Source organism: Eretmochelys imbricata, chromosome 15 (genome assembly GCF_965152235.1).
Source record: "Eretmochelys imbricata isolate rEreImb1 chromosome 15, rEreImb1.hap1, whole genome shotgun sequence".
NCBI lineage: Eukaryota > Metazoa > Chordata > Testudines > Cheloniidae > Eretmochelys > Eretmochelys imbricata.
Window position 1 is genome coordinate 6,219,260 of NC_135586.1, and position 70,911 is coordinate 6,290,170.

Genomic DNA, 70,911 nt, shown 5'->3' on the forward strand with positions numbered 1-70,911 from the left:
CACTTGAGTGCAGGGCAATCCCCAAGCTGAGTCTTCCCACACAGAGCTGATTGCAGACTCTGTGTGATTCTACAGCTGGGTGTGTCCCTACCAGTGTGTGTGTAGGCAGCAGGACAGGGTGAGGGAACCCGGGCTGGCGGAACAGGCGGGCTCAGTGGAACCCCAGTACATCAGGTGGCAAAGACCCATTGAGAGAAGGCAAGGGATGTAGGGACATGCCTACGGACACAACTCTAAGGCTTTTCCATGCCATGTGCTGTGAAGCTTGTGTTTGGGAGGACAAGGGAAGTACAAGCCACATTGGCAAAGGATATAAAAAGGCAGCTGCATCATCTCCATTTTGTCTTCACTCCTGCTTCTTACCTCTGGAGGAACTTTTCTACAAACTGAAGCTCTAAACAAAGGAATGAATGACCCATCCCAGCTGTTGATGTGTTCCAGAGAGACTTTCAAGCCAGCAAACTCAACAATACTGCTAAGAACCTGATCTATGGTCTTTGTAGTCTCTGTATGTATCTAAGTGCTTTATCATTTACCAGCTGTTTTCTTGTTCTTTCTTTTTTAGACACAAAAAGATTGGCTGGCAGTGTGGTATTTTGGGTACGAGCCAACCTAATATTGACAGCCTTTTGGGGTTCAGAAGAATACTTTGTATTCAAATAACTTCTCACTGTACTGGACCTAGGTGCTGATTGGGAACCAGAGAACTGGAATGCAATAAAGGGGGCTTTGTGATTTACATAAGAACCTAAGAAGGGCCCTAGTGGGTCAGATCAAAGGTCCATCAAGCTCAGTATCCTGTCCTCTGACAGTGGCCAATGGCAGGTGCCTCAAAGGGAATGAACAGAACACGTTATCATCAAGTGATCCATGCCCTGTCACCCAATCCCAGCTTCTGGCAAACAGAGGCTATGGACACCATTCCTGCCCATCCTGGCTAATAGCCATTGATGGACCTATCTTCCATGAATCTATCTAGCTCCCTTTTGAACCCCATTATAGTATTGGCCTTCACAACACCCTCTGGCAAGGAGTTCCAGATGTTGACAGTGTGTTGAATGAAAAAATACTTTCTTGTGTTGGTTTTAAACTTGCTACCTCTTAATTTCATTTGGTGGCCCCTTGTTCTTGTATTATAGAATCATAGAATCATAGAATATCAGGGTTGGAAGGGACCCCAGAAGGTCATCTAATCCAACCCCCTGCTCGAAGCAGGACCAATTCCCAGTTAAATCATCCCAGCCAGGGCTTTGTCAAGCCTGACCTTAAAAACCTCTAAGGAAGGAGATTCTACCACCTCCCTAGGTAACGCATTCCAGTGTTTTATGAGAAGGAGTAAATAACACTTCCTAATTTACTTTCTCTATACCACTCATTTCTATACCTCTATCATATCCCCCCTTAGTCGCCTCTTTTCCAAGCTGAAAAGTCCCAGTCTTGTTAATCTCTCCTCATATGGAAGCCGTTCTATACCCCTAATCATTTTTTGTTTTGCCCTTTTCTGAACCTTTTCCAATTCCAATATATCTTTTCAGAGATGGGGAGACCACATCTGCACACGCTATTCAAGGTGTGGGCGTACCATGGATTTATGTAGAGGCAATATGATATTTTCTGTCTTATTCACTATCCCTTTCTTGATGATTCCCAACATTCTGTTCACTTTTTTGACTGCCGCTGCACATTGAGTGCGTGTTTTCAGAGAACTATCCACAATGACTCCAAGAGCTCTTTCTTGTGTGGTAACAGCTAATTTAGACCCCATCATTGTATATGTATAGTTGGGATTATGTTTTCCAATGTGCATTACTTTGCATTTATCAACATTAAATTTTATCTGCTATTTTGTTGCCCAGTCTCCCAGTTTTGTGAGATCCTTTTGTAGCTCTTGGCAGTCTGGCTGGGACTTAACTAACTTTCTTTTTCTTTTCTTCTTTTCTTTTTTTTTTTTTTTGCTTCTTGATAACCAGTGTGGGGGGGATCAGAAACACAATTTGTGACATGTTGGTGAGTTTAACTTCAGTGTTAACCACCAGTTTTGGGAGAATCTGCTCTCCTTTTTTGCAGCCTGCCTTGACCTTGGCATTTTCAGTGACGGCTGCCCCAGAGTTACACACCTAATAATTAGAAAAATGTGGCCCCAAATCACTTGTGGAAATGGGGCTTTGGCAGCTTAAATCACTCTGGTGCTTTTGAAAATGTTACCCTGACTAAACAGTGAAACTGACAGCATGCAAAACGCCAAGTAAATAGACTGGCGAATAGAGTGTAATCTGTTGTTCTTTCTAATCTCGTCCAGTTCTGTTTTATTCGGCGATGTTTGCAACAAGAGCCAGTGAAACATTTTCTGGGCGGAAGTGGGCTCGTCAAGATGACGCCTCATTAACTCCCTTTCCCCGCCTCCATTTCTTAAACTTTGCTCTGCTGTTTGCAGTTTGGAATCACCGGCTCCTCCCCATCTGTATGTGTGGGGAAGGGCATCGCCTTTCGGGCCTGGGGCAAGGAGGCAAGAGATCCCAGCCAGAAACAAGGTAAATATTCCAAATATGAAGCAGATGGCAGGCCTGTCACTATGCAACCCAACTGACAGGCAAAGCTGCTAAGGACATTGCTAAGAGGGCTGGGGAGAGGTGAGGTCAGGGAGCCAGTCCTGTCCTTGCATGCAGGGGGTGTGTCTGACTTTAAAGGGATTTGCTAAGGACACAGCCTTGTTCTTTTAGGGAGATAATATTTTCAGTTTAGGCTGAGATTATCTGTTTATACCTGTTAACCCTTGAATGAGTCTGATGCACTTCCCTAAGTGCATGTAGGTCGTGCATATGTGCCAGGATCACACTCCATGTCAGTAAATAATAAATGAGCGAGTGAACTCTGTTCTCTTTCTTCAGCCCTCGGGCTAGTCAAGCCTTTGACAACTGGTCAAAGGTTCTGATCTCAAGAATTCCCCATTTCTGAAGGCCACGCTGACCGCAGCCTCCCTCGATCGCTGGGTGGCGTTGGTTGAACCTGTGCGGCTAGCAATGGCCATTTTTTAGCTTTCCCACGCGTGTGCTCTCTGAAGCAAACTGCCCGGGGACTATGAAGAGCAGCTCCTGAATGGATCAGGAGAAAGGATCCAACTTGGATTCAGACAGGCCCAGATCCTCACAGGTATTTAGGCATTTACCTACCTTTGAGGATTAGGGCCCAAGAATCTTCCGAAGGAAAGGGCAGGGCAGACGGGTGGGGAGCTGGTGCCCTGTTCTGCAGCAGTGCTGTCACCCTCAGTAATGTGTTTGATAACTCTGGTGATGGGCTAGATAGACAGACAGATTTCTGATTCTCAAGGTGCATCAAAGGGGCTTGCTTGGGGTCCGACTCTCAGTTATAATAATGCCCCCGGTGCCCTCTTGGCAGCATAAAGGGGCAAGGAATGAAACACCCCCTTGTGCAGAGGTTCTCCTTCGTTGATGTGGAACTAGCATGAGAGCTCTGCAATGACCCTACTTCCAGCTCCTGCCATAGAGGGCACGTTAGGGACAGAAAGGGAGCATGGCTGATGTGCACTGTACTACTCTCTGCTTCCATAGGAGGCAAATCCTAAATCAGAGCAACTCTGAGGCTGCTCTAACTTACACCAGGGACTGGAAAGTGTCCTGCGGAGCCCCCCAAAATATGTATGGTTAAAGGAACCACAAAGATGGTTACAATCTCTTTTGCCCCCCTCATTCCTGCCCCCAGAGTAGGCACGGACAAACTGAGCCTCAGGTCCCCAGCGTCTAACAGAGAGGCAGCTGGCTAGCTATGAACCGGATAAAAGTGAGGTGATAGGGAAAGTGCCAGGAGAAATTGCAGAGATTGTAGCAGTGCCCATGGTTGACAGGGTGCATCTATTGCTTGTCTCCGAGGTTTGGCACTTTGTTCCATCCCCGGCTGCTGCTGGATTCCCAGCTTGTGGCTGCTATATATGTTTCCTATTATCTGCACTTAGCACAGAGGTTGAGTCCTTTCCTTTGGTAGTGGGAGCTTGCCACACTTAGTCTTCCCTAGGTTTTGTTCCTTCCTGTCTCCATCATTGCCAGGGGTTCTTTGTGAGGCTGCACATCTGAGCCACTTGGAAATTGCTGTTAGCACAGAACACAGTAGCTGTGGTTAGCAGGGCCTGGTGGAGGGAGCCCATGACACCCACCCTCTAAGATCTGCTGGGTGATTTCTGGGGCAAGCCTAAAGTGCCGGGTCTGATCCTTAAGGCCCTAAATGTCCCAGCTGTTGGAGAGATCTCCCTGGCCGGTAGTGAGGCAGTTAGTATCAGTGGAAGTAGAACTGGCACCCGGGCACGCTCTGTGCAGGATGCACGGATCTGGAATTCACTTCCTTCCTGCATTTGCTAAGCCTGATGCTGAGGATGCTCAGAAGGCACCTGATTGTCCCCCAGCAGGGAAAGGCAAATCACTGGGATGGGTGGGCTGATGAGGAGACAGAGGCAGGAAGTGCTGTCTGTCTGTCATAGAAGATTAGGGTTAGAAGAGACCTCAGGAGGTCATCTAGTCCAATCCTGGGCTGAAAGCAGGGCCAACCCCAACTAAATCATCCCAGCCAGGGCTTTGTCAAGCCTGACCTTAAAAACCTCTAAGGAAGGAGATTCCACCACCTCCCTAGGTAACGCATTCCAGTGTTTTACCACCCTCCTCGTGAAATAGTGTTTCCTAATATCTAACCCAGACCTCCCCCACTGCAACTTGAGACCATTGCTCCTTGTTTTGTCATCTGCCACCACCGAGAATAGCCAAGCTCCATCTTCTTTGGAACCCCCCTTCGGGTAGTTGAAGGCTGCTATCAAATCCCCCCTCACTCTTCTCTTCTGTAGACTAAATAATTCCAGTTCCCTCAGCCCCTCCTTGTAAATCATGTGCCCCATTTCCCTAATCATTTTTGTTGCCCTCCGCTGGACTCTCTCCAATTTGTTCACATCCTTTCTGTCGTGGGGGGCCCAAAACTGGACACAGTACTACAGATGAGGCCTCACCAGTGCCGAATAGAGGGGAACGATCACGTCCCTCGATCTGCTGGTAATGCTCCTACTAATGCAGCCCAATATGCTGTTAGCCTTCTTGGCAACAAGGGCACACTGCTGACATATCCAGCTTCTCATCCACTGTAATCCCCAAGTCCTTTTCCGCAGAACTGCTGCTTAGCCAGTCGGTCCCCAGCCTGTAGCGGCGCATGGGATTCTTCTGTCCTAAATGCAGGATCCTGCATTTGTCCTTGTTGAACCTCATCAGATTTCTTTTGGCCCAATCCTCTAATTTGTCTAGGTCCCTCTGTATCCTATCCCTGCCCTCCAGCGTATCTACCACTCCTCCCAGTTTAGTGTCATCCGCGAACTTGCTGAGGGTGCAGTCCACACCATCCTTCAGATCATTAATGAAGATATTGAACAAAACCGACCCCTGGGGCACTTGTCTTGATACCAGCTGCTATGCTGGGAAAGTAGCTGGAGAGTCTCTTTTTTGTTTGTGAGATACCCAGAGTTTAAACTGGCGTGGCTGATACATTGATATTGATTTGGAAGTCTCCATTTCTTGTTTTTTTAACTTTCGGTCCCATTTCTTGTTCATGTGCTAGACAGAGCTTTTGATCTCTGGTTAAAGGGTTCAGAGCCACATTCCAGCCACCAGTCACATGAGTTGGCTGGGTCTCTGAGCAGCATAGGAATCCCGCTCCTGAAGGTCTACAAAACAAGCAGTGGTGTTTTTCTACCTCCCACCAAACCCACAGCCATGGATGAGCCCCTCCCTGCTGGAAATTAGGGGATGGGTCATCATCTATGGGAAGAACTTGCTTTAGGATGTGGTGGATTCTTTGAGCCTTGAAACCTTTAAATCAGACTGGATATCGTTCTGAGAGAGATGCTGTAACTCATACAGAAGTTATGGGCTTGATGCAAAAATTACTGCATGAGGTTCTCTGGCCTGTGCTGTGCATTAATAAATATGAATTTATTAATCTGAGATTTTTCTTTTTGTTGAAAACTGAATTTGTTGAAAACCAGTTTGAAGGGAAATTTTTCAGCCAGCACTTCTCATAAATGCAACCACTGTTTCGTTTATAATTAGTATAATTTTCCCCCAGTAACTCCGAAAAGTACATAGCATGGCCAGTTTGAACAGGGAAAGGTAATATCACAGTACAGACCCATTGGTCATCTGGGCATATAACAACATTAAATAAAAAGGAAAATTTAAGAAAAATACAAGGAAAGAACACAGGCCTGATCCTCTGCTGGTGTAAATCAGCGTAGTACAATGGAAGTCAATGGATCTCTCCTGATTTATATTAGCCAAATGTCTGGTCCCATATGAGTAAAGAAAGCCAAGAAATAACGTATTGACTATTGATGTCAGCACAGTTATCCAGAGTAACTGCAATAAATAATTATTAAATGTTCTTTCCCCCCCCAAAATAGAAGAATTTTATTTTACATTTTACATTGTAATAAGCAGACTAGTGTCCAGGTGTCACCACTGTCTTCTACTGCATGATATCAAAATTGCTAACGGTGTGTCATATGTCCGATACTGCATTTGCTAAAGGAGAGTCTCCTTGAATTTTAGCTCAAGTGGGAGGAGGTTCTGGTTCTGGAGCAAGAATACCTGGGTTCTGTTAATTACTAGGCAAATGGCAGAGCATTTCTCAAGCAGTTTGTTCGTGACAGTTTCCACAATGTATTGATTTCATCCGGTTTTGTGGCGCTGTCATTTTTTTTTTTTTTTTAAACAAGAATTTAGCTGCAAAAGCCAGGCAAATCACTGAAGGCCATGCTGTTACAAAGATAGCAATTTGACTCAAATACAGAGGCCCTTTTTCACTCAAAATAGCTCACTCTTGGCATTTTTGCACAAAAAATAGGGGGGGAGGGTTTCAATTTGGCGATGAACTGCACAAATGTTCCAATTTCAAGGCATTCAGACGTCCTTGAAAATAGCTTGCAAGGCATATCCTTCCCTTGGAGCCAGATCCTGCAACTTTAATCCATGCAAAGAGACCCTCTCCTAGGTCTTGACTTTTATTTTTCCCCGGGGGTGCTCCACCCCAACTCCACCCCGAGATCCTTCCCCCACAGCACCGCTTCCTCCAAGGCCCTGCCCTTGCTCCACCTCTTCCCACCCCCACTCTGCCCCCACCCCTCAGTCCCCTGCCCACTGCCTCCACCCTCCTGCAAGCACCTCCTGCCAGCTGCCGCAGAGCTGATTGGTGGCCCTGCCGAACAGATGGGGCTGGTGGGTGCTGAGCACACACTATTTTTTTTTCCATGGGTGCTTGTGCCCCGGAGCCCCCACAGAGTCAGCGCCTATGGACACTCTGAAGAATGGAACAACACCTCTGTGCAAGGACAAAGCCCTTGTTTTGTGGTACTAGTCATTTTGCACCTACCTCCTTGGTTCCCTGGGCAGAGAGAGCAGATTTTGGCCTCTTAGATTTTCCCTGCACCCTTATCCATGTGTGGCATGAAAGGCTGGATTCCTTCACTTACTCCAGTGCAAATCCAGGTTCGTTCCAATAACTGCCAATCAGTGGAAATGCTCCAGGTTTAACTGAGAGTAGGATTTGGCCTCTGGTATCTTTTGCCTTATCTCATTGCCTTGGGACGTGCCTTGTCTGTACTTTAGGTGTTTCCTTTGACACCAATGGCAGCCCAGTTGGACAGAGATGGGAGAGGGTTCCACATCCTCACTCCTGTGCTGGAAAGCACGGCCCTGTCAAAGGCTGCAGGCACTAGGGTCTACATGAAGCTGGAGAATGTCCAACCTACCGGCTCATTCAAGATTCGGGGGATTAGCTACTTCTGTCAGGAGGTGAGCCCAGCATTGGGACGTTAGCCCTTGCTCTTCTGATGTTTTGAGGCACCTGGTGACTGACACAGTGTGCCATGAGTATGCCCAGAAGAAGGATGTGTGCATTTTTGTGTGTGGGTAGGGTGGTGCAAAATGCATTGGTGTGGGCGTAGTGGTGCAGAATGCATTGGTGTGGGTATGTGTTGCAAAACGCACTTGTATGTGCTTGCAAAATGGTGTGGAAACATTAGTGTATATGTGTGTGCAGTATGGGTGCAATATACATTGGTGTGTGTACATGGTGGTGCAAATAACGTGTGCATATGGCACAGAATGCATTCGAGTGTGGGTGTCGTCCAAATTGTACAACTGCCGTTGCAGTATTATAGCTGTAATTTTATCGCTAATTTTACCTCCAAATGGTCTTGGCTGATGTACAGGACCAGCCCTGAGAAGTGAGTTAAGTGAATTCCAAGCTCTACTTTCTCTTTGGTTTCAGGCTGCCAAGAAGGGCTGCAAACATTTTGTTTGTTCAACAGGTAAATTTACTTCAAACTATTCTTCTCCCTTGGGCTACTTAGCAAGAAAGGGCCATTCTGCTCCATCACCTGATCCTTGGAAAGGTGACCCAGGCGTTCCCTGGGATGCCGATGCAGATGTCTTTAAAGCATAGGGGAAGTGGGACATCAGCTCTCGCCCTGCCAAGGCCCAGGTGAGGGCATCTGGCCTTTCAAATCCAGGCCAGAGAAGACACATTTGGGACTCAGCCAGGAACCCAAGGAGAGGGAAGCGGTATGAAATGATGCAGTGGATCATTTCTGGGCATAATGTTTGTGTCTTGAGGCAGTCTCATGACTCAGTGTTTCTAGCCTCAGCAGTAAACAGAGAGCAGCAGGTCTGGAGGTACAGAGGGAAGGAGAAACGGCTAGTCATCTGAAGGGTGGAAAGCCAGACATTCACCCTCTCAGCTGCACTAGCCACCACGCTCCCTGCACTCGAGTTCAGTCTGACTGCAGGATATATTGGGGGTGCATGGGGGCTTGGCCTGTATCAGTGAGTCCATATTACACTGCACCTGGCATGATCTTGCTCATTCCAAAGTCCAGTGAATAGGGAGTCTGTAAATCCAAGTGTGGAAATAGCCCCAAAGAGGCTGCGGGTTATTCTATGCTGTGTGTTGGCGAACAGGTCTTACAATCCTACTCTCCCTTTGACTTCCGGCCTGGTCTCTGCCAGGGAGAGCAGTAACCTGCTACTGAAGGGGGCTGGGGCTTAGAGCCCACTCCAGGTTGACACATCAAGGCTCTTTTATCTGAATTGCTTGGTCCAGATTCTGTCGCAGGTTGGAGCCATTGAGGCTGGTGCCACTCACTGCACATTTCTGTATCTGCCTGGGTGCCTGTCTCCACACGCCCGCTTCCAGCTCTGCCCCGGAAGCCAGTAGGGGCAGTGGTTGATGCTGTGATCTTTGTGACAAGGGAGCAGTGTGGGCTAGCATGCTGTGATTTAGGGTCCCCTCCATGGTCGGGGGGCTTCACCCAAGCCCCAGATCCAAATAGCCCTCATCTGCAGTGTGTTCCGAATCCATGCGAGGACCCAGATGTGGAGACCTGGGTCTGTTTCTGATTCATTGGGTGGGGCCCGAATCCAGAGCCTGCTGGATCATTGTTCCATTGCCACGCTGGGGAGTCCCCAAGCCCCCACTGTTGTTCACCGATTCCTGTCTCCTTGTCCCTACAGGGGGGAATGCTGGCTTCGCCACGGCCTATGCTGCCAAGAAGCTGGGGATCCCTGCTACCATCATAGTGCCAACGAACACCCCTCAGGCCACAGTGCAGAAGTTGGAAGAGCAGGGGACGGAGGTGGAGGTCTTTGGGAAGGTACCCGTTGTCACGGATCCACAGGGTCTGTTCTGTGCCCCAGCCTGTAACCAGTCCCATGGGAGTGACCCCTTTAGCAGGCCAGACCCCAAGGACCTCAGGGCAGGTCCATGGAGTCCATGACACCGAAACTGGGCCTTCGGGCACCAGCAATCTCTGTCTCTCTCCGTGGCTCCCTGCAGCTGAGCCAGACTCTGGCTGGAGGCTTGTATCGGGCCCCTTTGGGGCGCCATGCTCCCAGGGAGTATTTCCAGCAACAGCAGGCAGCCTTTCCCAGACACGGAAACAATTTCTTAGTCACCTGGCCTCCAGAATCCGAAAGTCCTTCGGTTAGCATGGAGAGGCAAAGCTTCAGGAACCATCTTGGCTCTCTCTGTCCCTTTGTCTGTCAGTGCCAGGTGAGAACTCCTGCGTGTCTGTGGGCTCAACTCTTACCCCAGACACCTTTCAGTCCATTGTCCTCAGCCTGCAGGTCCAGGCTGAGTTCCTATGTTCTGCCTGCTGGACCTTGCCGTCGCTACCTGGCAGTGGTTCAGACATTGGGGTTCCCGTTGGCTTCCCAGATCCTCCATTGGTTTGCGTTGATTCTAGCTAGTTCTCAGCGACCAGGTCGCATCACCCCAGAGAGCCGCGTGACGCTAACCCCTTGTGTCTCCCGGTCTGCCCACCAGCAGCGTTTGAACCCCTCTGCGCTCACTGGCTCGCAATCCCAAAGTGACAGGGAGAGTCATATGGATACGTAGCGGGGCGCTCACCCGCTTCTGCCCTGAAGCCCTGGGAGAGGGCTGAGGCTGCGAGAGGGCTGCTGCTAGGGAAAGCAACCAGCCTCGGCTGATTGGGGAAACAGCCACAGCTGCAGCCATACCCTAATCAGGGCCCAGCTGGCCTTTATAAGACCGTAGCGGGCCAGGAGGATACAGTCTCTCTCTAGATGTTGAGAGGGAGGGGCCTGACTGCTGGGAGCTGAGCAGGATACCTAAAGTGGAGCAGGGCTGGGGAAAGGCCAGAGGAGCTGGGGAGCTCTGGCCTGAGAAACCTCCAGGCTGCAGGCCTTGATGAAGCCCTAGGAAAAGAGTATTGGGGTTGCAGAGGGCAGCTCAAGGGTAGGCAGAAGAAGCAGGTCCAGACCCTCCTTGCTGATGATGAGTGGCAATTATACTGCAGTCCACTGCAGGGAGCGGAGGCTAGATGGTGACTGGCAGTAGCCAAAGACTGAGGTGAGGTGGGGATAGAGGGTGTGGGTTCCCTGGGGGGAGACCCAGATCTCTGGGGGTACTGCCAGGGGGCAGCACCCTGGTGTGAAAGGGGCACTGGGGCCTGGGAGGGACTTGGGGGGGCCCAGCAGCAAGTGGGACACTGGCCTGCAGAGGGTGCTCTGGAGACTGGAAACACTAATTACCTGGATGACCAGCAGGAGGTGCTGCAGGGGTGAGTCCTGCCCCACTACAGGATAGTTCATAAAAACAGTACAGAAAATTCCCACATTGATCACTTCTGTGCCCTGGGAATGGGGGAAAACAGCACCTGGCAAACCCCTGCAGAATGGCAGTGGGTAGTAAAACTGCTAGAGGCCAGCAATGTGCACCAGTGGCGTTCTGGGATAGCTCCGTCTGGATCAGAACCTCCCCAAGGGTTCATCTCCAGCTCCTTGTTTTTACTCTGCCTGGTGTTTCACTTGCCGTACATTACCAATGGGTGGCTAGTAAAAATGTGTATCCTGGTGAATTCCACTGATCTGAATGGCCTGGGGGAGATCTGGCACCCTTGGATAACAGGGGACGTTCGGACCAACAGAAGTGCATGCCTGGCAACTCTCTCCTGCGGTTGCTTCCCCTCTCCCAGCTTCCCCTTCCGACCTGCAGCTCTGCTGCCTTAATGCTCATTACTCACCAGGGCTGGGTTGTGGTGAGGACACAGGCTGTTAGAAGAATTGAAATTCAGATAAACAGACGTTACCTGTGTACTGAGGTGACAAAAGGAGCTGAATTCCAGCCTCATTCACCCTCTGGCACACAACCCAGTGCAGGTCATTGGGGAACAGGGCTGAATGCAAGATTTGGCCGGGTGTGTCATTTCTTGTCCCTGCAAGGTCCAATGCACACAAACATGCTCACAGAGCTGGAGGCCTCATTCTCCTCGCACACACAGACACAAACATACAGATGCACACACTAAAAATCACTGGGCCTGATTCTCTTCTTCCCCCAGTTTTCCATCAGTGTAACTCCATTGCACTGGATGGGCTCCTGTCTCACCCTGACAGGAGAGGGTAACCAGGACCTGGTGCGTAGCCTCCCCTGACCAGCCAGGCCCCATTGGGCTTGGCACTGCACATACATATAAAGGCAAGACGGTCTGTCCCACAGAGCATGCAGTCTAAGTGGTGGGCAGCCCATTCCTAGCCAGCCAGGGTAGCGAGGGCTGGCTGAAGCTGGCAGTGGCAGGCAGGTCACGTATCCTTCCCTGCATCATTTTGTCGGTAGGTCTGGGATGATGCCTACGTAAAAGCCCTGGCGTTAGCGGAGACTGAAGGCTGGGTCAATGTCCATCCCTTCGACCATCCTTTGATCTGGTGAGAGATTGGAGCTTTGGCCCTTATACCGTTTTGTCTCTTCAGGCCTGGGGCCTCACCACACCTGCCCCTGCTCCCTGAGGCCCATGCCTGGGGCCTTGCCGGGATCCCCGCACCTGGCGCCTTGCCACCCCTCCACCCCCAATTTCTGTGTCTCCCTCTTTCTTCCTTTTACAAAGCCAATGCCCTGCTCATAGCTGGGGCTGCTGTTTGTGTAATCAGGCTGCAGAGGGTTTGCCCTGTGCTGCTTTGGGGGATGTGTGTCTCCCCCTCCCACTGCACGGTTTCTCCGTCAGCTTCCAGGGGGTTATTGCCGATCGGCCCCCGTTTGACTGATCTCAGGCTCCGGCAGGATCCATGTGGTGAGATGAGCAAGGAGCCAGGCAGGGTGCAGAAGAGATGGCACTGGGGGGAGAGAACTGCACAAGGTTGCTGAGTTCTCCAGGTTCCAGCTGCTCCCGGTGGACTCTGTGCAGTGGGAGTGTGGGTGGGTCAAGCTCTTTTGTCCTCCCTTTGGACTGAGCTGGCAAGCGTATGGTTGCAGCCCAGCTCCAGAGCACGGAGCTGCTCATCAGACCAGATCTCTGCTCTCTGGGGCCGCTGTCGGGCCAGGCAGGGCTGGATTAACCTTTTATGGGCCCAATGCCCAAGATATTTGTGTGCCCCTATAGAGGCAATGGAGCCTGGCGTCGGGGGGTTGATCCCTGGAGCGAGGGGCTGGCCAGGGGCAACGGCATAGCACGGGTGGCCCCTCTCTGCCCAGCCCAGTGCGAGGGCACTATTTACAAACCAGCAGTTGCCAGACACACAACGGTCCGCCCGGCCCTGTGCTGTCAGCATGCCCCATGCCATGCCACACATCCCCCAACACCAGAACCCCCCACCCTGTTGCCCTGTGGCCAGAGCTCCCCGGACCTGGTGTGCCCAGCACCCCCACCAGATCCTGCCACAAATGCACAGTGCCCTGCACAACACCACCCCTGCCCGCAGCCCCCACAGAACCCTCACTCCCTAGTGCCCCAACACACACAGATCTTCTCCAGCCCCTCACAGCCCAGCACCCCTCTCCCCAGGCCCTCCAGAGACCCACTCCCCCAAGGTCTGCTGCCCGGTTACACTCTGGGTGGCAACTGTATCGGCTGAGCTGGCGGCTGAGCTGGTTCCAGGGTGGGGAATCGCCCCAGCCCCTCGGGAGTGATGCGATCAGCCAGGCCAGCGCCTGCCCCGGCCGGGCTCCGTCAGGACCCACTTGCCTTAAGGGGCCCAGGCAACCCCCCCACCCCACCCCACTGTTCCCCTCCCCAAACTGACCGTGGCTGGCCAGGCTTCTGCACCAGTCCCAGGTGGCTCAGCTCTGGGGAGACAGGTGGGGCCCCACAGGTGGTGGGAAGCAGAGACTGCCCGGAGCCGGAGGTGCCCTGGGGTCCAGTCAGGGGGCAGAGAGAAGCCGGAGGGGAGGCCAGGAGATGGAGAGGAGCCCTCGGCCGACTGGCAGGCAGACAGAGAGGAGCAAGTGGTGGGTGGTGGGGGGAGCCAGCGGGCAGGTGGGGTCTCAGAGGACAGTGCAAGCAGAGCAGGACAAGGCCCCTTCTGAGCATGGGCCCGGTTCCATAGTGCCACTTGTGCCATTGTAAACCTGGCACTGGGGCCAGGAGGCTAGTCTTTGAATGCCACCATCTGGGGGTTTCCATGGGGAATTTGCTGGGCCTGGCCTGCCTGCCCGGTGTCCAGCTGCTGGTGCCGGTCGTTCCAGTGTCTCTCTGCGCCTGAGCAGTGGGAGAACGTGACCTGGCCGTCTGTGCAGAGGGTGTTCCACGCATGGCTGGCATGGCAGAGCGGAGGCGGGCAGCGCTGTAGTGATGTCAGACTTGATAGGCAGGGTGTGGCTAAGCCCGGAAATCCTGCAACTGCTCTGATGGGGAGCCTCAGGAGAAGAGACATTTGGGGAGCCCCTCATCCCCTCCACCCCCAGGTTGTGCCTGTGCATCTATCCATCCCTCCTCTCATGGTCCCAAGCCGCCTCCTCACTTCTCTGCTACCTCCAAGATTCTTGCCACCGCATGGCCCACCTGGCAGCCTGTGTCCTGACCAGCCTCCCCCTGGAACTGCAGCTAGGTCTGCCTGGGACTAGAGGGCTGGGACTAAAGCTGCCCAGCCATGTGCCCATTGTCAGACCCTGGCACGGCAGGGATGCGTCATACTGAAGTGCCCGTTGATTAGTTTCTCACAGCCGGTTTGCTGTCCCCACCCCCACTCCCATTCCCATAGGCAAGGCCATGCCAGCATGGTTAGGGAGCTGAAGGATTTGCTCGGCCACAAGCCAGGAGCCATCGTCCTGGCGGTGGGCGGTGGAGGGCTGCTGGCTGGAGTGGTGGCCGGCCTGCAGGACGTGGGCTGGCAGGATGTACCCATCATTGCTGTGGAAACCAAAGGAGCTGATAGCTTCAATGCAGCGCTCAGGGCTGGGAGATTGGTCACCCTGCCGGAGATAACCAGGTGAGGGTGAGTGTGGCAGAGACATGGGGGAATTGATTGCAAAGGGGGCTCTGCAGGGGGTGGCGGCAGGGGAGGGGCTCAGGGGGTGTGTGGGCGGGGGGGATCTGTAAGGTGTGTGGGCGGGGGGGATCTGTAAGGAGTGTGGGTAGGGGAGGGGCTCAGAGGGGGTGCGGGCAGGGGAGTGGGGATCTGAGGATATTATTATTATTATTTAATTGCCTTGCAACGGCACGTCGAGGCCTTGGCCAGGTGGAGCCCTGTTGCGCTAGGTGCTGTACAAACTCATTACAATGACAGGGAAGGGAAATGGCAGGCGCATGCGACGTACAAGTGGGTGGGTGGGGAAGGGAGGAAGTGGGACCAATAATAGTCGAGCTAGTGCTTTAGAAGAGGCGCGGCCCTAACCCAGTGTGGTGGAGGAGGGGCTGTCACCCCGTTCCGCCCCTCCCCACCCACACCTCTTGGCCTATGCCCCTCACTCACTCTCCTGTGGGGAGTTTCCAGCTGGTATCAGCTGCTGGACTGACCACTCTGGAGGCTGGAATCCTCTGCTTGGCTTTCAAATAGGAAATTCAAGGCCAGGCTTCCCTTCCCCACCTCCGACTGATGCAGCACACCCTTGCTTTGGAGGAACCCGCTCTAGGGGTGCGAACTTTTGCTGAATCACAGGCCTGGTTTTGTTGGGAACCTGCCTGGTTCCCTGCCAGCTTGCCTGGCTGGGTGCTGCGGTGCCCTGCCACGCAGGCTGCCCTGGGGCTGGAGAGACCCTGGGATTCCAGGATCTGCAACTCTGGGGCAGCCCTGCCATGCTAGGCTACCCTAGTCCCACCCTCCCTCTGTGAATGATCTTCCCACCCTGAACTCCCTTGATTTATGAATGCCAGCAGCCAGCCAGGGACCTGTGCCCCCTGTCTGGCAGTTCAAGCTGGAAAAAGCTAGAAATCAGGACGGATCCTATCTCTGTCCAGGGCCCAACTTAAGAAGTGAGGGCGGTCCTGCTTTCAGACAGCAGTGACCTCCTCATTCTCTGGTCCTGGCGTGGTCTCTCAGGTACTGAGCTGGCCAGAAACCCGCTAAGATGATTTGGAAGCAGAGTGTTTTCCCAGGGATCTGGGGAGCTAATACCGTGTCCTCAGCAGAAATGAGCAAAGGAGATACCGAAACACAAGAACCCTCCGTAGCTTCGCTGGAGGCTGTTTCCTGAACTCCTGTAGGACTTTCTCTGCCATGAATTTTGTCCATGAGGATCTGATCGAGCTGACTAGTCAGACAGTCTTCCCTCTTAGGGCTGGGGTTTCCAGAGCAGGGTAAGCCTGTTAGGAGAGGAAGGATGGGCCAGTGGTTTGGGTGTAGCCTCAGGCTGGGGAGACAGAGGGTCTGTTCCCTCCTTTGCTGCAGACTTTGTGTGACCACGAGCAAGTCTCTTATCCTCTGTGTGCCTCAGTTCCCCACCTGGACAATGGGGAGAAGTTTCAGAGTAACAGCCGTGTTAGTCTGTATTCGCAAAAAGAAAAAGAGTACTTGTGGCACCTTAGAGACTAACCAATTTATTTGAGTATAAGCTTTCATGAGCTACAGCTCACTTCATCGGATGCATACTGTGGAAAGTACAGAAGATCTTTTTATACACACAAACCATGAAAAAAGTGTTTACCACTACAAAAGGTTTTCTCTCCCCCCCCACAAACCCGCTCTCCTGTTGGTAATAGCTTATCTAAAGTGATCACTCTCCTTACAATGTGTATGATAATCAAGGTGGGACATTTCCAGCACAAATCCAGGGTTTAACAAGAACATCTGGGGGGAGGAAAAAACAAGGGGAAATAGGTTACCTTGCATAATGACTTAGCCACTCCCAGTTTCTATTCAAGCCTAAGTTAATTGTACCCAATTGGCAAATGAATTCCAATTCAACAGTCTGGAGTCTGGTTTTGAAGTTTTTCTGTTGTAATATCGCAACTTTCATGTCTGTAATCGCGTGGCCAGAGAGATTGAAGTGTTCTCCGTCTGGTTGATGAATGTTATAATTCTTGACATCTGATTTGTGTCCATTTATTCTTTTACGTAGAGACTGTCCAGTTTGACCAATGTACATGGCAGAGGGGCATTGCTGGCACATGATGGCATATATCACATTGGTGGATGTGCAGGTGAACAAGCCTCTGATAGTGTGGCTGATGTGATTAGGCCCTGTGATGGTGTCCCCTGAATAGATATGTGGGCACAGTTGGCAACGGGCTTTGTTGCAAGGATAGGTTCCTGGGTTAGTGGTTCTGTTTTGTGGTATGTGGTTGCTGGTGAGTATTTGCTGCAGGTTGGAGGGCTGTCTGCAGGTTGGGGGGCTGTCTGTAGGCAAGGACTGGCCTGTCTCCCTAGATTTGTGAGAGTATTGGGTCATCCTTCAGGATAGGTTGTAGATCCTTAATAATGCGTTGGAGAGGTTTTAGTGGGGGGCTGAAGGTGACAGCTAGTGGCGTTCTGTTATTTTCTTTGTTGGGCATGTCCTGTAGTAGGTGACTTCTGGGAACTCTTCTGGCTCTATCAATCTGTTTCTTCACTTCCGCAGGTGGGTAATGTAGTTGTAAGAATGCTTGATAGAGATCTTGTAGGTGTCTGTCTCTGTCTGAGGGGTTGGAGCAAATGCGGTTGTATCGCAGAGCTTGGCTGTAGACAATGGATCGTGTGGTGTGGTCAGGGTGAAAGCTGGAGGCATGTAGGTAGGAATAGCGGTCGGTAGGTTTCCGGTATAGGGTGGTGGTTATGTGACCATCGTTTATTAGCACTGTAGTGTCCAGGAAGTGGATCTCTTGTGTGGACTGGACCAGGCTGAGGTTGATGGTGGGATGGAAATTGTTGAAATCATGGTGGAATTCCTCAAGGGCTTCTTTTCCATGGGTCCAGATGATGACTATGTCATGAATATAGCGCAAGTAGAGTAGGGGCGTTAGGGGACGAGAGCTGAGGAAGCGTTGTTCTAAGTCAGCCATAAAAATGTTGGCATACTGTGGGGCCATGCGGGTACCCATAGCAGTGCCGCTGATTTGAAGGTATACATTGTCCCCAAATGTAAAATAGTTATGGGTAAGGACAAAGTCACAAAGTTCAGCCACCAGGTTAGCCGTGACTTTATCGGGGATAGTGTTCTTGACGGCTTGTAGTCCATCTTTGTGTGGAATGTTGGTGTAGAGGGCTTCTACATCCATAGTGGTTAGGATGGTGTTTTCAGGAAGATCACCGTTGGATTGTAGTTTCCTCAGGAAGTCAGTGGTGTCTCAAAGGTAGCTGGGAGTGCTGGTAGTGTAGGGCCTGAGGAGGGAGTCTACATAGCCAGACAATCCTCCTGTCAGGGTGCCAATGTCTGAGATGATGGGGCGTGCAGGATTTCCAGGTTTATGGATCTTGGGTAGCAGATAGAATATCCCTGCTCGGGGTTCTAGTGGTGTGTCTGTGCAGATTTGATCTTGTGCTTTTTCAGGGAGTTTCTTGAGCAAATGCTGTAGTTTCTTTTGGTAACTCTCAGTGGGATCAGAGGGTAATGGCTTGTAGAAAGTGGTGTTGGAGAGCTGCCGAGCAGCCTCTTGTTCATATTCCGACCTATTCATGATGACAACAGCACCTCCTTTGTCACCCTTTTTGATTATGATGTCAGAGTTGTTTCTGAGGCTCTGGATGGCATTGTGTTCTGCACGGCTGAGGTTGTGGGGCAAGTGATGCTGCTTTTCCACAATTTCAGCCCGTGCACGTCGGCGGAAGCACTCTATGTAGAAGTCCAGTCTGCTGTTTCGACCTTCAGGAGGAGTCCACCTAGAATCCTTCTTTTTGTAGTGTTGGTAGGGAGGTGTCCGTGGATTAGTATGTTGTTCAGAGGTGGGGAGAAGAGTATTGCCCACGGCTGGTGTAAAGACGGATCCATTGAAGCTCATGAGGTGCTCGGACACTACAGTAGAGGGACTGTGGAAATATCTTTGAAAGCTAGGAGCCCAACTCTGTAGGCTCCTTTGGGAATCCCAGCCTTGGACTTCAAAGGCCACCTGTGACCATCCCTTTGCTCTGGATGAAATGATCGGACAATGCTCTAGTTTGCTGCAGTCAGGGCGATGCAATCAGGTCCTGTCTAGGGTGCAAGCTCTGCAAGCTCTTTCAACACGCGCTGGAGGACTCCATATTGAAAGGCTTTTATAGGTGGGACATAGATTGGGCTGCTGCTCATGCTCTGGGTCTGCAGCAGTGTAGCAATCATTGCAGAGTTCCAGCACCTTCCACCTCTAGGGGCACTGGGGTTGGACCCAGCCTGAGTCACTGATGACTGCAAATTCTTACTGTATCTGTTGACCCTTTGGTGGCTCTTGTGTGCAATGAGTTGGCAGGCCTCAGTCCAGGGCTCCACATCACCAAAACCCAGCAACACTGTTGGCCACCTTGGGGGCAATCCCAGCAGAGAGGCAAAAGACTGGATGGGCCGTGGAGACCAAACTCCCACCTTGTAACCTTGTGATGGTTTCCTCCTACTCAAGGCTGAGGCTCATTGGTGGGGCTCACAGCTGTCCCTCAACGGCTGCCAGCCTAGAACCCTGCACCACCACAGAGATCAAGGGGTGAATTTCTCCCCACCCTCTGGCCTGGGGTGGATTTCCCAGCTCAGAGTGCTAATGGGGGCTCTCTCTCTTTTGCTCTCCATTTCCCAGCGTGGCCAAATGTTTAGGAGCCAAGACGGTGTCTGCCCGGGCACTGGAATGTGCCAGCGAATGCCAGGTCATCTCACAGCTGGTGGAGGATGTGGAAGCAGTCCAAGCTGTGGAGCTGTTCCTGGGTAAGTCCTGCAGACGCTGGGTGCTGATGCTGCTCTGAGGCTGACTACAGTGAGCCAACAGCACCACCCAACGCCTATCAGAGGTGCTTCATGCTCCAACTTCTCTCTTTTTGATAAGGAAATTGTTGACCCTTGATTTCTACCAGTTCTCTGCGAAATAGGAACTAAGGTTTAGTTAGCATTTTTCTGTCAAACAGGGACTGGGGAAATCAGCTCTAGGGATCAGAGGTACTGACAGACCCATCTGTGTTACAGTTATAGCCGTGCCATGCAATTACAGCCCCGCTGTATTCCAAATGTATCCTAATAATGTATATTTGGTTTCACCCGAGAAGAGGGGTCCAAACTACAGCCAATAAAGGACTTGTGCCATAGGCCTGAAGAAATTAGGTGTAGAGATGGGCTTCCTCAACTGGCTTGGAGCACAATTTAATGGGAGGGAATCTGAACATTAGTGGACAGGTCAAGCGGGTCACGTATGCAGTATACCAGCTTAGGCTGAAAGCACAAGGGCTAGTCTCCAATTAGTGCCTAAAGTCATTCCTCCCTCTAGTGGCTTCCCCCTGTGAGGATAACAGCCTACTGCCAGTGCATAGCGGAGTTCCTCCTTTAGCTCATGTGATGGAAGTTTCTGCTTTTGAGCATGAAGGATCTTTCTTTCTTTCTCCTTCGTGACGGCATTGCCCAGATGATGAGCGGCTGCTGGTCCAGCCCGCCTGCGGAGCCCCTCTGGCCTTACTCTACACGGGTCGGGTTCAACAGCTGCAGCGGGAAGGGCTCTTGAGCCCGGACCTGGACTCCATTGTCGTCATCGTGTGCGGAGGAAGCAGCATCCAAATGGCTGGGCTCCAGGCCCTGAAAACCCAGCTGGGCATGAAATGACTGCAGATGCCAACCCCAAGATGGCGTATGGGGCAGGGGTGCATGGGATCCTATGGAGACACTAATAATTCATATCACTGGGTTTTTGTTAGTGGCATCTAATGGAATTCAAACCAGTTTATAGAATAAATATCAAGCTACTCTTATGGCTTGGATCCTGCGCTTACCACTGACTGCGTTAATGCTGCTGGGCATGGCTGCCGTGTCCTGGGTAAGAATGAAGGAAGAGTCAGCTGAACAATGTTGGTTCTCTCAGCTGTGGTAGTCAGTCTGTGCCATTTGGGAAGGTACTTTAGGACATTCATTGGAGCTAGGCAAGTTAGGGATTGTGACTATCCATCACTGTGGTTTTAACCCATCTTTCTCAGTGTGAATCGTTCACAACTGACCCTGATTTCTGTTATTCACAGCGGTTTATTTGCTGAATAATTCTCAGACAATGGGGCAAAATGTTCATGTCAGCTCTTTGTTATTTGCGGTTGGTCACCAGTCATAATAGAGTTGTTTCTGCTTCCTGATTGGATGACTGAAACTTGTTTAGCTAGCAAATAAAGGAAAGTGAGTGACGGATTCTGCATAGTGCTCTTCACAGGCCAAATGCTCAGATGAATAAATATTTGTGCTAAAAATCTGTGAAACCCTTCTGGCTTCATGATCATTTTCATGAATACTCAACAGCACACTTGGGAGAAAGGAAGTCTTTGTTAAAGCTCTAACATCCCTTCCTGCTCAACTAAGGTGTCAGATCTGACAATACCCATCTCTGAGACCATCCAAGGAGTTCTCCAGCAAAACAGGCCTAACTATTCCAGGTACTGTGTTGCCCATTCTGATGATTTTATTGTAAGTCTCATGATATTTGGTGCTTTTCTTTAGAGCTGTCAATTAATCACAGTTAACTCACACGATTAACTCAAAGTTAATCGTGATTAAAAAAATTAATCATACTGTTAAACAATAGAATAACAATTGAAATTTATTAAATATTTTGGACGCTTTTCTACATTTTCAAATATAGTGGTTTCAGTTACAACACAGAATACAAAGTGTACCGTGCTCACTTTATATTATTATTTTTATTACAAATATTTGCACTGTAAAAATGATAAAGAAATAGTGTTTTTCAATTCACCTTATACACGTACTATAATGCAATATCTTTATCATGAAATGCAACTTACAAATTTTGGAGTTTGCAACACTGCTTATATTTCTAAGCTAGAAAAAAATCCTTTAAAAACAAAAGCCTTTCAGGGCTGAGAAAGGAGCAAAAGGAGCAGGACTTAAACAAATTTAAACAGAATCCTTTGTGGTTCTCCTTAAAATCCACCAAAACTTTGGAATGTCCCCTGGACATGTCGTCTTCTTCTGCCAAACTCCCCTAAATGGCCTTCTCTCTTAAGCCTCACCCACTCTGTATCCTCCAAGGTACTCCTTGATCTCCTGTTCCTTGCCACTGTTCTCTCAACCCTCCGCATAGATGCACACGGCCTGATTTTTCAGAGGTGCTTGGTGTTCGCAGCTCCCACTGTCTTTAACTAGAGGAGTGGGAGCTCAGCATCTCTGAAAATCAGACCTGTAGGGTTTTCCCACTGCTACACTGGGTCCCCGCAGCCTGCTGGGCCCAGATCCCAAGGAATCTGCCTTATACACGCCCCTGAGGTCACAGCAGGTACTGGAGAGAAGAAACAAGCATCTGATGCAAGGAAATTATATGATTTCAGTCCACAAGGGGGCAGCAGAGTCTCTCCGACCTGGAAGTTCCATACCTGCAGAGCACACAGCTGAGCTCCGCTCAGCAGTTCAAAGAGCAGAAATTTGCCCTGAGTATGAAAAAGTAAATGAGGAAATTAAGGGTAACTAGGGCGGGTGGCCAGTTCACATCCACTTTTTATATTTGTCTTGGGAATAATTAAAAGAGAGACAAGGTGGGTGCGGCAATATCCTTTATTGAACCAGCTTCTGTTTGAGCTTCTCTCTCTTCCCATCTTGTCTCCACATCCTGGGACCGACCTGGCTACAACACCACTGCAAACAATCGGGAATAATCAGACGTGTTTTTAACATATTTCCAAACTCAATCATCATAATAATGCTTTGCACCTTTGTTGCTTTTGCATGAACTTCGCAAACACTGATTAAGGAATCCAGCCATCTGCTAGGTGGGCAAGTCTCACGGTCCCTTCTTCAAGAGGAAATGGAGGCACAGCAGGGTTACAAGAAGTCTGTGTGGTAGAGTGAAGAATCAGACCCAAGAGTCCTGACTCCTGGGGTCTGTTTACACAGCAACGTGAGCCCGGGCTCGAGCCTAACCCCCGTTGAAGCCACACACCAATTGTGTTAATGTAGCACTCAGATCTAGGGTCCCAGAGCCCTGAAGGGATGGAGGATCTGGGACTGTGTTAAAGTGGAACCTAGGGTCCAAGCCCTGTTGCTTTCCTGTATGCACGTGGTCTCAGCTTGACGGGTCGCACCAGTCTTCCGGATGTATCCCTGAGTTCCTTGGGGGCAATTTCCTTAGTTCTCTCTATGCCAACAATTTGGGGTGCAGTTTGTTGCACTCTATTGCAGATGGCAGCAGCTCCGATCAGCGTTAACGACCTACCTTCTGCTGAAAGCCAGACTGCAGGTAGGTTACCTGCCGCATTTGCAATGGAGACTGATCAGAGACTCTTTGCAAAGAAAGCTGCTTCCCGGTCACAAGAGCACTGCACATGGCCTGCCCAGGCAGTCCCATGGAGGGCAGGGCAGGGGGGAAGGGGAGTGGGGACCAAGCAGCTGCCCTGCTGGGAGGGGGAGCGGCTGAGCTCCCAACTCAGCATGGATGTGGGGGATGATCCCCAACACCCCAGCCCCTGCCCATCCCTGGGACTATGTGTGCAGGGGTGCTGGGGTAGCAAGCACTGTAAGGGCAATGAGTGGGAGTCAGCCCCCAAACCTCCCAGCAGCCTCCCACGGGATCAGCTGCTGCTGTGCAGAGCTTGCCCAGCAGGGATCAATGCTGGCCAGCGGGAGGTGGCTCATGGCTGCCAGGATGTTGGGGGTCATCCATCCCCTGGCTGTGCTGAGCTGGGGGCTCTGCTGCTGTCTCTCCCTGCAGGGCAGCCAGTTGGTCCTGGGCCCCCTATCCTCCTGGGGGCTCTGGGTGCTGAGGCAGCTTGCGCTGTCAGGCTGGTGAGTGCGTGCCAGCCCCAAACTCCCCCGCGCCTCCCAGGGATCCCTTAGCCCTGTCTCTCAGGCTGTGGTAGGGGCAGGGAGAAGGGATCCTGGAGGGTGGGGCTGGAGCACACTGCACCCCAAGCCCTGGGGATGCACTTCACTCTGCGGCCAGCAGCAGCCAGCATGTGTTTTCCTTTGAAACCTGCATTTTATGGCAAACTTCAAAACAAACTGACAAAAATAAATTAAAAAAACCTAACCAACCAAACCCCCTTCACTGACCAGCCTATGTTAAAACTCAGAATTGTACAGTTTAATTTTACTAGTTTCCCAGCCCTGGAGCCTGATGAGCTAATTATCCTCAGGCCAGGCTCACCTGGGCATTGTTCAGCCAGCGTGACTCCACCTAGGCTGCAGAGCCCAGTTCTCAGGTTAGATGGGAGTTCAGTATAAAGCCTTCTCGTGAGTGCGACAGCCATCAAAGGAGCTCATTATGTGGTGTACGGACTCATGGGCTCCTCAGGGGGCACCCGTGTCCCATCACTTGAACAGTTTACCCAGGGTCATGGTGGATTCTCTGTCATTGACTATTCTTAAGTCAAGGTTTGATATTTTTCTAAAAAAGATGCTCTAGAAATTATTTTCAGGAAATTCTGTGACTTATTTACAGGTCACACTAGATAATCACAATGGCCCTTTTGGCTTTTGACTCCATAAATCTGAACTATTGGTTTGCTCTGGACTGTATTTATATTAGACATGAATAACTGAGTTTTAAAATTACCCTGTGAACCTGGCCTAATAATTGCCAACAGACAGTGGTGATGATTATACTTCACATGTTCTCTACTCCTTTTTCATTTTTTTAGCAGGAGAACCAACTCTAGGTTTCTTCTCTAAAGGAAAGAATGTTCCCTTGGTATCATTGCAGTGTGTTGGTAACAGGTTTTAACAAATATGCCAGATTTATCTATTCTATTTTGTTGTTTACAGAGCAAAGTGTAATTGTTGAGATTGTACTATAAATGATGATTTAATGGGGGATTGGTCCTGCTTTGAGCAGGGGATTGGACTAGATGACCTCCTGAGGTCCCTTCCAACCCTGATATTCTATGAATAGCGCCACTGCAGTTAGGAACCAGGGCGAGCAGTAGAGTTTTCACACAGTGCAACACGTTCCTAGGGCTAGAGAGTCAGCACTTGGGGTGGGGGCGCCAGGCACTCGGGGGTAGGGTTACTTTGACTCGGGTCTGTGCACTGCAGTGTGGATGCCGGGGCCTTAGCTTTGAGCATGAATTGGCAAATCCTTAACCTAGGGTTACAATGCAGTGTAGACGCTCAAGCCCAGGGTTCCCTGACCCTGGTCAGCTGACCTGACTCCCACTAACTCTAGGCTTACACTGCTGTGTAGACATACCCCACATCTTCCCTAATGGCTAGCCCACCCTTTCAAAAATGTTGATATAGGTATATCTACCTCTCTAGTATACAGACAGTTGCAAATGCTCGTTCCTGTGCTGGATCAAGCGAAGCCTGCTGTGATATTGACCTCCTGGTGACATGCGTTGAGACCAGCGGATAAAAAGCACTATACAAGAGCTAGGTGCTAGTGTGACACTTATTTCATCTGCCCTCTCTCGAAGCAGCACTGAAGACATGAGCATGGCAGCCCTAGATTGACAGCGTGAACAAGACAGATTTGAGACTGGGCCGTGCTGGCACCGCCAAACAAGTCAACATGATAGCGTGGGTAAAATGACAGCAGCTGCCTGACCGCTTTCAACCCTAGCCCGTCCTCCCGGTGGGGCAATGTACCAGTGAGGGCACTGATGGCAGTGAGTCTCAGAGCCTGGGTCAACTGACTCAGGCTTGTGGGGCTCGCATAGCGGGGTAAAAATAGCAGTGTAGAGGTAGTCTATAGGCAGATTGCGGGCCAAATCTGGGCCACCAGACGTTTTTGAATGGACCATATATTATTGTTATTATTTTTGTATTATTTTTGCTGGAGTCTAGCCCTTGGCTGTACCTTGACTAAGAAATTTGGACCTTGACAAAAAATAATTGCTTACCCCTGTGTGGACGTTCCTGCTGGGGCTCTGAGCCCCACCTCCCTCACCGGGTTTCAGAGCTCAGGCTCCAGCCAGAGCAGGAACGTCTATGCTGCTAGTCAGTTGACCCAGGCTCTGAGACTTGCTGCTGTAGGGTCTCTCTGTGCTTGATAGCCCTGCCTTACTGCACAGGAGATGGTGAGGCTAAATACACTAAAGCTAAGGAGACATTCAGAGATTATGGCAGTGTAGACAAGGACACAGAGGTTGTCCTTCCACAGCAGGGTTGAGGCATGTTGGGGAGGGGGACAAGCCTGCACAACTGTTTTCCCTGGACTCTCTTTGCTAGAGGCCCTCAGCCTTCAGGCCTGTCAATAGGGGTGGGGTTCAAATCCCAGCTAGGTGTGGTACAGAGTTTAAATTCTATTGCTCCTTTGATTTAACCCCTTCTAGTTTCCTCATTTTGACCCTCTGATCTGCACCTGTTTGTTCATTCCCCCGCCCCCTACTCAGCTGAGTCTGTGGCCCCTGCCCCCGTAGCTTCAGTGGGCTTCACTCACCATTCCTAGTCACCAAGTTGGCTGGCACTTGCCACCAGCACGAGTGGCTTTGTGGCCTGGTCGGTCCACTAGGAGCCCCAGAGGCTGCTAAACAGCACTGGAGATTTGGCCTGCATCCCCGACGAAAGGGCCTGGTGCTCACAAACCATCCAGCTCCCCTTCCACAACTGGCTTTAAAGCCACCTCTGATTTCTGTGGAAATAGGCCAGCCTAGCAGAACCAACCTCCTGGTTAAGCAGTTCCTGGCACAATGGGCAAACCTGGCACGTGTCCGTCTGAGTGTCGTGCAGTTAGCGGCTGATGCCAGGACGGCTTGTTGTTCCAAGGCATAAAAATAACTAATCCCTGCTCCCCTCTGCGAGTTCTCGTCTCCTGGGTCTTTGCCTTTCCCGGATGAGTCATGCCGCAGCTCCTCTCACCTGTTTGCTAGGCCTTCATTCCCCCATTGTTTGCTGTGTGAAACCTTGGGCCCTGCAACAGCTGTTCTCAGCTGTCTTCTGTTTATGGAGCTCACGTACAGGAGCACGGGGAGCCCCATCTTTATTACCTCTCCCATCCACCTGAGACAACAGATGCTGTTTTCACATGACAGAAAGAGCGGGGGAGCGGGGCATGGGGCTTCTGGAGGAGGTAGGTTGGTGGGAGACCAACTCTCCCATTCTCAGGCTGGGGGGGGGCAGGGGTGTGAATCAGCAAAGCTCTGCAGAGGGTGGACTCTTTTGAAAACAAGGCTGGTGCAAGAGGCTTGTGTGGGATGCTGCTGGCTCACCCTTCCCAGCATCCTTTGCCTTCTCCTGAAGAACTTGGCCTATTGGTTTGTTCTAGCCATTGTCTCTTTCATGTTTTAACTGGCATTTCTATTGGTAATTTTCATTGGCTGCCGGTAATTACCAAGGATCCAGTGCTACATAACTGGTGAGTGGTGTGTGAGCCTGTTGCCTAGAAATAGGGGAGATGTTCAGATGCCCGCTAAACCTCTCCCTTAAAACTCATATAGAGATACATGAATAATTAGCAAGGCCAATTTTCCTCAGTAACTTTCCACAGCTCGACTTACTCCCTCTCCCTCTCCCCATTCACCTATCGGCCTTTAAGATCATGGATGACGTCCATGTGTCCATGCTTCTCCTGGTAAGTGATTTGCCATAACGAAATATACGGGGCCACACGCTCAGCTGGTGTAAACTGGCATCACGCCACGGGCTTCAGTGAGTCTGTTGACGGGGCTCTGGCGTGTTGTTGGGTGAATTAATACGATGTTATGGTTACACATTTCATCCAGGTGTATCCCGCACACTTTATGGTTTTGATGCAACATATAACTTGTCAATTAGTGCATGGTCGAGGGGTTAGAGTAGGAGACTTGCGTTCCATTCCTGACTCGGCCACTGACCTGCTGTGTCATTTCCAAGCTCAGCCTTTCTCTATCTTGTCTATTTTGACTGTGAGTTCTTCGGGGCATGGACTGACTCACGATGTGTATGTACAGCTCCTAGCTCAGTGGGCACTGATCTCAGCTAGGGGCCTCTAAGCACTACCATCATATAAATACTATGTTTTACAGCCTTTCTGTCTGTCTCGCTAATGTATATGCATGGAAATCATAGAATCATAGGGCTGGAAGGGACCTTGAGAGGTCATCTAGTCCAGTCCCCTGCATTCATGGCAGGACTTAGTATTATCTAGACCATTTCCTTGTTCTATGCATAGCTCACCGAGCCACTCACTGAAAAGCAGCTACCTCTGGGGTGGATTGTATAAGCTGTTTTATAGCACAGCGCAATGGGTGTGGAACTGTTTAGGACAAGAACACAGCATTTCACATCTGTCAATGAGTGAAGCCTCCCGTTAGCTCGTTGAACAAAGTAAGTATCATTAGTCTCATTTTAGAGGTGGGGAAACTGAGGTACGGTAAGACGTTACTTTTGCCCATGATCACACCGCAAGTCAGTGGCGCAGGCAAGAGCGGGACTCAGCTCTCCTGGGAGTTAACCAAACTCCTTCCCCCCCCAGCTGCTGACTTCCCATGGTAGGAACAGGCAGTGTGCCGGCTTGCCTGACCAGGGTTTTTCCATTGAGTCTGACTCTCACTGGGAGATGTATCTGGGCCCTTTTAGGAGCTATCAGCTCTCCAGCCCTAGCATAATTCCAACTGAATACAACTCTACGGCCTCACCTAGGCCTGCGGCAGGGGAGACCTTTAGGTGGTATTTCTACGCTGCAGCTGGAAGTGTGATTTCATACATGCGCTAGGCTGAATCAAGCTAGGGCGTTAAAAATAGCACCATGGTGGCGGCATGGGCGGTGGCTCAGGCTAGTTGCCCAAATACTATGCCAGCCCAGATCTATGCGTGGGCGACTAGCCTGTGCCATGGTGGCCACATGCGAGCTTGACCAGAACTAGTCTGTATACGTCTACCCAAGCTGGGAATTGCACCTCCCAGCTGCTGTGTAGCTGTATTGTGGGAGAGGCCTGCAGCCCCTTACAGACACAGTGCTCTGCATCATAGGCCCAGAACCTCAAGCAAAGACCCCAAGGCAGGCTCTTAGAGGCTTGTTTGTTCCTTCAAATAGTCCCTCTGGCCCCGCAGCTCCCCACCAAGCCCCCCTGAACTCAGTGGAGGTCCCAGTCTAGCACACCAGTCAAAGCAATGTCATCCCATGCACAGCCAGTAACTGTGGTGCTGGCTTGAGTGCCACAGTGAATATTATTGTTTATTATTCTTCATATTTCTCCTCAGTCAGATTGTTTAGACTGCAGCTCCGTGCATTCATTAGCCGGCGCTCCTTCTCACTTTAATTACTTGGCTACTGTCTTTCTGCATTTTTATTATAATTATTATTAATTATTATACTCTTCTCCCATTCGTTCTGTGCAGGCTCTGGTCAGAAGAGAACAACACATAGAGACCTGCTTGTTATAGTGATTTATTGGCTGAATTCATGAGCAGTATTTAAAACACGGCCATATTTCAAACACACCCGTATTCTCCCCCGCATCACACAGACACCCGCCTGTCACCTTGCAGCAGACACCCAGACCCCCCTCTGACCATATGCACCCCAACACATGCTCACTAATCACACACACACACACTCTTTTCTCTCTCATCATGCAGACACACAAACATACAGCCAACCCTCTATCCATATTTGCACATACAGATTCACAGACACGCGGAACAAGCTATGCATACGCACACAGAGACGTGCCCATTTGCTATGCCGGTGTGCACACACACACCCCCTCTAGCCATGTACACAAGCATACACACAGTAAAACATTCTAAACACACAGAGCTGCTGATCACACACACTGACACATCTGTGTACACAAACACGCACCATGCACACAAACATATGACTCACACACAGAAACATTCTCAACAACGCCCATCACTCTCTCTCACACACGCTCACAAACACCTCCCCCCCTCTGATCACACACTCATACTGACACATCTTCTATGCACACAAACAGATACAGTCTAAACACACACACACACACACACACACACACACAGCCAACCCCTCTACCCAGGCCTGGACCGCCCGCCCGACCCCAGGTTTGGCTCAGTCCCGTTAAGCTGCAGTGTGACAATCCCTAGACTGTTAAGCAAAGGCCACACCTCAAAGAGCCATCGAGGTGCTGCCAAGTGTGGCCTGTTTTCCAGGAGTCCTGCCTCTCTCAGGATTCCGCGGGCCGGTCGGCTTGTCCTGCGGCGGGGAGCACAGCCGATTCCTGGTATCGGGGCTGGCTGGCACATGACAGCAGCGTGCATGCTCCCTGGCTGGGGGACAAACCCTGCCCCTCTGTCAGCCTGTGGCCTTCTCCCCGGCACTTTGGCTGGCTGCAGTTCCTGTGCCCCTGGGTGATATTGTGACAGGTCGTGACAGTCGATTGCCCTGCTGCTTAAGCAGCCTCTTTCTGCTTGGTTACACCTGCTGGCCGTAGCCCCTGTGGGCCCAGTCCTGAAAAGGGTGAGCTCCTTCAACTGCCACTGAAATCAGGGGGCCAAATCCGGAGTCCTTTATTGGGACCTGATGCCCATCGGAGTTTGCTGAGCCCCTTTGGGTTTGGCCGCTTAGTATTTCAGGGCCCTCTGCACTAGGCATGTTTGGGCCCAATGAGAGGATTTGTTTGGGGGCATTGGTTATTTAATAAAGTTAAACTGGTCACGTGGCAAGCTCCCACCCATTATAACCCCCTCATTCCCCTTTCTCTGTCTTTCCGTCACTTTTCCTTCTTCAGTTTTTCTCTGCAGCTGGAATCCACCATTTTCCTATCATAGTTCATATAATCCTTTCCCCCACTCACCACTTCTTTTCTGATTTGGCCTTTCTCTACTTTGTCTCTGCTGGCTGCTCTCACCCATGGTCTCCTTTCATCATTATCTTTCCTCTCCCTCCTTCGTTCCCTTCATTTCCCCCCTCTGCTAAGAGCCATATGCCCCAGATCGTATATTTGGGTCAATCTACTGAAGACATTGAGCTTCAGTGAAGCTAGACCTATTTACAACAGTTGAGGTCCTGGCCTACAGCTCCAAACCCTGTTTTGGTACCTCAAAGACCTTTTGACTCAAACAATTAACCAGAATCCAGGGTCCTGTGGATTGTGTCTGTTAGGAGGGGAAATTGATATTGAGTCAGTTATTTCGTTGATGCAGTCCTGTTTAGAGAATGTACAAAGTTCTGTTTCCAGGAACGCCAGAGGAATCAGACAACAGGAGACAGTTTCTTTGCTCGAGTTCCAGGCCTCTTTTAGCCAGCACTTTGCCCAAAAGTTCTCTCCCTTAGCTTTTTCTCAGTGTCACACTGCCAGTGCTTCTTTGGCTGTGTCTGAAATTTCCTGGATGCCTTCTCTTTCTCTTTCTGTAGGGTTTCTGGCCCTCTGTTACTCACACACCATGCATGTGTCTGCTAAGGACTCTTGTACCAGTCATAGTGGCCACAGGTGATGGTTTTGCACCAGGCGTCATGTAGTAAAGTTCCCAGCTCTGGCTCTTTATTGACAAACAAGCCTGCACAAAACAATACCCAGTGAAAACCCTCCGCTCACATGTGCCTTCGCTTTGGGTGGTGACGTGCTTGCATTTTGGGTAGATACTTCTATTGTTTCACCTGCTTGGTTCCATAAAGGAGCTTAATGGCTTCCTGCAACTGTCTTAAGAGAAGGGGAGTGGTTAAATCCAGCCCGTAACAACACCTTCTCCATCTCTTCCACATACTCACCCTGTGTGCCTCGGTGCATGGATCTTGCAGATACTCTAACGGTGGGTGATAAGGTGTATCCAAAAGGGCAGTGGACGATGGAGTGAATCCACAGGTGTCACGCTCCACATGCAGGCTAATTAACAACAGCAGTTTCAGTGTTCTGATATCCTCCACCCTCAAAGGAGGTTTTGGTGGGGCTGTATGCATGTAATTGTGACATGCATTTAACGCTCAGTGAGGACGATATTAAAGCTGCTAAGTGCTTATATACTCTAGGCATGATAGGAAACCTAAGTTAGATACCAGCTAGGTTAGATATTCTACCATTATTGTTTTTTGCTGTTATTGTTAGGACTGTCCCTCTGCATTAGTGCAAATAGAGAGAGGACAGATAGTCTTGTATCTAAGGCACTGGACTCGGAATACCTGACATCTATATTTGTCTCTGCCAAAGACTTCCTATGTGACCCTGGTCATGCTGCTTACCCTCTTTCTGTTACAGTTCCCATCTGTAAAATGGGGATCATAATATTTCCTTGTCTGTTTTGACTATTTCGATTGTAAGGTTTCCAGGGCAGGAATGTCACAGTGGATTCTCCATCACTCACAGTCTTTATGTCAAGACTGGGTGTCTTTCTAAAAGAGATTCTGTAGAACAGAAGTTATGGGCTTGATGAAAAAAAACCATCAGGTGGGGTTCTCTGGCCCATATTGTACAGGAGGTCAGACTAAATGGTCTTCATCGTCCTTCTGGCCCTGAAATCTATGATTCTCTTGTTATGTTTATGCCCAGCACCTACCACAATGGAGGCCTCAGTTTCAGTCAGCGCCTCCAGCCTGTAGTAATACAAATAATAAACAGCAACAACAGCTGTAGATTCCAGGCTGTTGTCCATGAGAGATGAGAGAGCTGCTGTCAGATCTGGAGGTGAAAGATCACAAGAGGTGGCTGTCCAGGGCAGACCTCTCAGAGCTGAATAACAAGAGGAGCAATCTACTGTCTTCTTTTTTTGAATGATGCTGATTTTGTTGGGGGCCTAGTTTGCAACCCCCACTAAAGGATCTTTTCTACTTTATTTCCTTTCTTCCCCACCCTGATAAATGTTACTGGTCAGGCAACCCCAGGAGATGTTTTCTGGAGGATGAAACCCCATAAATCAAAACTCTGCTGCTCCATAGTGGGCAATATCTTATGTAAAAAGGTGTTTCCATGGAGCGCCAAAGGCTGGAGAATCCTATTACAAGGCGTGCCATTAATTATAAGAAGTCAACCCAACTTACTCCAGCAATTTTTTATCTTAAGTCCAAAAACTGATTATTTTCTACCTTCCACAATCCTTCCCCTTCCAAAAAAGCAGAAAATAACATAAATGTTTCAGAACAAATGTAAAAACTTTCTCTTAAAAACAACATTGCGAACTCTCATCTGGATCAGTGGATGGCATGAGTTTACCATACATCACTTTTTATTGGGTAGGATCCTACACCTCAGGTCGTTAGCACTTTTAATTGCTAGCAGTGGAATGATGTCATAACAATGAGGCTCATCTGAAATTTTCAAAGGCCTTTGCTTTCAAGAGACATAATGGGGCCATGCCTAAAAAACTGGTTATCGCTCAGAAGACCTGGAGTCTAGCCTCAGTTCTGTCACTGTTGTGCTGTATGACTTGGGCAATTCATTTCACCAGGCTGTTTCTCCTCCTACTCTTGGGTATTCAATTTGCAAGCTCTTCAGGGCAGGAAGTGTCTCTAACGATCTGGAACAATGGGCCATGATCTCAACCCTTGTTGCTAGAGTCTGCTATAAGGTAGCAATGTTTCCCATTGAAACCACACACCTATTTAAAGTTAAGCACATGCAGAAGTGTCTGTAGGATGGGGCACAATGCTCTATTTTGCAGCTGGGGAAACTGATGCAGAGAGGTCAAGTGCTTTGCCCCAAATCATCTGCCAATCCAACAGAAATTCTGTGCTTAGAACCAAGGAGTCTTGACTTCCACTGTGCGCCAGGGAAGGCAAGCTGGGGCACGCTTCCCCTCCCCCATCCCCAATTAGTTTGGGCAGAGAAATCCTCTGGCTGGGGCAGGAGATGACAGTGACTCCAGCCCTGGGGCTGCGGGGCGAGATCCAGCTCCTCCAGCTGCTGGGGTGAGAGCCACCTCCACCGGGGCCGGGACCACCAGCTGCTGGGGGGACAGCCAGCTCCTCCGCCCCGGGGGACACAGAAAGTGCCCCTCCAAAAGCACCCGAATTTTTATTCCCGTGCATGCCCCTGCTCCCTACTCTACTCTAACCACTAGTCCGCACCCTTGCTTCAGAAACTGACATCAGCATTATTGATTGGCAGTGTGTTTTCCATGATCCTCTGACGAAGTACCCAGAGCCCTTCAGGGTGGGCTGCAAACTATGCTGGAAGGCGTGATACACTCCGATTCAAGTTGAAGTCCAATGGAATTGAGGGTGTTTGGCCCCTTGCTAGATCAGGGTCTATAGTAAGTATTACCTGTGTAACCCTTCTGCCCGTCAGAGTTGGCAGCAACAAGGGCTGGGTTCAATATCTAGGGGATTCATTCCAATAACACAATGCAAACCGGCTCGAGCCCCCACCCAGTGACCTGGGACAAATATATACCACCCCCGCTGGGCGCCTCCAAGAGGCAATACTTCCCCTCTCGCAAGCACCTAGTCTGAGTGTAGCAAAAAGCCTTTTAATAACAGAGAGAAACAATGTGGCATTATGTTGGGGAAACACCACCAACAGGATTCGTAACACAACCCATGAGCAAAAAAACGCACCCCAAGCAAATTGGGGCATGCCCTTTCCCTTTGGTTCTTGAGTCCAGCAACCCCAAATCACCCAAAGTCCCAAAAGTCCAATGACCCAAAAGTCTCTGTCCCTGGTCAGGGCAGCCCCAGAGTTCAAAAGTTTATCTGCAGAACTTTACCTCCCAAGCTGGGCGGAGATGGGGGTGGGAGAGAGGTAAGGGGCACCTTACATGATCTGAAGCTGACCGCCCCACAGCTCCATAGGCCTTCGCTCCACTCCACCAGCCGCCCCATGAACTGCTTCACTTGGCTCCGCGGCCCACAAGCAGCTCCCGCCGTCCCACAAACTGCTCTGCATCCCACCAGCAGCTCCCGCCGTCCTATGAACTGCTCCACCAGCCAGTCCACGAACTGCTCCGCATCCCACAAGCAGCTCCCGCCATCCTATGAGCTGCTCCACCAGCCTGTCCACAAGGCACTCCAGCCTTCCCACAAACTACTCCACAATATATCTTCAGGCTCCCCCACTACTTAACACAACACTCAGTGATTTCAGCTCTTAGTCAGTTCAGCTTGTAGTAGGGGAACCTCACTGCTGGTGCACCGTTAGCCTAAAGTGAGCTCAGCAGCCTGTAACTAGACTCCCAATAGAATCAAAATTAGCTCTGATATTCCACAGTGGAGAGAGGAGGAAGTGCAATTAGCATGTAAGGCCCTCACCCAGGAGGCCCATACCACCAAGTATTAATACTTATCCCCAGTCTATCTTAATTCACAGAGTTTTGGAACCCATGACCCTTGCTTAGCGAGTGCTACTCAGTTGATGGCGAGTCCCTCCATCATAACAAAAGGCCAAGTACAGTTCCAAGCACAGTTCCCATAATCAGGGTAATAACAATTTATTCTTCCTGCCCCAATAACAGAGACACTGGGGATCCCACACCTGCCAAAGTGACCATTTGGGCAGCTATGGCCTCATTCTAGGCAGGGTGGGTGTGCCTATGCAAATGAGATCGGCCCCTGAAGTTCTTTTCCACAACTTGCCACACCTCACCACCAGATGTCAGGGTGGAGCTCATCCTGACACTGCTTACACCTGTTATTATTATTGTTGTTGTTGTGCCACGGTGCCATATGTGGACGTATTCTGTAGGTTCTGTTTGCGGCATACACACAGAGAAGTTAGAGAAAAACATCAGCACTCTTGCTGGAAGACTACAGCGTAATGCTACTTTATTTCTTTACATGCAGAACAAGAACCCCAAAACAGAGACAGCCAAGCAGGCTATGCTGTAAAAAATAGACACATTCTCCTCACCACACTTTACCCTGGCTGCAAACTGACCGCTGTTAGTGCTAGGCCAGATCGCATCCTTCCCTGCAGAGCCTCTTGCCTGCAAGCAGGACCAGGAGACCCCCTGAGAATTTAAAGCGATAGAGCACAATTTTAACAGAGTTCTCAGTACACCACACTGTGTCAACAGGAAATGCAGTGGTACGTGCAACCCCGTGCTGTGGGTATCCCTAGACCTCTGACTACCAGAAGCTGGGACTGGATGACACGGGATGGATCACTCTATAACTGCCCTGTACTGGTCATTCCCTCTGAAGCATCTGGCACTGGCCACTGTCGGAAGACAGGATACTGGGCTAGGTGGACCATTCGTCTGACCCAATATGGCTGTTCTTATGGTGTGAAACATGGCTGCCACTGCCTGCAGTTTTCCATGCGGGGCTGGTAGGGCTGGGGGTCTGCAACAATCCATTCCTCCCATTTCTCTGACAGGATGGCAAAACCCCTGTTTGCAATCTGAGGCCAACCTGGGATGCTAAGGCAAAAAGATCTGGTGCAGTCTATCTGATTTACTACAGCAAATTCTTTCCCAGGTGTCTGGCTAAGCACGACCTTATGTGTGTTCATGAAGTGGAGCCCTACTGATTCTCTAGCTGGAGTATGGAGTGGGCAAGGGAAAGGAGTAAGGCTGGAGATGGGGACTGCGACAGAGGTGCAAATAAGCAGCTCCAGTAATTGCAATGAAGCTGGTGTCAATTTCCCATTTTGCTTAAAAATCACTTGAAATCGGGAAGCTCATCTTGGTTCTCTAGAATAAAAATAAATAAATAAAAATTTTAAAATAACAAAATAAAAATCCGACGTTCTGTCACAAGCTAATAACCCAGGAAGGAACCTTGATCCTCTGCTTTATAATCACCATATGAGCGCTCTGAAAAAGTTATTAACAACTTCTTAAACTTGCCTCAGTCCCCTTATAAAAATTCCTATTACCCTACTAAAACAAACAACATTAAAAAAGGGAACAAGCTCAATTTAACCCTGAGCCAAGACTGGTGCAGTCCAATGAGTAAGATCCTCAGTGGGTGTAAATTGGTGTAGCTCCAGAGATGTCAATAGGGTGATGCAGACACGCTAGCTGAGGCTCTGGTTCTACAATGTTTATCCTGCTAGCAAGAGTGGCTTGCTTCCCTGGCATGGACTGCTGAGGGCGTGTGTGGTTGGATACCCCATAGCTATGCCATGGTATAGGAGTCAGGCGCACCTGGAAACTTGTTCAGGTGTAAGGCCATAGTTACACTACCATAAAACTGGGGGTAGGCCACTGGGAAATTAGGCCACTGGGTTCTACTCTCAGGTCTCCTACTGACCCACCCAATCATGCCTCCATCTTGTGCCTCCATCTTGTTTCCCTACCTGTAAAACGGGGATAATGCCACTCACCCAGCTGAGAATCTAGAATAGACCAGTACTGCCTAAAAGCAAAGCATTAGCCAAACTAGGAGTGAGAACACAATCTCATTCCTCAGGAATCCCGTAGGTTTCAGTTCATCATTAGAATGGCTCATTTACAATGATAGGTAACCCAGTTGTTAAAAATCTTTAATGGTATAGGAAGGATAAATTCCATCACTTGGCTGAACAGAGAAAATATGCAGAGAAGTGACTGGGTTTTCATAAATCACTAGTGCATGGTGGTACAATCGAGTTAGGACTTAAAATTCAGGTCAGGAGATAGGTAGTCTCATAATCCACCAAGGGAAGGTAATTTATTCTGTTTATATCTTTTTACTGCAAGCCAAGGGGAAAAAAAAACTCCACAATGATTTTGCATTTTAAATATTAGTTCAGAGCTGCCGCCTTCCTTGGACTTTATTTATTTATATCTCTGGGAAGAAAAAAAAAAAAGAGGTGAGAATCTTTAGCTATTTGGCAGCAGGGCTGTGTGAGTGATACGGGCTGGAATCAATATAGTTTAACTGCCACATCTTATTAAGAATTACAGCTCTGTGCAAGGCAGGATAAATAAAACACACAGATTCTGGGCTTTAAAGGCTTGCACCTAGGCCAGCTGTCTTAGAACTGTCCTTGTTTTGTTAAAGAAGTGACCCCCTGCTTTGCAGGCCTCTGAAGTCATCTGACAGATTAGAGGGGGAAATGGGAGGATGAAAATAAAGAGGTAGGTGGGGAGGTATATGGGTGGAGTGGGTGGAGCAATAGATAGATAATAATGAAAGAGCAGGAAAGAAGAGAAGAGAAGAAGACAATAAGAAAGAAAGAAAGAAAGAAAGAAAGAAAGAAAGAAAGAAAGAAAGAAAGAAAGAAAGAAAGAAAGGTCATAGTGAGTCAGACCAAAGGTCCATCTAGCCCAGTATCCTGTCTTCCAACAGTGGCCAATGCCAGGTGCTCCAGAAGGAATGAACAGAACAGGAAATCATCAAGTGATCCATCCTGTTGCCCATTCCCAGCTTTTGGCAAAGAGAGGTGGGGACACCATCCCTGCCCATCCTGGTTAATAGCCATTGATGGACCAAAACTAAACTCGATGACGACAGCCACAGTCAGATGCCTGGTTCGTGCCCTGACGCTCCAGCTCCAGAATAGTGTGGATGGGAAATGGTGATGCTGGCTCTGCATTGTGGCAAAGCTCTGGTCTCCTCTCCTTGATCTGGGGATCTCTTTTCAAGTCAGGATAGTGGACCCCGGAGAGTCTTCTGGGCTCTGCTGAGCCAGGGAGACTTTCCACTTATTTCAGTGGGCACTGGGTCAGGCCCTAAGGGAAGTCACCAGTTTGGGGTTCCTGTGAGAAAGCCAGCCCATCATAAAACGGGGAGAAGGCCCCAGCGAAAGGACTGAGGGGCCAGCGAGGCCTTGTGGTCGGCAGTTGCCATGTTGGGCCTAGGCTAGGAGATAGACAAGGTGGGTAAGGCTGTATCTTTTACTGGACCTACTGCTGTTGGTGAGAGATGTTGGCCCAAGGAAAAATGTCACCTCACCCAGTGGATCCCGTGATTATCTCACAGTGGCAGGGGCTATTTCCAGAGTGAGGGGCAGCTGGGCTGCCCTGAAGAGAAGGAACCTTTAACAGAGCTGGATACACAAGAACCACACGCCCTTAGACGTTGGGCAGGGGAGGATCAGGGACGGTTCCTGGCTACTGCAAGTTAGCTACACCTCAACACAAGGTCTCCTCCCCAACCACCCCATCATCACCTTCCCTGCCTGTACCCCAGACAACGAGCAGCGCACAACAGCAGCACCATTCGGTTTCTCCAGCAATGACGGGGCTGCTGACTATACCACCTCCCCCGACACCCACAGAGCGGGAGCTGCGCTTCCTTGAGCAATCCCACAGCAGTATGGGCCATCACCAGTCCTGGGCCCCCTGCTCCAGCCCGGAGAAGGTATTTTTCACCCACACTGAAAGGGAGCATGAGCCATGTAAAAAGGTCTCAGTCTCTGCCCTCTTTCCCCTGCCCCTTTTCCTTGGCACAATGGGTTTAGCTCAGGGGGGTTAACAGACAACTGCAAGAAAGATCCAGCAGCATCAACAAGCTAAGCGCTGGTTCTGGGGCTTTCACCTGTTGTTTCCCAGGTGACCCCCGTCTTCTCCCACCATCTTGGGCTGAGAGGCTAACGTCAGCAGCCTTTGGAGCCAGCACCAGCCTTTCCCATACCTCTGCTCTGATGATGCACCCATAGTTTGAAATCAACATGTGTCTCACAGCCCCCATTCTACCCCCGAAAGCCTCACTCCTAACACCCCCATGGGCAGCACTTGCTTCTTAGCAGAGAGAGGCCTTGTTTGCATTGGGGTGATTAAAAAAAACCCAGGGCAATTATTTCCAGAATTGTAAAGTAGCATCGAAAAGAAAACAGGGGTGTGTGTGTGCCTCTGGCTGTGTGTCTAGTTGTGCATCTGTGTCAGTCGTGTTTGTACGTGTGTGTGACGAGATTATGGGTATAAAACAATTGAATTACATCCTTCAGCTATTCATGCTGAGACACTGAGGTCTGTCCCTCTCTCTCTCTCTCACACACACACAAACACACTTTTAAACCAATCATTGCAGACAATTTTATTTTAACAAAACTGATCACCTAGCTAGTTATAGCGAGAAAGCTGCTTAGCGCTGAGGCAAACAGAGTAGTTACAGAATCCCATAGCTGCTGTTCTACTGATTCCGCCCTTGCTGGCTGGGCTGCACTGTGTACAATTCCGCCCTCTCCGAACGGGCTTTCTTCTTCTCTCGGGCTGCTGCTGCAGGAGGAGGAGAGAAATGTGGCTGCCTAATTAAAATTGTCTCACTCCGTCTCTTTTCTTGGGCTATTGTGACAAGTGCGGTGCTCACTTGGTAAATCATAAATTTCTGGGTAGGGTTGGAGACTTGTTTGGGGGGGGTGGGGGTGGTTTGCAGAGAAGATGAAAAGATAATCAAAACATCCATTATCACTCTTTGCCTGTGTTGTGTATGCATTGACCTCAAGCTAGTATGAATCTCAAGAGGCAAAAACAAACTGAAAGCAACCCCTCCTTGAATCTCACGGAGGCTCGATCCAAAGCCCACCGACGAAGCCAATGAAAGGCTTTCGGTCCCTTGACTCGGATGGGCTTGGCAGTTTGAAGAAAGCCTGGCAAACCTCTCTGAGGGAAGATGACTTGGCATTGGAGCCTGGCATTGGAGCTCTCCTGACTCACAAGGGTTTTAATGGGCCTGCAGAAATTGGGTACTTCCGTGAGTAAGGGCTACTCAGCTGAGTCAGGACTGCAAGATTAAACCCCTGATGTCATAGACACTTCTTGCCGAATGCTGGAGGGGGGCTATAATAACACTAACCAATAAATACCTCTGACACTGGGCAGCACCATTACAGTACATTGTCAAGAAGAGCGCTCGCTGCACAATATTTCAGCTGCACTGTCTCGTGCCAGAGTTTTTCCAACAATGTCAAGAAGCTAAAGCTATTGTGGCAGAATTTTTTAAACCCCAGTTGCTTCTTTCCTTTTCTTAAAAAAAGGGACCAGGTGAATGAGGATTAGTTAACTAACAGGCCTTGTATTCACACTGAACGACAGGGGCTAGTCACCCTGCCACCAGCTGCAAGAGGCAGTGGTGAAAGGAAATCCACAAGGCTTTTGAAAAACAATTTCTTTTCTTTTTAAAAATTATTAGCCTTTTAAATTCTTTTAAGCAAACCTCTTTCCTGTCACTCCCCTCTCACCCCCCCCCCTTAAGAATATAAAAATGTTGGAGCATTAGTTGACTAAAGTACAATAAATAACCAGTAAACACAAAAACATACTTTATTTGTTTCTTCTTTATACAAAATAAAGAAACTAGAAGCAAAAACTATAATACATCCTTCAATCCGTGTGGCCTCCAATAAACTTTTGGGTTTGAAGTGGTGTTTGCCAGAGACATTCGGACTTGGATCGCTTTTTTATTGGTAGTTTTAGTTATATTTCTGCCCAGTGGAAAACAAAACAAACCCCAAGTCTCTCCAAACATTAAAGTTCCACAGTCCTGGAAAGCTAAACCAGAACTAACCACGAGGGGTCGCCTTGTCATCAGTGAAGGTTTTCTTTTGCAAGACACACCAATTCCCATTCCCACCTCCATCACCACAAAACGAACCTTCTAATTAAAAAAAAAGTGGATTATGAGGGGGTTCCCCCCTTTCCAGATTAAGATTAAAAAGATGCAATTCTGGATTGAAGAAAGAAAGAAAGAAAGAAAGAAAGAAAGAAAGAAAGAAAGAAAGAAAGAAAGAAAGAAAGAAAAGCCCCCCCGCCCCCGAAAAGTAGGCAGTCCAGTCAATCAGGAAATCTGTGATCCAGTCCAGTTCAGCTTTGGTCCAAGAGATGCTGCTTCAGATCCTTGCAGAGGTTAGTCAGCATTGGCACGTTTCGGCAGCCGTGCCTGCTCACACGTGGCGAGGAAAAAAGACACTGAGTGCGGGGACCCCCCGCGGCCTGTGTCCTGTGGCTTGGGGTGGGGGTGGGACTCCGGAGAATTTTGGCATCAGTGTCAGGCGGCCGGTTTTGGTTCCTGGTGTCTTAGCCGGGGCTGGGACGAGGAGGCTGGATCTGCCTGGGGCAGAGGGAGCCGGGGGTCCCCAGCACCCCCACACCCTCTGTCTGGGTCAGCCCTACCACACCGCTGCCTCGTTCAGCTCCTGGTTTGGATGCGAGAGGGGGCCGCTGTACCCGCTGTTGCTGGACATGGAGAAAGGGGGGCTGGGGCCGCCGCTGAAGACCTCGCCGGGAATGGGGTGCAGCGAGCCGGTCAGGCCCGGCTCGGGGCTCGGGGTGTCAGGGTGCGAGATCATGTCGGTGTACCTTTGGTTTTCGGAGGAGTGGTGTCCGGGGAGCGGGGGCTCCAGGGGCCCCAGGGGCGTGGAGCCGGGCCCTGAGGTTGGAAGGTAGCTGGAGTCTGCTGGGGACTGGGCTTGCGAGGGAGGCCCGTGGGGGAAAAAATCGTAGTTCCCGCCTGGCCCGTAGTAGTCTCCTTGGTAATCTGGAGCAGGGGAGAGAGAGGAGGGTGAGGCGGGGCCGGGGCGCTCCAGAGCCTTCCCGGCCCAGCTGAAGCCAGACTCCCCCAGCGCAGAGCCCGAGGGTTTTCCGGCACTGGCCGGAGCTAGCGCCTCCCACCCCCAGGAGCGGCTGCGAATTGTCTGCGCGTAGGGCCACACAGCCCCGGGGGCCAGGTGCGCACCTCTCTCCCCGCTGCCGGTACCCAACACACGCGCAAAGGTGGTCAAGGGGTCCGGGTACAGCAACGCGGAGAGGGGCGGGCCTTTGCAGCCGCCTGGCCCGTCGCTTTTGCTCCACCACAGAAGAGCAGCTCATGCAAGTGAGCTTTCAGGGTCCGGCATTTATTTGCTGGCTGCTTCTTTCACTGCCTGTCCCCACCCTAAGCCGAAGGACACCGATTTCCAGATCCTGTGACAAAAACCAGGGAGGGATTGGTTCAAACGCGTTACTGGGGTCCCACAATTATCCAGCTCAATTGTCCAACGGGCGAGCAAGGTCTAGGATCAGAACCCGGGACATTATTATCAGCTACAGAGATTTGTATCTGACACTTGCGCGCTTTTTTCGGAAGCCACCAAGCTGCAGAATATCCCACTTTCATCACGTGCAAAAGAACAGAATAAACAGATTCCTAACCGGGCACTAGTGACTGTAACCGTTAATAACCCCAACGTCTTCCACTAACCATAAAGCGGAAATGCTTTCAGAGGAGATAGAATTATAACAACACGTCTAATAAATATTTTCCGGAGGGAAAGGGGGTTAGGTTGTAATTTTTAAAAGGTTTTGCTTCAATTAAGTAGGAGCGGATGGAAAAAAACAGTGTCGATGAAGTCGATGAACCCCCCTAAGCAATATGGACATTGATTGCGCTTTCATCCTGACAAGCAACCTCCCCCCAGCACCCCCCAGAACAACAGCATCGCAGTCGGAATCTTTGAAAATAGCGGAAGTCTCTGGAAAGCCGCGAAATCCTGGACATGACTAGAAACCTGGGGGGGGGGGGGAGGAGTAACTGAACGCGCTGAATTTCTTCCCAAACCTAAAAACAAAATAGTCTCCATAATTGTAACGGACCAAAAATTAATAAAAAGAACTAGAAAAGGTGTCACTGTCTATAGCGCTCTGTTAAAAAAAAAACAAAAAAACCAAACTACCCTCACAACTCCAGGGAGATCTTTCTTTCTAGATACAGGAGGAGGATGAGAGAGAGAGAGAGAGAGAGAGAGAGAGAGATTGTGTAAATGGCTGGATGGAAAAAAATCTCTTATTTAGCTGGCACAGAAGGAAAGAACAGGAGGATTTTTCCCCCGCTCAGCAATAGCAGGGTTGCAAGGGAGGGGTCATTTTTCTAAGCCCCCAGCTCACGCAGCAGCCAGGCAGGCTGGCAACCCCCAGCTAGGGCTAGCTCCAACTTTCAGCGCCCCCCCCCATCCCAAGCTGCCTTCAGTGGCGGGGCAATGACCCCCCCACACACCCGCACCCCAACAGGCACCGCTAGGGAGAGATCGGCCCCTGCGTGTAGTGAAGGGGCCGAATTTCGAGGGGCCACATGGCCCGAGCGGGGAGGGGAAGGAGCCGACAAGGGGGAGAAAACAACTAGCAAACACGCAGGGCCCGGCCCCTGTGATAGTGACCTTCCATATGCTCCGGGAGCTCGGAGGTAATTGGAACAAATGCCGTCTGAAAGAGGTACAAAAGGGGGCAGCTGGAGCTTTGTTCCCGGGCACACACGCGGGGGGGCGGGGGCTGAGTGGGAGCGGGGCTCTGTTCATTCAGACAGCTTCATCACAATGCCCCTTTCTTACTTGCTGCAGGGGTGCAAACTTGGCCAAGGACCGGACGGAATCTCTAACAGGGGGATTAGAGGAGATCTCGACAAGCTGAGCTCGCATTCAGGGCGAGGGAGGGCGGGGGGATGTGGGCGGCTGCGGGGGTGGGGGGGTGGGGGGGCGACGACCCTTCAAACAGATGCCACAGGAAGGGTGGCAAAGTCATGGCAACCGGCCCTCACCTTCCCTCCTACCCGCTGCCTTGGCCAGTTGAGTCCTTAGCTCTTTGGTTTCTGGGCGAGAATGATCAGTGATCGGTATCTCCGGGCCAATGAGCAGCGGGGGCGAGAGAGAGAGAGAGCGATGGAAAGAAAATGAAGGAAAGATGAAGGGTTGGAAGGATGGAAAGAAGGAAAGAGGAAGGGATGGAAAGAGAAAAGGATGGAGGAATGGAAAGAAGGAGAGAGGAAGGGATGGAGGGATGGAAAGAAGGAGAGAGGAAGGGATGGAGGGATGGAAAGAAGGAAAGAGGAAGGGATGGAGGGATGGGAAGGGACAAGGATGGAGGGATGCGAAGAAGGAAAGTTTGGGAATATGTTGTATTCAAACTCCTCGAACCCAGCGAGATTCCATTACAGCCTGGGGCTGGGGCTGTCGGGCCCCTCTGAACTCCGAGCGCCTTGGGCGGGTTTGTGGACGCGCTAGCCGAGCCCCGCGGCAATGAACTCACAGCATCCCCGGGTTTCGCTGCTGGGGAGCAGCGGCAGAGGCAGGGCAGCCCCCTGCCTTTCCCGTGTTACCTTCTGTACAAATGATGCTTCCTTTAAAAAACCCACCCAGTCTCTGTAAGGGCAGGAGCGCGCTCCATCTGCCATGCGATGTATTTCTAAGAGAGGGACTGGGAGACGAGGGAATCCCCTTCTGCCTCAAAAGCCGAATCGACACAACCACAACCCCCAGCCCCTCACCGCGCCTCTCCTCTGGCCAGGAAACAGCCCCCAAGCCGCAGGGAAGGTATCTTTCTCCTCCTGTCTGTGAGGTGGGTTTCATGATCATTTGCCAGCTGTGCGTCTAAATCCGGAGCGTTTACTCCTGGGAGTAAATTTATTCAGGCGACGAGTCCTACAGAGCCAGAATCTGGGGTCGGTTACACCGGTGTGAATCCGGATTCACACCAGGGGTAACTGAGGTCAGAATCCGGCCCCTGGCTGTGGACAGGACAGGAGCAAGGTAACCGGCAGGACCGCGCGCAGGAGCAGTAAATTTACCCCCAGTAGTAAAGTTTGGAGGATCGAGCCCTACAGCATCACAGCGGGAGTTTCTCTATGGCGCCCCGCGCAGCTCCTGTGAACTCCGGAACCCTTCACGTACGGGACGGAGAGGGACTTTAACTGGAGATTAACTCTTTCCTTTCTCTCGGGAATCCCAGATTGCATCAGCAGCGCATGGGTGCGATCTAACCCCAAGGGGCACGAGAGGCGGCAAAGTCCCCCAAAGACAGCATCTCTTCCTGTCTATGTACAATCGCCGAGTAGAAGGAGACACACCCGGGAAGCACGGCTCCCCGACTTCTCCCGGCTGCGGAGCTCCCGGAAATAGGACAAGGGCCTACGCGCCCGGGTTTGCTCCACTCAGGCGATGTTCAGGGCACAGAAGGTAACAATTTTACCAGACCCACAAATTCCTTCCCCCTCCCGCACCCAGCCAGGAAAGGCGGTAACAATTAAGAGAATCCGGAGCTAACACTTTGGAAGGAAGTGGCGTGAACCGGATTGGGAGAAAGCACCAAGACCTTCCCTTAAAGACAAACTCCAGAGTCTTACGGTCAGTTAATACAGAACGCAAGCAGCGGGCTCTCTCGTTTAAAAGACACAATGAAATGCTATAAAATGTAATACACTTCAGAGCCTTAATTTCTAAAGGTGGCAAAAGAAAGAATAAAAAGAAACGAGAAAGAAAGAACAAATGAACAAAAGAAAGAAAGAACAGTGATCAAATAGAAAAGAACGAACAAATAAATCGATTAACAGGGGAGAAAAATGAAAGAAGGAACAGTGATCAAATACAAAAATGAACAAATGAATTGATGAACAAGAAAAAAGAAAGATGAAAGAATGAACAATTATCAAATAAAATGAACAAATGAATGGACAAGAAAGATAGAAAAATGGAAAGAAAGAAAAATGAAGAAGAACAATAATCAAATACAAATGAACAAATGAATGGATGAACAAGAAAGAAAAGAAAGAAAGAACTATGATCAAATAAAAATGAATGAAAGAAAGAAAGACAAAGAAAAGTGAAGGAATGAAAAATGATCAAGAAGAAAGAAAGAATGAAAGAAAGAAAAAGAAAGATTCCTCCAGCCTTAATTTGTTTGCTCTGGGATCTGTGTTTGTTTTGTTTTTACAATGTTTGAATACAAAGAGTGTTAGGAGGTCATCCAGGAAGTGATCCATAAAATGCTCATTACCTCCATAATAAGAGTAAGGGGTAGAACCCAACATTTCAGATTCATCCAGCCTGCCTCCCAGAGGGCGCATGCGCCGAGGACTCCTGAAGAAGGCATGCCTCCTGGCCCCCAGCGCGCTCAGCTGTTTCATTCTCCTCTCTTTGGACCTTCGATTCTGGAACCAAACCTGCGGGCAAATTAAACAACATCAGCAACGTGGTGACAACATCCCCCACCCGGCCCCCCAGCTCCCGCCAGCTGCCTCCCAAGGCCCCGTCAAGCCACACGGGCGCTTTGGAGAGGCCGGCACAAGAGTTCTGATCTGCCTGCTTTTAACTGGCCTGGCCTGTCTCCTGCACTACGTGTCTGCCCCAGGACGGCCGCGGTCTCCAGACTAATCGACTAACGCACGGACTGGTCTCTGCGATGTAGGGGCGCATAGATCTGCTGCTGTACACACGTATACAGCCAGACCAGGAAGCTGGTGGTGTAAATAGGATGCCAGCTAAGAAGCGGGTTCCCTTCACATGATCGCCTCAAGATGTTCCAAGTTTCTCCTGCAGGATTTGCCAGATGAAGGCAGCAGCAAGTCACATCCTCCCCCCGCCAACTCCCAGCTGACAGGCTCCCCGAAGATCCACTTTCCCATTCTTTGGACAAGCTGAATACTTTCTGGACCCTTTACAAGAGGCAGGAGAAGAGGCTCTGAAGAAAAATGAAGAGAAACTTCCAACCGGGGGATTAAACTCTGCAGTTTAGCCAGTGGAGCAGATTGGCTTTGAATTAAAAAGAAGAGGAAAGTTGCGAGTGAACTCTGAGAACCATCCAAGAGTGAAGGATTTTTGCACACCCTTGGAGAGGTTTATAATGAAGTGTGCTTCCTACCCCCCCTCCTCTAAAGCCGAGAAGACATATTTATAAAGGCAATTAAAGGGACTTTTCAAACTGCAAACAGTTGTGGGGGTGCCTGCTTTCCTAATCTAGCTATCCACCCATCGACAGAAACCTAGAGCAATACAGAGTGTATGGAGACAGATAGAAATGTATAGCGATAAATGAGAACACGGAGAATATGTACAGCGCCCGATGCTAAAGCGGGAGGTGGGGGGCAAGACAGGCATTCTTGGACATTTTCCCATCTTGCAGATTTCAGAGGTGAAATACAGAACACTCCATCCCCCCTTTTGTTTGGTCTGGAACAATTTTTTTTTACACGCTCAACACTATATATTTGCCAACAGTACGGCAAAAACGCCTTTGAATGTATTACTTCAGCAGTAGCAAGAGACCCGAACATACTTCTCTGGTTTACCTCAATCTATGTCTCTGTTTTGGGAATTGTTTTGATTCCTCCCCAATTTCCTCTTTAATATAAATGTGCAGATTCTCTTAACCAACACTGTAAATAAATCTTGTTGCAAAATGTCAAGACAGACAGCTCTCGGGTTGACCCAGTTTAAAGGACTGATGTTAATTTCTTCTCTAGACCCCCCTTTGCTTTGCAACTTTTTTTATGATTTTCACTTTTAATTTATGATTAGTGGATTTTTGGGCGGGGACTGTTCTGAACTCTTTTCCGCTGACTGGCTTAGCCTGAAAGTCCCACCAGGCAAGTACAGGATAAAGAGATTTTAATGAAGAACTGACATTGCTTCAAATAAGTAAGCAGGGAACTGAACAAAGGTTGAGGCATCTGGTTGACATCGTGTTTGGAAGAACTTGCCATCAGGTATTGGATGGAGATGTAATAATCCGGCCTGCTGGATTTTGCATCCAGCACCAGATACAGCCTATCGACCCGGAGTCTACTGGGGACTGCTTGATCGTTTTTTGTTTTTGGCTAACATGGCCTCCATTTGGGTTGGCATCATCTCCCACTGATGTCAACCGGAGCCTTTTCATTGACCTCAATGGGAGCTGAGTCAGTTCTTTAGAGAACTTGGGTCTGATCCGAATCTCACTGAAATCGATGGGAGTCGATCCACTTTGGATAACTCACTCAAAGCGCTGCCCAGAGTGCGTGGGGGGCTCAAACCCGCACGGGAAAGGCTGAGTCCCAAACTCCAGGCCTGGGTTGGTCAGTAAGTCTGCAGATCCACGTCTGGCGTAAGGGCCAGGTCCAAAGGACTGGAGCCTTTCCATCGAGTTCAGTGGGTTCTGGAGGGGGCGCTAAGCACACCAATGCTTGAGACTGAGTGCTGGTTTTCGCCTGAGGACTCTTCAGATGAAGAAAACAATTATATAACTAGAGAGCTTTCAAAACAAAATCTCTGATCATCATCGCTAGTACTAACAGTGGCCAATTATTAGAACCGTTATCATAATATTGACAAGAGGAAATTGTCCTCTTGGTTAGGCGAGAGGAAGAGTTCAGTATCTAGAGAACACCACAAGAGGGACAGCAAGAATTGAGCAGTGGCGTGGGAGCGAGGGGTCCTAGGTTCGAGTTCCAGCTTTGCCACATGGATGAACCTTTGCAAATCACTTCGCTGCCTTGTGCCTCAGTTTCCCCATCTATAAAGTGGGGGCTTACCTCATTCGTAAAGCCTCTTAAAGGGGTATGTATAATTATTACCAAGGGGAGATATTCATGGCAAAGATCTACTTGGCCTCGCCTTTGTTAATATATGCCAATTTCCTCCGACACTTTGGCATCTTGCCAGAACCCTTTTCTTTAAATATCAGAATTTTCTCTCCCCTCCTCCCCCTCCCACTTCTCACAGCCCTGAAGTGGGACTGCTGAGTTTGGGACGTCACAGTCATCTCCATGGCGACAGGCTGTGATGTAACAAAAGTAGGTGGCTGGGAGCTGGACCCCAAGGGATCCAAAGAGAGGGAAGCAGGAATGACTCGGATACGTGCTCGCCCCACCTGGTTAAGCGGATGGCGATGCTATGGGAGGTCACTCTAGTCCCTGTTTTTGATCCTTTCTCCTATGCTCTGCTATGACACCTCTTGTAGCTGCGCTTGTCTGTACCTGGATCACTCTCATGTTGAGCCCTGTCTCCTGGGCCAGCTGTTCCCGGATGTGCCTGGTAGGTTTGGGGGTAGCAGCAAAGGCAGCCTTGAGAGTCTCCAGTTGCTTGGCTTTAATTGTAGTCCGAGGTCCCCTCCTCTTAGTGCCCGAGTTCTGTTCCTCGTTCTCGTTGTTGGTGGTCTCTTTGTCCGAGGAGGTGGAGTTGTCTGTTTCCTTTGTATCATCCTGCATGGGGTCCTGAAGATCCGGGGACAGACTTCTGTCTGTACAGGAGGACACTGCAAGGGAGAGGCAGAGGGAGATGGATGACTCTGGGCAGAGACGGGACCTTCACCCCCACTGTCCCTCCCGGGGGGGGGGGGTTGAACTTCTTTGGAGGCCAGATCCTCCTAACTCTCTGCGCTAATTTAACACGAATCAATCACTCCCAGTGAACACCACGAAGAGTTAATGAGGGGTCTGAATTAGCAGCAACATGGGCTCATCGGGCTATGTGGCAACAGGGAAAGACAACACCCCCGGCCTTTTCTGCCACTCGAGCAGGCAGAGGGTGTGACTCCGGTGTGAAACCTCTGGCTTCGGTGGCGTCGCATCGGATTTACGACAGGGTGACTGGATCCGGATGGCAGATTTGCAACCCATTGGCATAGAGGGAGCTGTCCAAGGCTCCCACACTGGGGAAGGAAGCGCTTTCGTTTGGACCAGCTGAGCGTTTTCCTTTAAGACACAAATCGAGCCACAGCTGGGGAACAAGAACCCCTGCCACAAAGCCTTGGCTGTAACCACCGGGGCTCGGGGATTTCATTCACCGCCTTGGCCCTGGCTCATCCCCCCCACGCTTCGGAGCCAGCAAAACCCTGACCCTGGGATCGGAAATAGGCCAGCTGCCCGCCTCCCCCGGTCCCAAACAGGCCCCTAATGTGAAGACCGCCGGGCAACCTCTGCTCGCCTGGCTCAGAGCAGCGCCCAAGGGAGCCGCCTGGCAAGATCCAGCCGCAGGTATGACCCCAGGGGAAGGGGGTGAGCACAGGCCACAGGCATAGACCGCTGTGCCAGTGAGGACCTGATCCCGCTGCCCTGATGCCGAGACAGCTTCCAAGGAAGTCAAACGGGAGTTCCGCCTCTGCCTAAAGAGAGGAGGATCGGGCCCACAACGCGTGCTCCTGTGAATGCGAATAGCCAGCACTGCACACACACGCCGCAATGAGACACAGACACAGCAGACTAACAGAGCTGGGGAGCTGGGGCATCCAATCCATTGCGTTTTATGAGGGGCTCTGACAGAGAGAAAGGAAGGAAAATCTGAGGATCTGTGTGTGATTCTAGGGGAAAGGAAGGCAGTTTATCAGTAGAGGGAGAAAGTGGAAGGCCTCAGGCGCTGTTAGCCCCATGGCAGTGAAGGGATCGCTCCCCTGAGCGAAGGTTGGGAGCTTGGGGCCTTGTCTGGAGTCTCTTCGCACATAAGGAAGCCGGGAAAATATCCCAAGCCATGGGGATTTTTAAAGATCGCAGAGCGTGGATGGCGTTTAGGGGAAGGTAATGTTCGTAGCCCAAATCAAACAGGAACCCGGAAAAACAGCTGTCTCCCCAAACTGCCACATCCCCCTTCCCGGGTCTGGTCACATGTTCCCAGCTGGGTCTGTAAATGTAATTGACAGCGGTCGCTTTCCCCCAGCGCCTGCTGAATGTGCGGCCTGGATTTTTTTTAAGTGGAAATATCTCTTCGCTCTTCACTTCCAACCCATGCTTTATCCTGCATCCTCCTCCCACTCCAGCCCCTTCTCCCCAGCCCCTCCCCCCAGGTTTTAGTCCACTTTTCTGCTCTCCCTCCACCCTCTCCGAACCGTCCGTATTTTGAGAAATAGGAAAAAAAAAAAAAGGGGGGGGGGGACCCAGATATATGTATAAAGATCGAAAATAATAAATCGGTAAAGGATCTCCCCCAATACACCCACACTTGTGGGTATCGGACAGCGATAGCTCAGGTTGTATCTGATGCCAGAGCGTGTGAGAGAGAGAGAGAGAGAGAGGCCCAGCCAATACAAAAAAGACTTCAAAACCCTTCTTGTTTTCTAGAATTTGCAGTTTTCTAGTATTTTCTGTTGGAATAAGAAACTAAAATCCCCTCCCGGATGCGTTTTAAATTCACACCTATGCTAGGCCTCTACGGTCCCACCCCCGGTTAGAGGCTGGCGGAGGCTCCATACCTGAGTTGAGGCTCCCTTCCTTTAGGCTGGGCGAGTTCAAATAGTCCTCTTTGCAAACAAATTTGTTTTCGTCTATGATATAAAGTTCCTCTCCGGTGGAGAGCTGTTTGTTGCAAACCATGCACGTGAAACAGTTCAGGTGAAAGACTTTGTTTCGGGCTTTCCTGACGAGGTCGCTTGGAGAGATGCCTTGGGAGCAGCCTGCGCATTTGGTACCGAACCGCCTAAAAACGGAGCGAAGGAGAGAGAGAGAGAGAGAGGAGGAAAGTAAATACCCGGGTGCTTAGCGGCCCGGCCTCCCAGTCCCCTATAAGTGCATCCCCCAAACTGCAGGCGCGTGGGTGGAGGGGGTGGGGAGATGAGGCCGTGAAAGCAATTGCCTGGATTCCGACAATGAAAGGAAAGCGGATTTGGTCGCCAACAAAATGCGTGCGCAAAATGATTCCTCTCGCGGCGAGCAAAACGCGTCTCAAGTAGCCCAAGAGAGGACTCGCGTTTACTTGTGAATGATCGCCCAGCACCGAGTGCCCTTGTTTGACTCCATACAAATGGACACCCCCCTCACCCGCACTTCAATAGTTCCGTCTCCATGGGAAATATTCTGGGGTGTCTGTTTTGTTTGATCCCTCCCTTATCTCCGGCAGGTAGAAAGTGTCCTCGGCATTACAGCATTTGCTCAACTCGCTTTTGCTCAGACACGGCGCGGAGGAAGGGAAAAATCCTTTTCTTTGGGCCGCCCAAGTTGGGAGGCGAAGGGGCAATTTTCGGAGCTGTATTTTTGGGCAGACATGCATTGGTAGCTAGATCGCAGCTCAGAATAAGGCGAGGGAAGTGGACCAGGTTTTTATACATGCGCGTGAATGCCTGTGATGCAGATGGGCCGCTTTAAGGAGCGGCCACGGTTCGGTGTAAAAAATAACGATCCGCTTTGGTTTTGCGGGATTTATGGAGCAATTTTTACATCCCACTGTATCCACCAGAAAGCTGCAGAGCGTTTGCATCCTTTTTCAGGCTGCATTTCGCGAGGACATAGGAGGTAATCAATGGATCTTCCCTCACAGTCATAATTCCTATGAATATTCCTGTTCTCTTCCATGAGGTCACATCTCAGTTAGTAAATATCTAACCGGGACACTTTGGTTGTTAGAGGGGTGGTTAGTTCCAAAAGAGAAACACAGAGGGCTGCTTATTTAATTCAAAATACAAGTGGGGAGAGGGGATATGAGGATCCTAAAAAGGTCTCCCCCTTCCCCAATAAAACAACCCACACACCAGTGCTGAAAATGGGTCTAGTTTTGATCTCCTTTTATTCTGCATTCCAGCCCCCTCCCCGATTGATTGAATGATTGATTATTATTATTAGTAGTATGCATTGCAGAAAGGGAATATTTTTCCTAGGGAATGATCTATATCAAGCAACAGAATCGTATCTGTTTTTCAAAGCAGGTAATTTAGTTTCCACTTTGGGGTGTTGATTCGGGCTCCCTAGAGGTTTGATGGCTAGTGGAAGTGGGGTGGACGATGGGGGAGAAGGTGAGGAATAAAACTGTTTTTTCCCCTCCCTTGTTTAAACACAACTTCTAACAGCTTCACTTTCCATGACGTTGATTTAGTGAAAGCATTAGAAGTCATAAGTCATTTTTTTGTCTTATCCTGGAGCATAATTGGCTCATCTGCACCTTATCAAAAATCATTAAAGGCATTTAAGGAGTTGCAGCGTGAGGGGTGCTGAATGCAAAGGGGCCGTTAAAGGTAGTTTACATGTGTAAAGGCGAGTGTGACACTTAACCTATTCAAATTCACCTTCATTAGGGCCTACTGGACTAGGAAAACTGCCGTCTCCCTCCACTCTGTATTAATCATCCCCTGAGCTTTTCACCCTTTAGCTAAACAAATGCCCACATTTACCTCAGTTACAGCCAGAAACAAAAGGCCAGGCGATATTTAGGGCGATTTTACATTTTCAATGAGTTCATTTGTTGATTTAAAAGAAAAAGGGGGGAGGGAGGGGAGGGGACGGGACAGGACAAGTTTGCTCTGCGCACGTATAGCCAATTAGACCACAAAGCCTTGCTCCTAACCCTTGCTAGGAACTTTAGTGTGCTTTTGAGAATTCCCAGTTCAGGCAGGAATGTTGGGGCAAAGGAGTTTGGTGATGTCCCCCCATATTCCGCTCTCTGGCCTCTCTGCACTTGAGTTCTGATTTACGCTCTGTCTCTCCGCAATACAAGTAGCTTTGTTTTTAAAGCCCCGGGGCATTCGAAAATCAGTTTTCTGTTGAGAGAAGTTTTATTCTTCTGTACTCCGGAATGATTTTTTTTAAAGTAACCTACAAACCCATACTCTCTCGCCTGGCGTGCGATCCGCTCGGATCTGGCTCAACCGTGTGCATATACCTACATTAAAAGCATTCGAATCGGGTTACAGAGCGAACAAGAAGCGTGGAGCCCCCCCCCCCCCCCCAGTTCCAGGATCTTCCCTTCTGTACAGAAAACTCTGAGGAATATCGCAAAAGGAGGAAATTGACAATAGGGACAACAAGACGCCTGCGGATTTTAAAAAATCACTGAAACCGACCTGGCGTGCGGCTAATAAATGGATTCCCCCCCCCCCACAGGCACATATAGGGTTCCTTTGGGGAATTGGAGTGGCATATAGATCTGACTCCTTCTGCAGCATCGGGAGTCCATAGCGACCGATGGAGGAGACGCCAGCAAGGTGCCAATTACAGAACGCGCTCAGCTTAGTGGCTAGGACGCTAGGCAAAGCGCAGAAGCAGGGTATCGCTCTGTAACCTTGCCCCGCTATGCTAGCCAAGCAGGCGGGGAAGGGTTCCTCCTTGCGGGACTTACCTGAAAAAGTCATTTTTGCAATAAAGCTTGCCTTCCCTGGAGAAGCATTTCTCCGTCAGGTTGCACTTGCATTCGCAGCACTGGACACATTTAATGTGCCATGCCCTGTCCAACACGTTCAGCAGAAACCTGTCCAGGATGGGCCGCTCGCAGCCTGCACAATGCACCATCATGACCTCCGCAGAGGAAGGCGAGACCAGCAAAATAAAGCAGAATGCAACCCCCACCCCGCCGCCGAAAGCGATCGCAAGGGGGGGAAACGGAAAACAACACTGTCAGCTTCTTGCCTTCTTCTCCTGGGCGTCCTGAGGGCAGGCAAAAAGTGTCGCGTGGACTTCCCAGACCCCCCTCCCACTCTTCCCCCACGCCCCCCACACCTCTCCCAGCAGGTTCAATGTGGGGAAGCCAAGCAAAGGTATCCTGGTGGGGTGACTTGCCCGGTGCCTTTCAATTTAGCAGCATCTCGGCCTGGAGCAGCATCAGTGCCTCTGTGGAAGCAGCCGGTCCACGAAAGGGATTAATAATAACACATCACAATCATAATAATCATAAAAAGCCAGGAGCCCGGTGTTCCTACGTGTAGATGGCTGGTTGGGACTTTTCTCCACTTTCACGCTGTTCCCATCTTCAGCTTTGTCTCCCAGTTTAGTAATTCGCGCATCCTTATTCAGATTTGGTGACGTCTCGCGGAACGTAGAGAGGCCGAGGGCCAATGAGAAGGCGGTGGCCATGGCAACCTCTTAATTTATAGCATATCTAAATTGGCTCCAGCCTTGTGCTTGGCACAGAGGGAAAAAAACAAGGCAGCACTATTGTTGAGTAGTAGGTTTTACCTGGTGCGGGGGCTAAGTAAGTATTTACCTTTATTTTGTTTGCAGGGGTGGGTGGGTGCAGATTTACTTTTTGCTGTGGGGGGGGGTTTAATATTTTATCTTTCTCTTCTTGGGGCGCTGGGGGGAATGAGACTTCAGAGAGGTCACTGCACCTGCAAAACCAGCTCTGTTTCGCCTCCGTGTCAACAGAAAGCCAGTGAAAGCAGCTAATGGTCTCTTTGCATAAGCAGAAAAGGTGGAAATTCTGGTTCTTTTGTCAAGTGATCTCCATGAATCCAAATTTAAAAAAGAGAAAAGCCAAAGGACCCCGATCTAGGGGGTGTTTAGGCCACTGGCATGCTGAGGGGAGTGCCCCCCAGGAGAAGGCAGGTTCAGACTATGTCTTGGGATGAAAAGTTATCTGTCTTGTACTTCTCAGATATTAAGGTAATTGACCCCCCGGCGAGCTAGTTGGCCTTTGTTATACAGATGGGCTGGGGGGAGCATTTTAAAAAAAAGGTTTACTTTGAGTAATTTACAACATCTTTAAAGCCAGAGTCAACATGAGAATGAAGGGAGGAGAACCAGGAAAGCAAACCCCCTTTGGAAAGAGAGAGCCTTTTTGTTCTTGTGCTGCTGTATATGATTTTTCTCTTTAATTGCAGGTCCTGCGGACTTTTAAATGACCCAGTCACCTTTGCGCAAGGTGATGGCTCGAACGAATTTACCTTTTTAAAGAAATGTTCTAGAGCTGAAAATATGTCCGAGTTAAAATAAAAGTTGTTGTCTTCAACTGCTACTCTGGGAGAGATAGATGGATGGATGGATGGATGGATAGATAGATAGATGGATGGATAAGAAGTTATAGCAATAGATAGATGATAAGATGTTGATAGCTCATCTATCTAGCAATTAGATAAATGAGAGGGTATAGCAATGGATAAAATAGATTAGATGATAAAATGTTATTGATAGATGATCTAGCTAGCAACAGATAGATTAGAAGGTGTAGCTCCAGATTAACTGGGTAGACAGACAGAAAATTAAATAGATAAGAATGTATAACAACAGTGAAGAATGTATATAGCTGGTTAGGTAGATTGGAACGTATGGGGAGGAGATATGGGAAGGTACAGCAATCGATATATGATAGATAAGAATAAATGGCAATAGATAGATTAGTGGGTGTAGCCATAGATGGATAGATAGAAATACAGTTAAACAGATACAAATGCATAACAATAGTGCAGAACCTCAAAATGGGATTTTCTCTAAAAGCTCTGCTCTGGGAATTATTTTGCGGGAAGTTCTCGGGCCTGTTACACAGGAGGTCAAACTAGATGTTCACAGTGGTCCCTTCTGGCCTTGGAATCTATGAATCTATCCCTGTGCAGGGATAGATAGATAGATAGATAGATAGATCGGGCTCCCTAGAGATAGGTGAATCTGTATAGCTATAGATAGATCAGTACATTTCACTTAGCATCGTTGGATTAATGTACTTGTTGAACCTAATAAATCTAATATTTGCAAATGTTTCAGTAAGAGCGCTTTTCAAGTGTGTAAATCCGAGTTTTGGAGACAGGTATTTCAATTAATCCATCCACAATGCCTTAGTGAGCGAGGCCGGCTGCAGCTGGCCTGCTAAACAAGGGGGGACGGTTTGTTTGCAGGATGTGGTTGTTGTTGTTACTTAGGTGTGTGTGTGTGGTGGTGGGGGTGGGGTGGGGAAGGCCGATCCCCGGCTTCCTCCTCCTTTTGTCATGTGAGGGACAAATGACAACGCTGGCACAATAGATTAAGTTATAAGGTTCTCTTGCTCTGTCCCCCCCGCCCCCATTCCCACCCCTCTAGAAGGGGAGGGCTGGACAAGTGTTTCACAAAGCGTTTGTTAATGGGAAAGTACCCAAATGTTTAGTTAGTCATTTCATTAAGTCTGGCAACGAAGAGAACACTTAGACACCAATGCGGAGAGCTGCATTTTTTCCGGAGCCTTGTGGGGTGAGGAGAGGGTGAGGGGCGCAGCTTAAAAGCAGCTCCGAGGAATCCTGCTATAAATAAAATAACCTCTCTCCCAAGCGCCGGAACCCCACCAGCAAAGGGGGGCCGCTAGAAATCCAGGTAGATGTGCGGAGAGAAGCCCTTCTTCCGTCAGCGGCATCGCTGGCTCAAGGATCTAAGAGACATAGTTTCCCTTTCACACTTACTAAAAATCTTTCTTCGAGGGAAAAATAATTGACTTGAAGTTTAGTGATACCCTCCCTCTTTTACAAAAAGGAAAGGGGAAATTAAAAAACCCTGAGAGTCTTTCCAGCCTTCTTCTATGACAGCAGCCTGGCAACCATTTGTACGCACGGAGGTTTCTTGTTGTTCGCTGATTTTCTTGTATGCATTTTTTTTTAAGTCGGGAGACCAAAAGCGTTTTTGGTTCCTTCTTGGGGCTTTAAAAACCTGGATTTCATGAATCTTTTGCACTAGTTAATATGTCAATAGGGAAATTCCCCATTGTAGCGGAGAGGTACCCCTGGTAGGATAAATAAAAGTCAATATCCATTAATGGTCTCCGTTCCATACAAAAACAAACTGATCATTCACCAGAGCAAACAGCAGAGTCTGAAATTCACAAAAAGGGTAACATTCTCTGGAGGGAGGAGGAGAGAAAAATCTGAGGAAATATTTTTACAACGGTTAGGTCAAAATATTATATCTCCGGGCAACACGCAAATTACTGTGGTTTTTTGGTTTTGGTTTTTGCTTTGGAATGGAATAGTTCTTTCCGGAATATGAGTCAAACGTGTGAATATTTAAAACACACACGACACACACACACACACACACATACACACACACGCACACCTTGGTCTGTTTGCTTCGTTGTCTATGTACATATACAATATTTACTAATATATAATTTATAGACATATGTAGTCTAAACCCACGGCGATTACACATTTGTACACACTATACTATATACATAGTCACACACATTTTCTATCTTATCTAATATAACACTTATACCAATTCTTCATATTTATTTGCCCACGGGTAATATTCGAACGCTTCTATCTGCGCACGCCTCCCTCCCACACCAGTTGTGATCACACAACATAGTCACCACGTTTCACACATCAGCCCGCTCCTGGAAAGCTACTCCACGTTCTAGCCATGTATCCACCCCGAGAATTTATTTTACCATCGTTCGCACATAAACGCGAGCAGGAGAGACCGCGAAAGCGAAGCCAGCGGCTACTTTGCAAGGTCCGAGATATGCTCAGGGTCTGGGAGTGCGTTCATTTACCACGAAATAATTCATATTGATTTTCTTATGATCGGACCCCTTCCCCCTCAAGGAAACACACTCGGGGAAGAATCGTAATTGTCGTCTTTGGTATGCTGTAGGTGACCCCCTCACACAGAGAATTTTAACTCCCGTGGACACATCCAGGGACATTAAAAACATAAATGAAAGGAGGCGGATTGATTTCGGTTTCTCATGAACACTGGCCACAAACGAACTAGGCTGAAAAATCCCCCCCGAGCAGCGCGTCCGGAGCACGGCGTGTGGCTGGCATGGCCCCACCCGGCGTTCCTGCGAAAGGGGAGCCGCCGGTGCTGGGAGTTTCATAGGGGCTGAACCAAAGAAAGTGGGGGCCGGTCTGCATTCGGCACTACAGAGACTGTGGAAGAATAACTGACCCGTGCTTAAATTGCCAGTGTATAAAAGGAGAAGTTCCATTATACAGCTCGGTCTTAGCTACAGCTAGAAGGTGCACAAGTATAATGCACATCTGTAACCGTCTAGTCACACATCCGAGGTTCATTTCAGCCTGTATTCATCAGACTGCATATATTATAACTCTCTCTCTATAATTTTAATATATTATATATATTTTCTGATGAACACAGGCAGAAATGAACAGCAGAGATGTGTGTATAGACGGGTATGCATGTACATTTGCATTTCAGATTATATATGTTCTGTGTTCTTGCACCTATTATATACAAACACATGCCTACATCCTTATATGCACACTATGTTGACCTATGTTGAATTCCTTTGTATCTTTGCGTGTGTAGGTGTCTATGTATCAATATAGAGGAAGACTCAAATAACAGAACTACGGGCCTAGAATAGTGCAAATAGGGTTTTGTCTCTGTAAAGACCACATGCTATATACAGATTGATACAACCAATATGACACCCACACACAGTATCTTCTCTCTCTCTCTCTCACACACACACACATGTTCTTTCGTGTCTCCTTTCAGCGCAGTAAACATGTCCTCTACAGGTCCCGGGTCCATTTCCTGTATGTCACCTGGTATTTATTTTGACTGGTAATGTGGAGAATAAATATGCAGTCACTCTAGCCTGGGCAATCAGCACCTGCAACTAGCAGATAACAACCGTCATTTGGCTCTGTGGCTTTCCCCCAGCCCCCCCACCCCCTCCCCCACCCCAACTGCTTTCCTCAGCAAACCCTTCTTCTCCATTAGCTTTGGGGAAAGGGGGTTGCTTTCTCTTTCTTAAATCTCCCAAGTTCTACTACAAACCAAAACACCAGCAAGAACTATTAGGCACATTACCCCTATGCTAACCGTGGTGACAGATGGTTGTTCAGGCAACATAATGTCCTCCTATATGTAACTAATAAACCTATTGTGTCTTAACAGGGTAATGCATGGAGAAGCAGTGTCACTTATACAAGATGGTGATGGAATTTACTATATAAAAAAATCCCCTTTCAAGAGTAAAGTGTATCAACATTACAACACAACAGACGGCAGAGGGATAAGTAAAACAGACAAAAGACAAACAAGATAATAATCTGTTTCCAATCAGTTAAGCCCTGTAGAATTTGTAATATGCAGTTTGCATATTCCCCCTTGTGTTTGTAATTAATTATCTATCTGTTAGGATGCTCCGCAGACGAGTTTGTTGATATTTCATAGTTTTGTTTTGGTTTTTTTGGTCGTGGTTCATCATCATCGTTGGTCTATCTTCGCCGTGTTACTTGAAACAGCTGGGGGTTGATTGTGTCCGGGGGAGTGTTATTCTGAAGACAGCTCCCCTTGAACAACTGGAAGGTTTAAAACACTATTTTAAAAAAAACCGAGAGACGGATTCCCCCATTTTGCATTGAAATTTCATTTGCTCTTTCTTGCAAAAGTGGCTTCCGTTCAAGCACTGGGATAGCGGCCCGGAAGAAGGTGATGAGAAAGCGACTCGAAACCGCTGGTTCTGTGCTAGCCCCCCCGCCCCCCCTTGCGTCACGAGAGATGCAAGACATTTTTTTGCATTATTTTCATCATTAAAATCTCCTCCTTTCCCCTGGTAAAGGGACGGTGCAGTTTTTAACATTAAACAAACCCAGCAAGAATCTCGTGGCTGGGCTATAGGCGCTTTCTGAGTGGCTGCGTTACAAATTGTAAATTTAAATTGCTCACAGGATTCATTACCTCCTGCGTTTGATTTCAGCCAGCCGTGAAAAATTGTACTGGTCTACCACTGAGAAAGGGTTTGCTGCAAAGAGCCGGAGTCTAATCACCAGCGCTCTCTCTCCAACAAAAGTGTAATTATTTTGTTTTGGGTGTAAATATAACCCACGGTACAAAAAAGACAAACCCCCAACAGCGTCTGAATGCATTACAGGAGCGTTTAAAGAGATCTGCCCTCAATTAATACCAAGGTTAAAGGAAAGGCAGCTGGGGAATTTGGAACTTCAGGGCACCCCCTATATACATATATACACCCCCCCCAACAAAACACTGCACAACGCCGAAATAACGGAGCGCACTCACTTCCACACACACTCAAAGTAATAACACTGCTTGCCTCCCCCCCAAATATCCATCCATACAAAACAACACTGCATGCCCAATCTCACACACATACATGCCGCACAAAACATACAGATATGCACACACGCAAAATAAAACAATTCCACTGCGCACACAAACATACTAACATGACTACACTACACCACAGAAAGTAATAATAATGCGCAACCCCCTGCGTGCACCCGGAAAAATCAATTACACCACACTCACAAACAGAGCAAGATAACACATCTTCACAAACACACAAATAATAACTGCACGCACACCACTCATGCACAAACATAACAAAATGACACCACACACCCACAAGAAAATAACCCACCTTAAATGCACACTTATGCAAAACAAAATAATTGCACTGCCCTCCCTATTATTGCAACACACACATGTTCAAACACAAAACAAGATAATTATACTGCACGCAACACACCCGTGTTTTTGCACAGGGTGGGGCATATGTATGTATAAATGTGTAGGTCCAAAGGTAGCGTTTAGATTACTAATTTACAGCAAAATATTATAACAGATATTTGCAATTAAACATCTGTACAGAGTGACCGCTTTCTCTCAGGGTGTGTACATACACACGTTGGTAAGATCTCTGTGCCCAACCCAGGGCATGTGTGTTTCCTATGGTGTCTCTCTATAGACTAAATGCAAATACAACCAGGGCTAATATTTGATAAGAATCTGGAAGCTCATTAGCCATTTGGAGCTGGGCAGGTCTGCAGTGCTAGGAGACTTTCTCCTGCAACCTCTGAATGCCAATCCGAATTTCTTTCTTGGCATCTTCCGTTCTGTTTTTTTTTTTAATTTCACTAGTGCCAGGAAAAAGGGTGCGCGGGGGGGACGGGGACCAAATCAAGTACATTAAATCCTGGTAATTAATTGTCTCATTAAATGGGCATTTCTTTCACCTACAGAATGAATGTGCTACCGAGACAAAAAGGAGGGGGGCTCATTTTCCCTGTCCTTTATCTTTCTCTCCGAGCGGCAGCGGGCTCTCCCGCAGAGTGTCTCGGAGGAAGTTATGGAAAATGAAGGTAACCAACTAAGCCCCAAACAGGACTTTGAAAGGCGCAGGGCTGAATTACTAGCGCGAGGGAGAGACAGACCAAATCCAATCAATGCCGTTTGAAGAAGAAAACCAGAAGGGCGAGGCACCGACCCTCAGCGCGCCATGGCTTTCCCGGTGTTTTATCACCGGTGTAAAAATCACCTGCACATTAATGCTGGGCTCCTTTTCAAATAAACAGCTCGCCTGGATCTTTGAGAGACGCTGCTCTCCGGCACGCTTCGTTTGCTCCTCCGGGGTGGCTGGGTTCGGATTTAAGCAGCGGGTGTATCCGAGGGCTCTGGGGGGGAGGGAAGGAACACAAGCGGTATTTTAGGGTGATTTTCAGTTACTTACTTTGAAGCTGTCTCTCTCTCACACACACACACACACAGAGGAGTAATACATGTACTCGGTGGGCCAGATCTTTCAGCCTTCCCTCTCTCCCCAAATCCACCCCACAGTGGTTGGACGGATGTAAACATAGCGTCGTTGCCCAGATATATTCTATAGGGCATGTCACCGAGAGGAAAAACGTATAGATCCCTTAATACGGATCCTGTTGTAATGATATTCGTTATTGTGTATCCGTCTATAACCAGGCGTGTGTAGAACATGCATGTGTGTTATACAGAGTAGTGTATAGGTGTATACACAAACAGAACTATACACAGCTGTCACTCGATTCGATTTAGTGACAACTCCTCATAGCAATCAGGCCACAACACGCCTGTTTCTCCTAAAGGCCCCCGCTTTGGAGGTGTTTAAAAGGGCGGAGGCCCCCTGGATTGGCTTTCCCAAGGAACCAGGCCGGGTTCCTGGAGCACTGCCTTCATTTGACCCGGAGCTGCCGTGCCCTGCCAGCCCCAAGAAGCGAGGTTTGGGAGTATGTTATTCTCCCCTGTCCGTCCCCGTGCGCTGCACAACGCGCTCCTGACACATTTACCTGAGCGCCCCCCTCGCAGCGAGCCCCGGGCTTTGCTTCCAGGCTGCGGGCTAGGAGAGTGGCGACCGCGCCTTCCCCAAGCCTGCGTCTAGGAGACCTGGCAGCGCCAATGGCCCGATCCAAAGCCTAGTCAAGGGGAATCTTTCAGCTGACTTCAATGGATCAGGCCCTGAGTTCGGAGCAGGGAGCCAAAGGAGGCCCTGGACTGGGAAACTGTCTGGGATCCCCAGCCTCCAGCCAGTGCGCGTTTTCTTATAGGAAGGGTATTTTGAACAGTTGATTTTGAATTGTATTTTTGCATGGCACTTCGCCGCACCTTGCCCACACCCAGCACTTACGGAGCCTAGTGTCCGGGTTAATTTCCAATGCAGCCCGATTAAGCGGTAGCCCGCAAAACACGCCTGCTAGTGCAGTTTCTGATGCCCAAATTCTTTCACTTCCCAGCCTCTTGTCAACGGCTCACAGCACAGAGGACAGCCGTGCTGCTCCCTGCTACCGTGTGGCCGGGCGTGGGCTGCTCTGCCGTTGAAGGAGAACCGACCACAGGCTGGATCTTGTTTCGATGCGTGGACCTGATCTTGAACAAAGATTTGCGCTTGAGTTTTCTGGTGTGTGCGAGTGTGAGTGAGTGTCCTTTACATAAAGCTAACAAAGGCAAACGAACACTTACCATCCTGCATTATTATTATTAATTATTAATTATTATTATTATTATTATTATTTTATTTTAGCATTTGTGTTTCAGTGAAATAAAAGATCGCGATGCTGGTATAAAAAGCGTGGCTGGGAAGAAAGACAGAAGCCCTTGAAAACTTCAGCACCAGGAGGAAAACAGCCCAGGGCATAACTGTTCTGTCTCTGCTAACATGGGGGAGGGTTTGCAGAGTTTGTTGATCCAAATTTTGGTTGCAGCCCTCTTCTCTTATATCCCCTTGTTAGTTTAATTGCCCTTTTGAATGACTCGTACTTTGGTGGAGAAATTCTCTCTGTGTGTGTCTCTCTGTATTTGCGGCTAATGATTGCCTGTTGATGTAGCGAGCAATGCCCTCATTTGCCTTTGTTTAGAAAGTGTTAAAAGGGAAATCTGCATTAGAAAGCTCGCTGCATCCACAGCTCAGCACAAGGCGGGGAAGCCCCACACCTGGGAGCTGGGCCCGCAGGGGGAGAGAAGGAAAAGCAGGGATCGGGGTAGCGGGTTTTTAAAAGTAATTTCCAGTATCTTTGGAAGTGACCTGAGCCGATGGGGACGGAGGGAGGTGTGTGTGTGTGGGGGGGTGTCTTGTGAAACTTTAATCTCCTGCCTCCTAGATCTACCCCAGGGGCTTGAGAGGGCAACACTCTGGTCCCGTTAGTGAAAGGGTGGGGCCAATCAAAGTGCGTGTGTGTGTGTGTGTGTGTGTGTGTGTGTGTGTGGGGTGTTCCTCGCGGAGAACAAAACGCTCTTGTTGTCAGGTCCAGATTCCGTCTGCGGAATCTAAAGCCGGTCCTTTCCCAACGCGGCCCAGGACAGATGGGAAAGGAAACAAATCCCGACTCTGCTCCTCGCTACGTTCCGCTGCCGGGGTTGGAGACTGTTGTGGGGACAAAGGCTGAGTTGTCACGGTCACACACACTCCTGCGCCGGTGGAGAGGTCTGGTGTCTGGGGTTAATTTCTACGGGGATGAAATGATATGGCTGGAAGGGTTCACGACAGCCTGGCGGGGAAACTTGTGTCCGCCAAGAAAATGCGCACACCTCTCTCTTCCTAAACTTTATTTTAGATCGTTGTTTTTTAAAATAGTCTTTCTACTCAGTTACGGAAAGTCCCACTTTTCTCCTTTGGATACGATTCAGGAGCAGTCGATAGTGTTGGGTTTTATTTTAAAAGATGCACTTTTCCTTCGTTATTTATCTCCACACCTCACTCCTCACTCCGATTTGCACGGGGGGGAAAATGAACGCTATTTTTTGGAAGGCTGTCCAGCTTTTTGGTGCTAAAAATTAAACGCACTTTAAAACCAAGAAGTGTGAACCTCCTTCTTTGTTGGCTCACACAGCTGATAAATACACGGGCGTCTCTCTCCCGCGCACGGTTTTAGTTGGAAATGCTGTTAAAAGATTTAACTTAAGACCTTAGAAAAATATTTTATATTTTCCCCCAATAGGGTAACTTAAAGGAAAATAAAATTTTAAATTACTTGTTTTTATTGTTTAGATTTGGGTTTTTTAAACCCTCACGTTAAGCTAAGAAGGTTTATTTAGCTGTTCCGGGGGGCGAAGGAACTGGCAAGAAGAAAAAAAGCAGAAACATAAAATAACATTTACAGAGGTCTATAATTTAAATATCTGGTTTGTCTTGAAGCCTGAATCTGAAAGAGATCTAATAATTATTTCTTTCATCCCGGCTAACCTGGTGAAGATGCTCATTGTGGATACCTGTGCTTGCTATGCTTACCTTAAAGGAAAGAAATAATCTGATTTCTCTCGGCCCTCCCTCTCTCTCCCCCTAAAAAGAGGTTGGCGAAGGGGGTGGAGAGTCCCACATCTTCCCCAGAGAGCAGCGCGCACAGTAAGGTCTCTTCACATCGCTTTGTACTCTGTGCAATCCTGGCGCAAGAAGACAATGGAGAGTTCGCTGCGCACCGAAGCACCCGGGAGCTGGCCAGGGTGCTGAAAGCTCGATGCATCTAGAATGGGTTACTCATCGTTACAAACTTCCTTCCTCCCTTCCCCAGAACCAAACACTGATCCAGCGCAGATCTTCCCCGTCTTTCTCACTCCTCTCGCAAAGAGCTAGATTTGCAGTAACATAGTGCAAAGCAACCACAAATATGATCATATCATTATAAGTCGCAGCACTCAGATAGGACTTTATATCTTCCACGCGCTGAATAAACATTAACTAATTAATTACAACGAGCGAACTCTACTTTTCTACTATAAATTGTCAGTTGCAGGCACCGGTTCTATTTCTCGGTGCAGAAAAGGTTTGATCGTTATGCTATTTTTCTCACCAGCTGTGATTAAAAATAATAAACAAGCTCTACGTAATATAGCTAAACCCGCTAAACACAGCATATCAATTTCCAAGGGTTATTTTTTCAGAGATTTCTAATGGACACAAGAAACCTTCTCTCCCCGCCAAAACAAGGTTGTATCTGAGACCTAAGAAGGAGAAGCACCGCTGTCTTTATTGGGTGAAACAGTTAAAATAATCCACGTGTTTCGAGTTGGATTGTTACATACAAAGAAATTGCAAGCCTGGTTTATTTAACTCTTTCTGGAGACGGTTGCGGTGTTGGTTTAATGAGAAAGAAAGAAAGAAAGAAAGAAAGAAAGAAAGAAAGAAAGAAAGAAAGAAAGAAAGAAAGAAAGAAAGAAAGAAAGTTCTCTTGAGTTCTTTCTTTCTAACTCAACTATCACACACACAAAAATGTAGTTAAACGATTTCTCTCTCTCTCTCTCTCTCTCTCTCTCTCTCTCTCTGTCTTTCAGACCCCACCGACCTAACAACCCAGCTTACCCTTTCACACACAAGCACACGTTCATCAATGTACTCTGATTTTAAAGCAACACAATTAAACAACTAGCTCAAGTGGGCAGGCTGGACTCGTTTGCATCGTGGGGGCAGAACTATCGAGAGAGAAAAACAAGCTTAACTTAATTTTAAATTTCACTTTCCTTTCTGATCTCGAATTGAAGCCCTAACCTCGGGGAAAGACAGGGAGATCAGAAGTCCCAGCAAACGTTAACGATTTGCAATAGAGCTTGTCTAGAAAGCAAGGCAAGGGTCATCCCGATCCAGTCAGATCTAGCCTCCGAGGGGCTAGCCAGTGATCTGGCTATTGCAAGCCGGACAGTCAGGAGGCAACACAATCGGTGTCATATACAAACAGGGCTTCAAGGATATCAATTTGCATAGCCTGCTGCCCTTTGCTGGAGTTGTGCCATTTACACCTCTTCGTACAGCTTTGGTGTGACAGTCAGAGATGAGAGAGAAACCAGGCGGCCATATCCCACTGGGATAAATATCACATTTCTGTTAAAAAAGAGCGAGCGAGTGAGCTCCCACCCGCGGAAGCGACTATCAAACAATGCTTTGAACAGAAGTGAAGTTCAGCGACAGTCTGAGCAAAGCGGGAGACTTCAAAGTTCCCAGACTTTCCACGAGATTAAAGAACTCTGATAATTTCTCTGCAGAAGACTCCCAGTTTGGCCTGGATTTGGTGTCTCTCATTCATCCCGCCCCCCCGCTCACAGACACACTTTTCTCTCAACCCCACCAGTCCAGGCGACCTTCCTTCTGAAATGAGTCCCCGCAGAGCCCATCCTCCGCTGCCGGCGCCTTGTCTGCCCCTGTTTGTAAGACAGGCGTTTTCCTCTGAAGAATCACCCCAAACCTCTCCATCTTTCAGCGCTCCCAGAGCTGGAGGGAACGGAGAGATCCCTCCCTGAATTCAGACTGAACGGTGCTTTCGGTCATCTGGTTCAGGAGAGCGCGCGCGGTGTGTGCGCTGGAAGCGAATTGCGCCGGGAAAGTCACCCTGGGGTGCCCCCCTTTGCTACCAGTGCCCTGTGCGATCGAATCGGATCCGAACAAAATACCAGCAGCCACTTTTCCTATGCATGCGAAGGCTCTCCCCTCCCCCAACTTTTCTCTTGCTTATTCATTAGCTGGTATGAGCGGGGAACACCTGCCCGATCGCAGATTCCCCACGACACACGTTTGGCTTGGTTTCCTGCCTCTGCCCCAGCCCCCAAGAAATGAATGCCTGCAGAGTTCTCTCCCTAGCTGAAACTGTACCGCTGATGCCTGCACTTATGGTAGGCCTCCTCTCTATACACCTGCCATTGCATGGAGGGGCCATGTAGTGTGGAGGCCGAGTTAACTATCCATCCTCATATGTGCCCTCTCTCTCCTTTGCCATATGTACCTTGCCTTCCTCCTGCCATGTTCATTCCTATGATCGTTTCTGCGGTGAACGGCAGGGTAGAAGTCCCCCTTAGAAACATGCAACATTGCGGAAGGTAATCAAATCCAAACACGTAGGCAAACCTGCTCCTCTCGGCTTATAGCTTCCAGTCCCTGTGCATCTATATTTAAGGGCATACCTCTCTAGCTGCTCCTTTTGAGCACTGGAGTGTGGCCCGAACGATTCCTGATGGGCGTCTGTGCTCCTCTCCTGCACTAATTCACCCAGCAGCTGGTGAATAAATGTTTGCTGAGATAGTTTTGCCTTTCCCATTTCCAAGGGAGGTTTTAGCAACATTTGCTCCGTTAGAGAATCAAGACTAAAAATCAAGGAGTAATAGGCTGTAAAAAACAATCCCCTGACTCCCACAAGCTCTCGGTTCCCTTGCTGGGAGCCTTCTAATCCTGCTCCAACCTCAGCTAAACATCCCCTCTTCCCTGACACCTTAACTGGGGTTCAGAGAGGTAGTGGGATTCTGGGGCCACCTACTATGCTAGTTATAAGCCAAGCAAGAGGTAACATTTCAAATCAGGTCCTGATCTCAGTTACAATGAGGAATAATAAAGCTACTCCAGATTTACACCAGATTTAAATGAGCTCAGAACTGGTCCCTATATGTTAAAAGCAGAATTTACACAGTATCTTATTGTGCTGATGATAGAGGAATTTTCACATTTTGGAAGGGAGGGGTCTAGCTCCCCCCTAGGGTAAGTGGGTTCAGCATCAATAGATTCATAGATTTCAATAGAGATTAACTTATTAAGACCAGATGTGAATCTGGCCCAATCAAAGACACTGTGGGCTTGACCCCAAAACCCACTGATATCAATGGGTTAGGGTTAGGCTTAAGACTTTCACTGACCTCAGAGAGGTTTGGATCCAGTCTTACATGAAGTATGGGCCCAATCCTGCAAACCCATATTTACACAAGTGGTCCTTCCCTGTGCAAGTAGTTCCAATGAAATGGCTAGGACTAGTCACTTAAGTAAGATAATTTAGGTGAGTCAGAATTAGCAGGATTGGGCCCTTAAGGTGTGTTTTAGTATAATGTTATAAAATACGGTATTTTCAGTGCAATGATGAGTAGACACACACACATCAGGCCATCATAGCATGTTAACAGTACAAGGCAGATAACTAGATGGGCCGTTACAGGTTGCATGGCCTCCTTCAGTCCTGAAATATTATGATGGGCCAGATCCTTCAAACCCATGTTCATATGAATGGTTCTGATTCTCACAATAAAAGAGTACTTTAATGGCAAAATTTAGTTATCACCATGTCTTTACTTTATAACAGTAGGACAGTATTCAAAGGGATGAGCAAAAGAAACAAAGACTATTAAAATGAGCAAGGGCTTGTAGGACCAGCTCCTGTGTTGTTACATTACTGTTAGCAAAGGACACTGTGGTCAGCTTCCTATAGGGGCTCATATAAGCCTGATGACTAGATTTACATAGAAAACCTGACCCTAAACCGGAACCCTCTCTTAGTATCAAAAGACTTTACAGACACATGGGAGTCTCAATCCAAAATAAAGTGTGAGATAAACTTTTCCACAAGTAAACCGGCATGAGAAAACAAAAAAGAGCCCTCTAAATCCTGGATCTGAACTTGCCCCTTTAAAGTCAATTGGATCTGCAGTCCCAATCTTTTCAATCTCTCTCTATGAGGAGCCTTTTCCATGCCTCTAATTATTCTGGTCAACTGTCTCTGAACCCAGGATTTGTCTAATTGTGTCTGTTTGTCTGCAGACTCAGGAAAACAGCACCCAATTGGGTTGTATTCAGAATTTATTTTTTTCAGAGCCATAAGGGATAAAAACCAATTGTTTTAGGGAAATGAAAGCTCGGCTGCTACAGAAACCAGTGGGGCTAGCAGAGAAATCCTGGTCTGGTGTGCGGAACAGGTGTATCATTGAGTCTGATTCAAACTGACATCTGGCTGTCTCCAAAGCATTGCTCTGTGTGCTGCAAATGTATATGAACATTAGTATGCATTGGCTCAATATGGATCTATTATACCAAATGCTTATGAGAACTAGGTGCTGCACAGGATCAGCTGCTGCTTTTTAAACCCCAGAAAGTCAGTAGATTAATAGATTCCAAGGCCAGAAGGGACCATTCTGATCACCCAGTTTGGCATCCTGCATAATGCAGTCCACAGAACCTCACCCAATAATTTCTGTATCAAGCCCATAACTTCTACATGAGCTATAGTTATATTTTAGAAAGATATCCACTGTTGACTTAAAGATTGCATGTGATGGAGAATCCACCATTCCTAGGTAAATTGTTCCAATGGTCACCCTCACTGTTTTAAAAACATTGTACTTTATTTCTAGCCTAAATTTGTCTAGCTTCTGCTTCCAACTGTTCTGCTTTTTTTCTTCCTAGATTAAAGAGTTGTCTACTCTCAGACAAATGTTTAAACCATCATCTTAAAGAAGAGATTATGAAAAAGAAAGGGAAGAATCTATATTATGGAATCATGCAGTCCAAATGTTATTGCATAAAAAAGTTAGATAAAAAAATATTTGTAAATCACAGAGTTGGGTACAAATATCTAGAACTCATTGTTTTGAGCATCCTTTGACAATAGCTTTACAGTATAGGTAAGGTATTTGTTTCAGAAAATTGGTAACTATTTTTGTAGCAAGGGCTGAGAATTCATAAAGAGGTAATTTGGTTTATAAAAAGTTTCTTTCAAAACAGGACAAAATATTTCATTTGTTAAAACACAGAAATAAAAGTACAAAAAACCAAACACATTTCGTAAAAGTTTCTAAGAGCAACCTAATAAACATGTTCAGCAGATAGAGGAGAAACATAAAACCGGTCACGCCCACCGTTGCTCCTAATGATGTAAATGACAAAAGTCCTGCTGACTAATGGTCTGGGATCAGGCCCAGAATTTCCCCAGAGAAAGTTTTTTTTAATTCCAATCTACAAGTGGAAATAAAGTTTGTCTCTCAATAAAGTTTGTCTTTCATCCAGCACTGGTAAATACATAGAA

The 70,911-nt window shown here is 48.8% G+C and overlaps 2 protein-coding genes across 2 annotated transcripts; one reads left to right on the forward strand and one right to left on the reverse strand.

The window, feature by feature from the left end:
* Nucleotides 1–2,505: 2,505 nt before the first annotated feature.
* LOC144275569 (serine dehydratase-like) lies at nucleotides 2,506–21,038 on the forward strand. The gene is made up of 8 exons (XM_077834934.1): nucleotides 2,506–2,531; nucleotides 7,650–7,835; nucleotides 8,314–8,353; nucleotides 9,555–9,694; nucleotides 12,178–12,266; nucleotides 14,535–14,762; nucleotides 19,448–19,572; nucleotides 20,261–21,038. Exons 2-8 carry the CDS (start codon nucleotides 7,668–7,670, stop codon nucleotides 20,452–20,454), a joined length of 984 nt encoding a protein of 327 aa, XP_077691060.1. The 5' UTR covers nucleotides 2,506–2,531; nucleotides 7,650–7,667; the 3' UTR covers nucleotides 20,455–21,038.
* A 20,607-nt stretch (nucleotides 21,039–41,645) lies between these two features.
* Nucleotides 41,646–54,463, reverse strand: LHX5 (LIM homeobox 5). Its single transcript, XM_077835103.1, has 5 exons — nucleotides 54,291–54,463; nucleotides 51,439–51,662; nucleotides 49,232–49,509; nucleotides 46,276–46,441; nucleotides 41,646–42,013 (listed from the first exon to the last, which is right to left on the reverse strand). Exons 1-5 carry the CDS (start codon nucleotides 54,461–54,463, stop codon nucleotides 41,646–41,648), a joined length of 1,209 nt encoding a protein of 402 aa, XP_077691229.1.
* Nucleotides 54,464–70,911: the final 16,448 nt, after the last annotated feature.

Coding starts and splice junctions, on each gene's coding strand:
- LOC144275569 (XM_077834934.1), top strand. CDS start 7,668: ATGGCAGCCCAGTTGGACAGAGATGGGAGAGGGTTCCACATCCTCACT. Junction 8,354..9,554: donor ACATTTTGTTTGTTCAACAG/GTAAATTTACTT, acceptor TTGTCCCTACAG/GGGGGAATGCTGGCTTCGCC. Junction 14,763..19,447: donor ACCCTGCCGGAGATAACCAG/GTGAGGGTGAGT, acceptor TCCATTTCCCAG/CGTGGCCAAATGTTTAGGAG.
- LHX5 (XM_077835103.1), bottom strand. CDS start 54,463: ATGATGGTGCATTGTGCAGGCTGCGAGCGGCCCATCCTGGACAGGTTT. Junction 49,510..51,438: donor GGAAGGGAGCCTCAACTCAG/GTATGGAGCCTC, acceptor TCTCCCTTGCAG/TGTCCTCCTGTACAGACAGA. Junction 42,014..46,275: donor CCCTTACTCTTATTATGGAG/GTAATGAGCATT, acceptor CCCCTGCTCCAG/ATTACCAAGGAGACTACTAC.